Raw genomic sequence first — 72,089 nt, 5'->3', positions numbered from 1 at the left:
GATTTGAGAAAGGAAACTCCAAAGTCCTTTTGGAGGAAAGATCTTGATGCTTTGGAGGGGCAACTTGATGTATGACTGAAAAATTGACAATTCCTTGTGATGATTTGTTTATTTTTGTGTCTTTCTGTTTCTTGACTGTTTTTAGTTTTATGTCATTTAGGAGCTTGAGAAAAGTGATGCTCAGTCAGAGGAGTTAAGAAAGAAAATGAGAGGCAAAGCAAGGGGTGAAGCTGCTATGAAGTCTACTAGACAAGCACCCAAGAACCCACGGAAGAACAATAATAAGAAGGCAAATAATGCAGAATCTGTTACAGAAGCTGTCTCGTCATCTATGGCTGCAATGGAAATTGGTAAGTGTCAAACAATTTTATGTTTATTATATGTATTAGTTTTTATTTGACTTTTGGTTTACATCTGCTTGATTTACCAGAGAAAGCTCCTGAGGTAGCAAAACCCAAAGGCAGAGCAGGCTCTAGGAAAGCTCCTGCTAAGGTCTGTTTCTGTTCCTATGTTCTATTTTTCCTTGTAAAGGATTTCTCTAGAACTCATGTTGATATTACCTTTTCTTTTCAGCCGAAAAAGCAAACTTTAGTCTTGAATGATGATGATGACAACGAAGACGATGATGTACTTGAGCTTAAAGAACGACTTGCTGCCTATAACCTCGACTCATCTCCTGATCAATCAGCCGGTAAATGCTATATTATTATATTTCATTAGACTATTTATTATGATCTTTACACAACTCAGCTGAAATGTAAGAAAAATTACAGTGGATGATATGGGGATATTGTTTGCAAACCGGATAATATATGATCTTGTGTGAGAAATTGTGTTTCTATTATTCTTCTTCATAAAATCAATTATAAGAGAACAAATTACTGTAATGTACATAGATAAAAATTTTCCATGTTACAAGCACCAACTAAAATTTCCACTTGAGATTCAGCAGAACTAATAATTAGTTTCTTGTGAATTTTTCCATGATCTTTTACTGTGATCATTAGGAATGTGTTGGAGTGTTTTTTCTGTAAGCATTTGTGAGGTAAATTTCTCTTTGTTTTTATGCCCGACAGCCATGGAGACTGAAGTGCCCAAAGTAACAGCCAAGAAGAAAGAACCTAGCAAAAGGGCTGCTGCTGCACAGAAGAAGAAGCCCTTGGCAACTGTTTCAGAGATATCTGATGATGATGATATTAATGAAATTGATGATGATGATGAAGATAGTGAGATAGAAGTTGTAGCTGCTCCAGAAGCCGGGAAAAAGGGCGGGAGAAAACCGGCTGCAAATGCTAAGGCAGGTAAGGCCCCTGCAGCGGCAAAGAAGAGAGGTGCAGCCAATAAGCAGCAGCCTCAGACATTGGGCCAGAAGCTGTTAACGGACATGTTAAAGCCTGCTGAAAATTCTGGGATTTCTCCAGAGAAGAAAGTGAGAAAGATGAGGGCATCTCCATTCAACAAGAAAAGTGGTTCTGTGTTGGGAGGGGTTCGTAAGGTAAATGAAATGACGGAAAATGAAGAAAATTTGGGTTCTGCTTCTACTTCTGCCAGTACTGAAGAAACTATTGAAGTTGCACCAGCAAGAGCAAGACCTCAAAGGGTGAACCGTGCGCAGACAAGGTATGTGTTGAGTGACTCTGAAAGTGAACATGCCACTGAGGATTCTGAATTTGATGAAGTGACTGATGAAAGTGAAGATGAATAGAGTAGTAGTTCTGTTGAGAAAGTGACTGTTGGAATTCTTGAAATGGGAACTTAATCTCATTCCCCTTATAACGTACTCCATTACTCTTAGTTGTGACTTGGATAATTTGCTAAACTGCATTTCCTGGCAATGATCTTAGTCTATTGTGATTTGTTATGGGGCAAGGATGTTCTTTCTCCTTCACTGCAATTCTACTTCAACTTAGAGCATCCCAACAGTGGAGATAAAAATTTAGTTTTTAAGTTCCACAAAAAATTATTTTATCTATTTTACCTTACTTTATTTATTTTACTTGAACATGATACAGTAATGAATCTGTTTTAATTTTTATTCTAATAAAATAATATAAATATTACAATAAAATAATATAACCAATGCAATAAAATAATATATAATACCCGATAAAAATTAATTTCCCTATAACCCACAGTACAATGGTAATCATCCACAACTCATAGCAACCATCAGAACCACCATGATCACCACTAGTTCACATCATTCATAGCACCATCAAAACCCAGAACCACCATGATCCACCATCGACAACCAATCAAAAAAAAAAAAACCCACTATAATCTACCCAATCAAAAACCCACTAGATCATCCACAATTGACAAAAGCCAAAGTGATCAACCCAACCCAAAACCCAGATCAAACTCAAACGGATTGGCGGCGTGGGTCTAAGGCGGATGGCGGCGATCACCCATAGCACCATCAAAACCCAGAACCACCATGATCCACCACCGACAACTAAAAAAAAAAAAAAAACCCGCTATAATCTACCCAACCAAAAGCCCACTAGATCATCCACGTTGAAGATGACAAAAGCCACAGTGATCAACCCAAACAAAAACCCAGATCAAACTCAGACGGATCGGCGGCGTGGGTCTGAGTTGACCGGCGGCTTGGGATGGCGGTGAAACAGAGGTGAGAGTTTGAGAGAGTGGGTCGGTGACGTTGAGAGAGTTTGAGACATTGGGACGGCGTGGGTTTGAGGCTGAGAGGGTTGATCGGCGGTGTGTCTCAGCTGGTGGGTCGGTGACGTTGAAGATGACAAGGGCCGACGACGGTGAGCTTGAGAGAGTGAGCTTGAGAGAGTTGAGAGCTTTAGATGGAGAAGATGAGAGTGACTGTGAGAGAGAGAGGCGTGAATAAAAGAATAAAAAGAAAAAAACAGTCTATATTATTTTAATCAGAAAGTTGAATAAAAAATTAATTTGTTTTATAGCTCTCAACTACCGTGCTCATGTATGTATGCATTTGCACGGTAGCAATTAAGCTAAAAATTTTAGCTATACCTCTACTCAGGGGGATTTTTTGTGTTTTGGTGGAGCTAAAATAACTATATAACTATTTAGCTCCACTGCTGCAAGTGCTTTTACTAATATATTACAAATTAAAATGTCTGCAATTTAAATAAGTGGAATATTTTCAAAAGAAATAGATGTGCCAAATAATTGAACATGAAGAGATATATAGCATTTCCCGGTGTGAGTTGGTTTCCCAAGTGTCACTTATTAATTCTAATTTATTGTCTAAATGGGATGGAAAGAGGATTTAAGAAGTCTAAAGAGGATTTCCTTGCGCTCCATCAAAAAGAGTGTGTCGAACTTTTGGGTTTTGAGTGTGTCAAATTATTGAGAATAATATTTTAAAATTCTTGATTTATAAAGCATGAGCGTGAAATTTACTATTAACGTAAGAGGATGTAGTATATTATTATTTTACTTTGGATAAAGTTTAATTATAAAAGTAGTTGTAGTTTTAGCTTAAGGCTACAATCTTATTTAATATATTTTTATGGGAAATCAATTTTGACAAATACACTATTGGATTACATCTTCTTCTTATATCCTCTATGTTTGCAAAATATCTAAAAAAATAAAAATAAATATCTATGTCATCAATAAATTGTTTAAAATTTAAATTACAAGTTTTTGTAGTTTAAAATTATGTATAAAATGTAAACTTATAGATCATATAGTAAATAATATTCAATTGACACAAAATTTGCCGTGTATATTAAGAGTATAAAGACAATACAATTTAACAGTTAAATTTTCAAATTATTTGTAAAAGTATTTATTTTATTGAGTAAGATTGTAACCTTAAGCTATATCCAATTTTGTAGTTAAATTTTGTTTGAGTTTGCTTTTTATTTATATCAAATATCATGTACTTAAGTAGTTGGACTTTAAAAATATCTAATAATTACTTGATATAAAAGTGAGAAAAGATTTTTCTAGACTTCTTATACCATTTACTCAAATACCTTGTCTTCTAACATGGTTTGTTAATGTAAAAGGTTTAGAGCTAATAATATTGTAGTTCACCAATGTTGCATGTATGAAATGAGCACTAGATTTGAACGTGACCTTGGGAAATATCACTCCCCTCTCAAATGGCATCCTATGCATGTGGCACTGTGTGTGGGGGTTCAAACCATCATCACTTTGAATCTAAATTGGGGATCTATGCTTTGTAGCAGTTTCCTACATGTTTATGGCCTTCTTGTTGCTATAGTTGTTGGAATGGATGGATTTAAAAAACACTAAAAATTTACAAGAGGAAAAAACCAGAAATAGTGGGAAAGAGCCTTAGTTAGCTAGCTCACAGTATAATTCTCTCACTACTATGCCCATGAAAAGTGGAATTTCGAAAATGAGGATGAGGAGGAGGTGATAACTTTATGTATTAGAGAGATAGAACGTGTGGAATTTTGAAAAATCAAGAATAAAGTAAGGAGGTGGTAGTTAATGTTATCTCATTAATTTTGAGTAGTGTTTTTTTCACTATTAAATCTTATACAATATTTCCAATGAAGCTACATCAATTAACGGTGTAACTTGAACCTATCTTATGTAATATATATATATACACACACACATGGAACCAGCACTATGAGTCTATGACATGTCGGTTTTTTTTTATTTTTTATTATTATTAATTTTTATAGCTGATGTGATATCATTGTTTTCAAGTTTTAGTTAGTGAATTAATGACATAGTATAATTTGAACTATTTATTTTAAAATGAAATGTTGATTTTAAAAGAACTCTATTTATTTTAGCTATGTGGTTTCTCAACAAAAAAAAAAAAAAAAACTCTGTGCATGGAATACTGTGCATGTGACACTGTGTGGGTTCAAACCATCATCCCTTTGAATCTAAACGTGGGGATCCATGTTTATGGCCTTGTTGCTATAGTCGTTGGAATGGATGGATTTAAAAAACACTAAAAATTTACAAAAAAAAAAAAAAAAAAAAAAACAGAAATAATGGGAAAGAGCCTTTAGTTAGCTGGCTCACTGTGTTATTCTCTCAATGCCATACCCATGACAAGTGGAATTTCGGAAATGTGGATGAGGAGGAGGTGATGATGACTTTACTTATTAGAGAGATAGAATGTGTGGAATTTTGAATAATCAAGAATAAAGTGAGGTGATTCTCAAAAAAGAAAAAAAAGAAAAAAGAAAAAAGTGAGGGGGTGGTAGTTAATGTTATCTCATTAATTTTTGAGAATATCAATGAATTAACAAGTAATTAATTTGTCACTATTAAATCTGATAAAATATCTCCAATGGAGCTACATAGTAACGGTGTAAAAAAATTTATGATTAATTTTTTGTAAATATTATTTATAAAAAACAGATTTGGAAATTGGGAGATAACATTCTTGCTCAAATTGAGTTGCTTTGGTAACAAATAAAACAAAGTCTAGTAAAAAATAAAAACAAATTTATTAACATAAAATCAAGAATACAAAAATAAATGTATAAGATTAAATTAATAAAAATGACTAAATAGTCTTTTAATTCACTCAAGCAATAGATTCATATTTTTAATTATAATAAGGGTATATTACACCAACTTTCATTGAGGTTTTACAAATTCATACTCCAAAATGTTTCATGAAATAGCACTCTTCCTCCAAGGTTCATATAAATGTTATAGTTAATTGCGTTTTCAAGATTCTTACCCAAATTTTGGACAAAATGATACTTGTCTTAATTTGTTGAGGTTTGTGGATGAATAACACTCCCTTGAGATATGTATAAATTAATAGAAATCTTTTTTTAAAATGCAATATTTTAGTAGTGAAAATAACTGTTGATTTTTTAAAAATTGGACGTACTATGGAACCTAAAGGGAGATTGTTATAATTTACCCTTAAAACTATCTTTGTTTACTCTATTTCTAAATGACATGCAATATACTTGAATTTTTTTTTGGAGAAGAAATAATAAGCTTGAAGTTGATTCCTTCAAATATTATAGCACATAATAATTATAATATTACAAGGGCCATAAGATACTTCCTTACAAAATGTTTCAAAATTATGTGGGGGACAGCTAGCTAGTCCTTAGAATTACTACACGAACCATAATGGTGAAGAGTGAAATGCAATTTGTCATGTTAAAGCGATTTAAATAACAATATAAACATATGAAATAAAAAAAGCTTACATAGAATAAAAATCTTAGGCTCTATTAGATACTTGATAATTACAAAGTTCTAAGCCTTGTAATTAGATTCTTGAGAATTTATAGGTTGCTTTTGCTCTGCATGAGTTTGGAGTATGTTTTTATTTAAAGGAACACAAAGGTTTGATTAACGGGAAGGAATCAACTTTTTCTTTAATTTAATTATTTTTAGTGAAATTGTAACATAAGGTGACTTAACAAATGAGCAATCGATTGAGACTTGAGAGAGAGAAAAGAATCAGACATAACAAGCTGGCACTTTGGGAATGTGAAGGAGACCATTTCTTGCTTGCAGAGAAAAGAATCAAACATACATAAAATGATTGCAGGCCGACACTAGTGAACATGAAGGGGAATATTTTGTTTGTCATCGTTCATAAGCAAAGAATACGTACGTTGTTATTATCAATGAAATGCAAGCACGCAAAAGCAATTAGTATATATGTTGGTTGCTCTGTCGAGTTCATCCTCCTCACAGAAATTGTTCTAATTCTACCCTTTTCACAAAGATAGCATTCATTTATTTCCCAGAAAGAAATGGCGGAAGGAGTTCTTTTCGAAGTTGCTAAGGGAATCATTGAGAAAACCGGCAACCTGGCAATCCAGGAGATTGGACTACTGCGGAGTCTCAAAGATGAGATTGAAAAGCTCAATGACACAGTTTTGACAATCAGTGCTGTGCTTCTGGATGCTGAGGAGCAGCAGCAGCACAACAATCAAGTCAAAGTGTGGTTGAAAAGGCTGAAGGATGCCATTTATGATGCAGACAACTTGCTGGATGACATCTCCACTGAAGCTTTACGACGGGAGGTAATGACACAAAATAAGAAGGCAAAAGAGGTACGTATTTTCTTTTCCAAATCGAACCAACTTGCATATGGTTTTAAAATGGGTCATAAGGTTAAGGCAATGAGGGAAAGGCTAGATACCATAGCAAAGGATAGGGCCAGGTTCCACTTAGATGAACGTCGTGTAGAGACACAAGTGGTGGGTTATGGGATGAGAGAAACTTATTCTTTTGCACGTGATGAAGAAGTCATTGGGAGAGAGAACGATAGGAAAGAGATTATAAGAATTCTTTTGGATCCCAATGTTGAAGGGAATGTTTCAATCCTTCCGATAGTTGGTCTCGGAGGATTAGGAAAGACCACATTAGCTCAACTCGTTTTCAATGATAAAGAAATCAAGAAACATTTTGAGCAAAAATTATGGGTGTTCTTCTCTGATAACTTTGATGTAAAAATAATTGTTGAAAAAATCCTACAGTCTGCAAAAAATAAAAAACTAGAAAACCTTGAAATGGACCCATTAATTAATAATCTTAAGAAAGAAATTGATGGAAAGAGATATACACTTGTGTTGGACAATGTATGGAATGAGGATCGTGAAAAATCGTTTGGACTAAAAACTCTTTTAATGGGCGGGGCAAGAGGTAGCAGGGTATTAGTGACTACACGCATTAATAAAGTAGCAGAGATTACAAAAACTATTCGACCATACATGTTAGAGGGTTTAGACGAATAAAAGTCTTGGTCTTTATTTAAGAAGTTTGCATTTGCAAACGGACAAGATTCACAGAATTTAGACATCAAGAAAATTGGAATGGAAATTATTGCAAAGTGTAAAGGAGTCCCTTTTGCCATAAGGAGTTTAGGAAGTGTATTGTATTTTAAAAACCCAAAAAGAGAATGGTTTTCTTTTAAGGACAATGAACTTTCAAAAGTAGCTCAAAAAGAAAATGATATTCTACCAACACTTAAATTGAGTTATGATCATCTTCTGTCATATTTGAAGCAATGCTTTGCTTCTTGTTGTTCATTTCCAAATGATAGTAGAATTCTTAAACCAATATTGATTAAAATGTGGATGGCACAAGGGTTCATTACGTCTTCAAGCCAAAGCCAAAGCCAATGCCCAGAAGATATTGGTCATGACTATTTTATGGAATTACTTTGGAGATTATTCTTTCAAGAAGTTGAAGAAGATGAGTGGGGAAATATAATAAATTTCAAAGTACATGATCTTATGCATGATCTTGCTAAATTAGTAGTAGCATCTGATAATGTCAGTTTTTATTCAAAAGAGGAAGACATTCATGAGAAAACTCTTCACGTGTCATTTGATAGGGCATTTGTTTCATCATCGGGAATTCCGGTCTCATTATATAAATCAAGAAAGATAAGAAAATTTCATTTTCCAAGCCAATCACAAGATCCATATACACGATTGGATAAGTCAACTTGTAATGCAATTGTTTCAAGTTTTAAGTTCATATGCTTGTTGAATCTACATGAAATGAGGATTGAAACAATTCCAAGTTCTATCGGGAAGTTGAGGCATTTAAGGTATCTCGATCTATCTTCTAATTCCATCAAGATGCTTCCCAATTCCATCACAAGATTGCATAATTTACAAACACTAAGACTCACTGAATGTCATCTAACTAAAGAATTGTCTAAAGATATTAACAAATTAGTCAACCTCATGTATCTTGAGATAAATGGATGTTCGAATTTGACTCATATGCCACGTGAACTGGGGCAATTGATTAAGCTACGGACATTATCACAATTTGTGATAAGTAAGAATACTTATTTTGCCTTTAGGCGTAACAGCGGATTGAAGGAACTTTACAAGCTAAACAAGTTGAGAGGAACACTAATGATTAGAGGATTGAGACACGGAAAAGATGCTGCATTAGAATCTAAGGATGCAAATATGAAAGAGAAACAACGTCTTCAAGGCTTGAAGTTACGGTGGATAAAAGAAAATGACGTGGATGAGTCCAACGTTGGGTATGATCAAGAGTCACTTGTAGCCTTGCTCCCACACGGCCCACTTTCAAATCTTCAAGAATTGTGTTTAATTAGATATGCGGGAGTGAAATTTTCAAGTACGATTTCTTCGCTTTTTTTTTTTTTTGGTTTTCCACAGTGTATCCTCAAAACTTTCAACTAGAGACTAATCATTATTCACGCCGGGTGGGCCTACGAAGGGGTAAAGCGCTGACCCAAGAAATTCTTTTCAAAGTGGTCTAGGGAGCACACCTAGTCGAGCTCTGTACAAGCATCTTAAGACCGAGAGTCCAACCAACTCGGCCAACCCCCTGGGTTGATTTCTTCGCTTTCAAATCTCGTAAAATTGTCCTTAGATGTATGTAACAAATGCCAACATCTTCCATTGTTGGATCAGTTTCATTCTCTCAAAACTCTCTCTCTTGAAAAAATGAATGATTTGGAATACATATCAAAGAGAGAAAAACAATGGGGAGTTTTCTGATTCTTCATTCCTCCCATCTTTAGAGGGTCAAAATTGGGAATTAACCCTGTTTCCCAAACAATACAATTAGTAGGCACTGTTATAAAACTATATTTTTTACTAACATCTCGAGTCTAAAAGACTTGATTTTAGACCTAAAAATCGAGTCTTTAAGGGTCGATTTTCATGTTCTGATCAGGTCTGAGTTGACACTTTTTCCACGTGGCGTCCACCTAGAAATCGAGTTTCTAAGACTTGATCTATAAACATTTACAAAACAAGTATACTGTTTTAAGCACACCTTTACACCTTCTCATCAGAGAAGAAAGAGAGAAAAACTTACCAAGCAAAACACATAAGAGAGGTTAAACCAAAAATTTTGAAAAAAAACAAAGTTACAGAGAACTAATCCACCAAGAAAACCCATTCTACTCAGTCTTTCCAACCCACAGCAACCCATGGCGATTTGAACTTGACCCATGGCTAGCCACGAGCACCGACGACCACTGACAGCCACCCACGCCGAGTTGAAGCCACCCACGCTGACTTGAAACCCACCCACCCATGATCCCACGCCGATCTGAAGCCACCCCTTCCGATCTTGATCTTCGACGGCGATCTGAACCTGACCCACGGCTAGCCATGAGCACTAGCGAGCACCGATGGCCACCCACGCCCCACGACCACACACGGTCCACGTTGAGCTGAAGCCACCCAAGCTGGTTTGAAGCCACCCACGCCGACTTGAAACCCACCCACCCATGGTCCCACGCCAATCTGAAGCCACCCACTCCGATCTCGATCTTCAACTGTCTGTTTTTTTTTTTTTTTTTTTTTTTTTTTTCTCTCTCTCTCTCTTTCTTCTCTAATGAGAAGGTGTTAAGGGTGGGCTTAAAATATTATATGATATAAATCGAGTCTTAGAGACTCGATTTTCCGGTAGACGTGAAAAAAATGTCACATAAGTAGCAGCAACATCAACCTCTTCTTCTTCTACACTCGCTGGTTCCTCGTTCATCCATCTCTCCAAATTGAAGTCCATGTTAATTTGGGATATGGTCCATATGGAGGAAACTCTGCCCAAGGAGTTGATGTGCAATCTCATTTCTCTCAAAGATTTAGAGACATATGATTGTTGTGGTCCTCTCCCTTTCTCTTGACATCTCACTGCCCTTCAGAATTTGACAGTTAATGGTTCTGAAAAGGTTGATTTAACAAACGATGGAGATGAGATGGAATGGCATGGCCTTCAAAGCCTTCGCTGCCTACTGTTCATCCAGCTTCCAAATTTGGCCACTCTACCGGTGGGGATTCAACATCTCACCACTTTGCAAAGCCTCAGGATTGGCCATTGTCCAAGTTTGTTGGCTATACCAGAGTGGATCTGTATCCTTACCTCTTTGCAGACACTAGAAATTTGGGGATGTCCAATCTTATAGAAAATATGTGAAAGGGAAGCAGGTGAAGATTGGAGAAAGATTGCGCACATCCCACACTTTGCAAAGCCTCAGGATTGGCCATTGTCCAAGTTTGTTGGCTATACCAGAGTGGATCTGTATCCTTACCTCTTTGCAGACACTAGAAATTTGGGGATGTCCAATCTTATCGAAAAGATGCGAAAGGGAAGCAGGTGAAGATTGGAGAAAGATTGCGCACGTCCCACACTTACATATCAGGTAGCTATCTAAGCCACTCTTTTATCCCAGTCCTTGATAAAACATCAAAAATCCAATTTCTTCTACTTCACTTAAATTTCCTGGTAATTAAATTTCAGATTATGAACCTATTCTTATGATTTGGAGCTTGATCAAACCTTTTGGGTGCTGCAATTGCTCAACAAGTCAACAAACTCACTGGTAATATCTCTTTTCTTTTTTCCTCTTTTAGATGCTCATAGGATTTTCATTCTTTAATTTATGACTTCCCATATTAGGAAAAAGAATATGTGAATTTCCCAAATCTATTTCTTCTTTGTAATTAGATATCTGCTAATTGTCAGCTGCAATTTTCTTACCCTTTTCTATTTGGTCAAGAAGCACAATTTTGCACCTTAAAGTTTGCCCTATATAGAGGAGAAAAGCTATAAAGTTGAGCCAATTAATTATAAATGCTGATTAGATCAAGCTCTAGAGACAAACAATGAGCCCTTTTTTGCAAAGAAGAGGCACTATTTTGGTCTAAAAATCGATGTGCCTTGCTAAAGACTATCCTTCTTGGTATTGAAAATGTCAGATGTCCGTGGATGATTTATGTTATGACTGGTAGGCATATAAGATCTTTCGTAAGCATGTATTTACTGTTGTTTTCATGGTATGTTCAAGTGCAACAAATGCAACTAGGATGTTGTTTATACATGTGTGTAGTATAGCAACAATCATGTAAAGAGTAATTAGAAGCAAATGCATAACCTTAAACCCAACGGTTTAAGTTCTCCAAAAATCCTTGTTGAACTGATATTGAAGGGAAATGGAAAGATTATTACATGTTGACATCAATCTATATATTTTAAGCGAATCGTATATTTAGTTGACAACAAAGCTGTGCAGACATTTAATTAAACATTTTGCTAATTGTGAATGTCTTCAATATCTATAGTCACATGATATTTTTTCAATATATATATATATATATATATACCAATTTTTTTTTATAGAAAAATATACTAAAATTATATAGCATTGCTTAAAGCTATAATAATATATAATAGTAATGAAACTATGCTTTTGGACTTTTTTTTTAAAAAAAATTTAATTTTTACAGTAATTGTCCTATCATGAATTTGTGTGTGGTAATGCGTTCAATTATTTGAGAACTAATTATGAGAAAAATGGTAATTGAGGTATAAAATTTGTTACCTTGGAGAATCGACTTATTTAAAAAGAATTTTTTAAAAATAAACTTTTATTTGTCTAATGAAAGCAGTATAGAATTTAAACCTTAACTATTTGATTATTGTTTTGAGAAAATTTACCTCACCATTCATTCTTTTCCCATATCTATATAGAGTTATATGTGACTTCAAGCATATTTTATTCATATAATAATAATAATAATAATAGTAGTAAAATAAATAAATCAAAAAATACATTGTAAACCTTATTGATCTTTAATTTTCTAGAAATTTTGCAAGCATGAAAGATATAAGAAGAAGATATAATCCAATAGTAGATTTGTCAAAATTTATCTCCAATAAAAAGATATTAAGTAAAATTATAGCCAAACACTACAAGTAATTTTGTAGCTAAGTATTGTTTTTTTATATATATGCCTAGTAGATATTGTTGTTATTGCAATACGTTCCACGGTTAGTTCTAAGTGAAAATGCTGCAACTAGCATTTTGGTTATACTTATACCAACAGCGAGATAATTATAGATCCAGATCATTTAAAGCAATGGCCCATAGGCCTATTAGCGCATTCATTAAATTACTTGGATCGACCCATTAGCACATGTACTCCCTTGCAACGTGATCCAACGGTGCATGGTCCAAATATATACATTATTTTTTTGAGTAAATTAGATATATAAAGGTCCAAAGTTTTATATCATATTTTAGATTAGGTATAAGATTTGATTATTTAGTCAATTAAAGTCCCAAATTAATGAAGTCGTTCCAATTTAAGACAAGGATATTTCAGAAGGGAGAAGATTCTTGAGCAAGAAAGAATGGAATTGTGTTATTGTTTGGCTGTTGCAATCTTGAGTTTAATGGGCGAGTGGTGAATGTAGATTATTGAAAAAATGGGCATATCAATAATAGATGTTTTGGAGAAATGTGGCTTCTGAAGATGGAAGGTGGTTTTAGGGAAGATATAAACGAGACACTATACTGTATACAAAAAAAATGGTTTGAAGAATGGAGATGAATTTGACAATGATTTTAATAAGCTATTTAGATTAGTTTTCATTTTGGATTTCACTGGCTCGAGAAAAAGTTTATGTTCATTTGTTTAATAAACAATCCAAGCTGAAACATAATAATTTGTTGGCGTAAATACACTTTTAGTCCCTACATTTTAACGTTTATTTATTTTAGTCCCTACATTTTAATTTTACCACTTTTAGTCCCTAATTCAATTAATGCGTTCCATTTTAGTCATTTTCGCCAGTTACCCGACGGAAATAGTTGAGTTGGTTGTCGGAAGAATTAAAATATTATAAAAAAATGCCACATCACCATGACACATTAGCATATAAATTTAAAAAATTAATTTATTAATTTAAACTAAATAATAAAATTAAAAGCAGAATTAAAAACTAAAATTTACATGAATTAAAATTGTTATTCATGTTCTTCATTGTTCATTCTTCCCTTCAAAACCAGCAGCCAAGAACTTAAACCCATCAGAAGAATACAAAGCCAGCAACCCAAGAACTCAAACCCAGATCATTAGGAAATCAAACACCGAATTCTTAGCAAATGAAACCCATAAACTTAGTTAACGAACCAACCCAAATTAAACCCAGATCAAGAAACCAATCACAACAAACCAAGATCAACATAATCAAACCCAAACCAACACAATCAAGCCTAGATCCCAACCACACTCAGCCCACGGACCCACCAGCACCCACCTCCACAGACCCCCTACAATGCTCAACCACTGCCGATCTAGCTCAGCCCACAGACCCACCACCATCCACCTCCACGAACCAACACAATGCTCAGCCACCGCCAATCTACACACACATGCATGCATGCTTCCATTGTTGCTCACCTGCTCATTCTCTCTCTCTCTCTCTCTCTAAACTCTTTTTTTGGTAGAGCTCTCTCTATATACACTTTTTTGAAAGGTTTTGTTTTTTGAAAGGGAAAAGTAAATACACTTAAAGTCAAAATGATCTAATGATAAATTTTTGTTTGGGTTGGTTGAGACTCAGAATAGAGTTTGAGTTTTTGATGATTTTTTAAATTTTGTTTAAATTTTGTGAATTTTAGTTTTTAATTTTATTATTTAGTTAAAATTAATAAATTAATTTTTTAAATTTATATGCTGATGTGTCATCGTGATGTGGCATTTTTTATAATATTTTAATTCTTCCAGCAGCCAGCTCAGCTATTTCCATCGGTTGACTGACGGAAATGACTAAAATAGAACGCATTAATTGAATTAGGGACTAAAAGTGGTAAAATTAAAATGTATGGACTAGAATAGAAAAACGTCAAAATGTAGGGACTAAAAGTGCATTTACGCCTAATTTGTTTGTGAACAAACTCATGAACATGAGAGCTAAAATTAATTATATATAATACTATTTATATGTATACTTGTCTAATAAAATATTGATATAAACTTGAAATTAGATCGTATAAGTTTGTAAATTGGTTCATATAATATAAAATTACTATTTATAGTTTATTCATAAAATTGAACAATTCATTTTTAGTGATCAAAATTCATAAATTTGTGAAAGAGTAAAACATTTTAGTCATAGCTAGGAAAAGAATAAGTTAATCGAGTAGATTATGAACAAGCTCAAGCTTGCTCAAAAAGTAAATGAACCAAGATTGAACACGCAATTTTGTTTGGCAACGAACTTGAACTTGGCACATGTTTGACATAAAATTAAATCAATAAGCTTGAATTTTTAATACATGGCTTGGCTCAACTCGGCTCGGCTTGGCTAGTTTACAGTCTTAGGTTTGGAGGAGATGGTGATGATTGTGGCCTTGGGTCTTTTCCTTAATAAATTTCCTAAAATAAATGATTCGGTGTAATTGTTAGGTAGACTCCTCTCGGTCAAGTGATGGCCCTGCAATGTGGAATTCATAGATAAGATCAACTCATCATGTGAAAGGGGAAGAGTCACTGACCTAATATTTTATTGTGCAACTTAAATCAATGCTAACAATAATGCCAGAAGCCAAAACGTTGTGACAGCTCCTACTTTTTGACCAAAAAATTATGTTATCTGTAGGATTATCAATTATGGCATGTCTTACCCACTCAAAAATTTCAACTTTAGTTGAGTAGAAAAATGTTATTTTAATACATACCGCATTATAATGTCATAACAAGATCTTCAATAATGCAGGTAAACACTTTCCACTTGGTTTGCTTTTGGTGCAGATGGACCCTAATTAAGGACCAACATTCTAGTTAGTGTTTCGTCCGCTTTTGATGCAAGTTCGGGGAAAAACACAGGAATTCCATCTTATGACTCATTGGTCTTATCTGTTCTTGCTTTCTCCTTTGCTCTCATTATTTGGATGTGGCTTATAAATAAAAAAGGTAATTAGGTTCTTGACAATATCTTCTCCCAAAAAAAAAAAAAAAAATTCTTGACAATACATTTGCTTTTATTTTTGGAGGTCTTATAAAATACAAAAGTAATAATAATAATAATAATAATAATATGATAGTTGATGGGGAGAGATTTGATTTCTAAATGTCTCTATTGAAAATAATTGGAAGTGTTAATTGGGCTACAATACTCTTGAATTTGAAATATTATTAGAAGTATGAATAATTGAGTGAGACAGAGGGGAAATTGAGACATATCAAGCTATCACTTGTAGATAAGAAGGAGCTTATTTTGTTTACAACAATATGCCATGTAAATATATGTTATTGTCATGCATGGTAACACCTATGGTTATAAACAAGCTAAATCAACAAGTATAAAAAGTTCAGGAGTTTTCTTTTGATTTTATTGTTGAATACTAGCTAAGGTTAAACTCATCATCAAATAAAAGTTCATTTTCTCATCGAACAAGGTTCAGCTTGTTTACAAGCTACTCGAATAACTCAATTTTTCCACCCACCATATTGGTTGAAGGACATGTTGTAACCTAGAGGTCCTAAGTTATATATATATATAGGGAAGTAATGTCTTAGTTTTTTACTAGACTATTCCATTTTTACTCATGAGATATCTTGAAAATTTCATGGACCAATAGTGTAGTATATGGAACTTAGGACTTCTAAGTTATAACATTATTATTATTTTTTTTTTGAAGAAGGAAGTTATAACATTATAAAATTATTAAAAGGCTTTTATTTAAATAAGTTTATATTTATATTTTTTTTCTATATCTATAATATGCACACATTATAGACTTCAAAATTTGTAGTTAAGTAACTCAAAACTTATTATAATATAACAATAAAGTTAACATTATACCTTTTTGTTATATAAAAAAATAAAAGTAGTAGTTTATTTATTTATTTTTAAGAAGACACAATAATTGCAATTTTTCATTACACCAAATCACCAATGCTGCGTCAAGAATCAAGAGTAATGCGGGGAACACTTTGGGATCCATGCGGTTTCTTTTCAGTGCAGGGGCCCATGGGCCATGGCCCATCATTCACGATTATTTCGTTCACTTTTGACTTATGAAGCCCACTTTCGATTTTTTTTTTTTTTATATAATTTTCGCATGGTTAACTCAGAGTTGCAAAAGTCTTGTCTAGGCATTATGCTTTTTATAATAAAAAAATAAAAAAATTAAGCAGCCATTATGTGTGTTTTTTTTTTTTTGATAGGACATTATATGTATTGTGAACACTGTTCTTGTGCTTTAATAAATCAACATAATACCATATAATATATATATATAATAGAAATCAACTCAGTATATAAACCAATATATTAAATTAAACTACCTTCTTCACCGCTCATGTTGTAGACTTCGTCAATTGCTTTAAAAATTTGTGTTCGACCCCTGCCTACCACTGCCAACTATACATTTAGACTGATTTGGTGAAGGTGGATCAGAAATGGTCTAAATAGTTTGGTGATTGGTTTGGGTGGTATCTAGTACTTGACTATTATAATCGAACCCTCTTATTTTAAGGGAATTCAACCAATTAAATCTACGTTACAACGCGTAGTCACCTAATAGCCTTTTTTTTTTTTGATGGGACCTAATAGCCTTTTGGCGTGCGAATACGGAATATTCATGTCGAGTGCAAATATGATACTTTTTGATAATCGTGGATTGCATGTATTATACTAAAGAATAATTGCATTAATGCTCAATAATAATGCAGCGAACACTTTAGGATCCACGCGGTTTCCTTTCTGAGCAGGGCCTATCAGTTAGTGTTATTTTATTTCGTTCGCTTTTAACTTACGAAGTCTTATTCCTGTGATTTAGAGCTTGTTTGGTTTTGTTATTTAAACAATAATTTTTGTTGTTTAAACAACACAACACATATTTTTATAACACTTAAACAATGTTATTAGAATAACTTATGAAGTCTTATTCCTGTGATTTAGAGCTTGTTTGGTTTTGTTATTTAAACAATAATTTTCGTTGTTTAAACAACACAACACATATTTTTACAACACTTAAACAACGTTATTAGAATAACATTACCAAATGGTCCTTAGATAAATTCCTGGCTCTAGTACTGTAGTTATGATTTTTTTTGTTTCATTCGCTTTTGACTTGTACGAAGCCATCAGTTACGTGGGATGTAGAGGTTCGAGTTATTGTTGAGCTAGAAAGAATGGAATTGTGTCATTGTTTGGTTGTTGCAATCTTGAGTTTAAGGGGCGACTCACGAGTGGTGAATGTTGGTTATTGAAAAAGTGGGCATATCAATAATAGATGTTTTGGAGAAATGTGGTTTCAAGGAAGATACAGACAAGACATTGTACTGTGGACTAAAAAAATGGTTCTGATAATTGAGATGGATTTGAGGATGATTTTAATGAGCTAATTCAGATTAGCTTTTTCATTTTGGATTTTGCTGCTTAATAAAAAGCTTTGTTTATGCTCATTTGCTTAGTAAACAACTCATGCTCAAGCTCAACCATATATAAACATGATTATAAAACGAGTCAAGCTCAAACATAAAAATGTGTTTGTGAACAAACTTGTGAGCATGAGTGCTCAAAGTAATTATATATAATGCTATATATTTATATGTATACTTGTCTAATAATATATTTATATAAACTTGAAATTAGATTGTATAAATTTGCAAATTTTTTCATATAATATAATATTATTATTTATAGTTTATACATAATATGAACAATTCCTTTGCATTCAAAATTCATAAATTTGTGAAGGGGTAAAATATTTTAGTTATAGTTTTATTATATATAGGAAAATAATAAGTTAATAAGTAGTTCATGAACAAGCTCGAGCTAGTTATCTCAACAAGTAAATGAACCAAAATTGAACATGTAATCTTATTTGATGGTGAACTTGAGCTGGAAACATGTTTGAAATAAAATTAAATGAATCAGCCTATACTTTTAACACATGGCTTGGCTTATTTACAACCCTATAAATTTAGAGGAGATAATGATGATTGTGGCCTTGGGTATTTTCCTTAATAAATTCCCTAAAAAAATTATTAGGTGTAATTGTTAGGTAGACTCCTCTTGGTCAAGTGATGGTCCCCAAATGTGGAATGCATAGATAGCAATTACCTAATATTTTATTGTGTAGCTTAAATCAATGCTAACAATAATGCAAGAAGCCAAAACGTTGTGATAGCTTGAAATTGTTAGATTTGGCTTACCTCTAGTACTTTTTAACTAGACATCTCATGTTGTTTTAAATATACAATGACAAGTGGTAGTGAATTTTAATTTCCACCTTTTATTTAGCTAATGGCTGATATGGTAGTCTCTTAATAAAACAAAAGGAAATTTCTGTTAAAAAATTACTAAAGGTACGCCACACTCGAAATTTTTGGCATAAAATATGTTTTCCATGGAATTATCAATTATGGCATGTCCCACACACTCAATTTTCAGCTTTAGTTGAGTAGAAAAATGTTAGTTTAATACAAAACCACATTATTCTATCATAGCAAGAGCTTCAATAATGCAGGGAAATACTTTCCACATAGTTTGCTTTTGGTGCAGATGGACCCTAATTAAGGACCAACACTCCAGTTAGTGTTTCGTTTGCTTTAGGTCCGGCTCCCCTCCCGTTTAAATCCCTCCATTTTTCTCTAGTTTTTATTTTGATGAATGACACTTGGCAAGTAAATGATTCAACGGTTAAAAATAAAAGCAACTCAATCTCATCTTCTTTGTCTCTAATCTATCCTCCTCTTTTTTTTGTAACATCACCAACAATATGAGAGGAACCCAATAGTTTAAAAAAGGCAAGTCCTCTTGCCGCAACATCACCGCCAGAGCATGAGAAAAGTCTATCCCATCACAAAGTCTGCACCAGCACATACCCAAAAACTAATCACGAATAGACTGAATCAATTGTGCAATTCAAGGTCACCAATGCCATAAACGAGAATTTTCAAATCTCATTGCACACAATGAGAGAGAGAGAGAGAGAGAGAGAGAGAGAGAGAGAGAGAGAGAGAGAGAGAGAGAGAGAGAGAGAGAGAGAGAGAGAAGATGAAGAAAAGTTGGTAACTATAAGGTGGTAACGGCACAATGAAACCCAATGCCAAGAGCCAACCCCGTTAACCTCCACCTACCGGTCACTACTTTGCAAATCCCAAAAGGCCACTACTTTCAATTTAAATATATATAAAATTCTATAAAAAGAGTCTCTTTGTTCTAATGCTTACTATGAGAAGAAGGAAGAAAACAAAGAAATAGATCTTGGAGAGATTGATTTCAATTTAGCACTTAGTGGGAAACAATAAAGCCTTTTCATAGCAAAATTCTTTTTTGGGGCTTTCAAAAGAGGAAAACATAAATGAACTCTAGCTCATTGCAAAGAAGCTCGTTAGAATTTGTGACGATGGTGCGCTTTGAGGGCTTCTCTCGATAAATTATAAGGTTTTCATGGTGGACAAATGACGTGGTTCACCATTCCACTAAAAGACTTACACTTGTTTAAAATTGTTGAGTCTGAAATTTTTTTAAAACAGAAACTGATTACTGACTCAGTAATTTTAAACAAGTAGGAGTTTTTTAGTAGAATGGTGGACAAGTGATGTGGTCCACTATGAAGACGGTATAATTTCTCGCTTCTGTCATACTGTAGGTGATGTTGTAGAAAAAAAGGAAAGGGAAAGAGGTAAAGAAGATGGGATTGACTTGCTTTTATTTTTTAGCCGTTGGATCATTTGCTTGCCATGTGTCATTCATCAAAATAAAAACTGGAGAAAAATGAAGGGTTTAAACGGGAGGGGAGCCGGATCCATCTAGTTTTGATTCAAGTTCGAGGAAAAACACAGGAACTCCATCTCTTGACTCACTTGCCTTAGCTATTCTTGCTTTCTCCTTTGGTTTCGTTATTTGGATGTGGCTTATAAATAAAAAAGGTAATTAGGTTCTTAATAAAAAAGGTAGGTTCTTGACATGACATTTGCTTTTATTTTTGAAGAAGGTTTAACAAAATACAAAAAGTTCTATTATTAGATTCTTGATGAATTACTGTATACAAAGAAATCAAAAGAAAAACCAACATTTTTTTGTATTTAAAAATAATAATAATTTGATAGTCGATGGGGAGGGATTTGAATTCTGAATATCTCTGTTGAAAATAACATAAAGTGTCAATTAAGCTACAAGACTAATTAATAATAATCAGATGTAATTATATTATAGAGTTATTTAGATAGGATGATTTTATTTATTAAAAATTTGATCCAACAATCTTATATTGTTCAAACTTATCAATAAATTTTACTTCAAAGTAGACTATTTTTATTATCAATAAATTTAAAATAATAATTTATAAATTTATTTACAAACTTACATAATCTAATCTCAACTTTATGTAAGCTTATTTTTATATATCCCTTTGGGGACACCCATATGATGGGTTGAAGGGCATGTTGTAACCTAGAGGTCTTAAGTTCCATTTACTACAATATTGGTCTACAAGGTTTTTAGGATATCTCATGGGTAAAAAGTGGAATAGTCTAGTCAAAAACTAAGACACCACTTCCTTTATTTTATACGTACATATATATATATATATATATATATATATATATATATATATATATATATATATACATTTCAAAATATGTAGCTAAGTCACTCAAATTTTTTTTGAGAGAGAGTTTAAATCTATCGCATTTGTTTCTAATGATAAATCTTTATCATCAAACTAAGACACCATGAATTCTATACTTCTTACGCCATTTTTTTTCAACTTGTGAGTTCTAGTTAACTCAGCTAGTAAAGTTTCTGATAATTGAATAAGAGATTTGATATTTTTTTTTTTTGGTAAATAGAAAAATGCATTAGTAGTCTTAATTATTTTAGTAGTACTTTTTCTTTTTTTTGGGTACAATCTCTATTTACACCAAATACTCAAAAAGCGTAACAAAGTTAACATTATACCTTTTTTATATAAAAAAGAAGGAGATAAAATTAATAGTCCTCTTTATCTATTTAGATTCTAGAAGACACAATAATTGCAATTTCTCATTACACCACATCACCAATAATGCTTCAAGAATAATGCGGGAAACACTTTGGGATCCACGAGCTCTCCTTTCGGTGCAAGGCTCATGGGCAACAATGCAAAAATATTTTATAAAAAATAATACATATTTTTCCAAAGTGGGCTTAATAAGTCAAAAGCGAACAAAATAATCGTGAATGATGGGCCCATCGTTCACGAGCTCTCCTTTCGGTGCAGGGGCCGATGGGCAACGATGTAAAAATATTTTATAAAAAATAATACATATTTTTCCAAAGAGGGCTTAATAAGTCAAAAGTGAACAAAATAATAGTGAATGATGAGCCACTTTTGACTTATTAAAAAATAATACATATTTTTTCAAAGTGGGCTTAATAAGTCAAAAGTGAACAGGCCCATCATTCACAGTTATTTTGTTCACTTTTGACTTATTAAGCCCACTTTGAAAAAATATGTATTATTTTTTATAAAATATTTTTGCATCATTATAGTATACCCCATAATTACGTGTATCATCATTATAATATTTTCACATAGTTTTAGTACATTCCCCCTTTCACTTATTTCAATTCTTGTTGTATCTTCCTTCACCTCCAATTTATAATCAAAATGGAAAAAGAAAATAGGAAAATTCTTTCTTTTTACACAACATTGACCTTTTGCCTTTGGTGGTACAGAGAAAAATGGTGATATTATAATTTATACAAATTTTATTACGTATGTTTTATAATAAATATATCAAATTCTAAAACATAAATTAAAATTAAAATTAAAATTAAAAAATAAATTATTATTATTTATGTGATACCAATCACATTTATTAGCATGCCAATTTGTAAGTCTTTTAAAGTAAAGTTACTAATAGCTTTAGAATTTATATTAAAAAAAGCATAAAATGTTTTATCATATTAAATATAAAGTCTTTATGTAAGATTATCTCTATTAGAAGACTTAAGAGTGACCCTCATATATTTATCCTAACTATAATAAGAGTGATATATAGATCAAGACCCATCCATGAAGAGACTATTTGTGAATTTGTGAACAATTATGCGACTTTGAATGCTCATTAAACTAGCATACCAAAAATTTCCATGATCAAGAAATACTTCTCAAACAATTTACTTAACAACAAATCAAGCTATGAGAAATCAATTCTAGCTTCAAAACAGAGGGCAACTGCTTTAATCTTTCTTGAGACTATTTCATAACATTATCTAATTATTTCTCTGCCACCTAAATGATTGAAAAGAAAGAAAAAAAAATCACTTTCATAATGTCTCGAGATCTCCTAATAACATGTTGAAACTCAAGTCTCTACTTAAAAAAGTTGGAATCCTATCTTGAAAATTGTTGTATGATGTGATTTATAAATATTAATTGAGTACTTGAAGAAAATCTAATGGCATCTTTGGTAAGTTTTTGGATTTTGATTCCTATATATATTGGTTATTGCCTTTCTGAAAATATATTTTGTGAAAATTTATATTGACAGTGTAGCATAATTGGAAAATAATGAAGTTGCTATAAATTTTAGTATAAGGGGCTTATAAATTGACATGTCAATAAATATAGTATTAATTTTTTTAGAGGGCCTTAATTTAGTATAAGGGGCTTATAAATATAGTATTAATTGGTGTCATATGATCAATATAATATATAAATTTTTTAATTAATTCTTTTGTGTGTCACCACAATTTATACAATGTATATAATAATATTTATAGTCTCTATAACATTATTTTAAATTATTGTTGGACTATACTTCCTTGGAATATGATAGTTTCATTTAGAAACATGACCCTTGCCTAGGAGGTGGTATATTATGTAATGTAAATATTCCCCTCATTACCTAAGCTGAGAGTAGACTCCATAAGTTTACTCACATTTAATATTTATTGTTTAGAGTCAAATTTTTTTCTATATAAAAAAAAATACAATTTACACCTTATAACTGTCAATTTTTGGTTTAAACAAATAAATAAAATAATCTCTAAATTATTTTTTAACGTTAAGATATTAAATGATGTCATTTGAAAGGATATAACAGAAAGTTTTTAACGATAATGGACAAAAGAATTAAAATGCGGTGTTATCAAAGTTTATTATTAATATGATAAATTTTAGATTTTTTTTTGAGAAAATTTTAGATTTAATTAACTAAAATGAAAAGTGATCAAAATTATAGGATGTCAAGTGTGTTGTCTCTTTTTTTTTCGGTTGAAAACGAATACAAAAAAAAATTGGCTGGTTAAAAAAAATCTAAAAAAAAAAACACACACACACCCACATCTGCAACCTGCAGGAGACTAGTAAAAGCAATACTACATGCATAAAATTTCACAATATGTTTTATAATAGATTTTTTTTTCACAATAGGACAAAGTGATGGCCAATGATTTAAAATTTTACCAAAATAATTTCACAAAAATTTTCTAAGTTTATATATTGGAGAATCAAGTTTAAAGTTAGAACTCTGAAACCACAATATCTTCTCAAAAAAAAAAAAAAAAAAAAAAACTTTGAAACCACAATAATTGTAAAGCCTATTTACGCCAAAGTGATGGCCAATGATGCTTCCAAGAGTAACGGGGTTGGGATTTGGGATCGCTGTGGGATCCACGGGGCTTCCTTTCGATGCCAGGGCCCATGGCCCATCATTCACGGGTATATATATTTACAACGAAATAATTGTTCGCTTTTGACTTTGAAGTAAAGTAATTTTAGGAAAATAAGCATGTGAAAACGCATCGTTATGGCCCATCATCAATTACGCGTTTTACCATCATGCAGTACACAAGGCCCCGGGTCTTTATTATATTTTGATCGCTCTGACTATTACATCCTCCTCTCACAGAAACCGTTCTCATCTTACTCTCCTCACAAAGTTACTATTCATTCAATTCCCACTAAGAAATGGCCGAAGGAGCTTTGGTTGGCGTTGCTAAGGGGATCACAGAGAAAGCGGGCAACCTTTTAGCCCAAGAAATTGTACTACTCTGGAATCTCAAAGACGATATTGAAAAGCTCAACGACACAGTTTTGACAATCAGTGCTGTGATTCAGGATGCAGAGAAGAAGCAGCAGCACAACAATCAAGTCAGAGTGTGGCTGGAAAGGCTGAACGATGCACTTTATGAAGCGGACGACTTGTTGGATGACATCTCCACTGAAACTTTACGACGGGAGGTGATGACACGGAATAAGAAAGCAAAAGAGGTACACATCTTCTTTTCCAAATCCAACCAGCTTGCATTTGGTCTTAAAATGGGTCATAAGGTTAAGGCAATGAATGAAAGGCTAGATGCTATCAAAAACGATAAGGGGTTCCACTTAGATGAACGTCCTGTAGAGACACAAGTGGGGGGCTATAGGGTGAGAGAAACTCATTCTTTTGTACGTACTGAAGATGTCGTTGGTAGAGACAAAGATAAGTTAGAGATTAAAAAAATTCTTTTGGATCCTAATGTTGAAGGGAATGTTTCAATCCTTCCGATAGTTGGTCTCGGAGGATTAGGAAAGACCACGTTAGCTCAATATGTGTTCAATGATAAAGAAATCCAGAAACACTTTAAGAAAAAATTATGGGTGTGTGTCTCTGATAACTTTGATGTAAAAATGATTGTTGAAAAAATCCTACAGTCTGCAAAAAAGGAGAAGCTAAAAGAACTTGAAATGGAGCCATTAATTAAGATTCTTAAGGAAGAAATTGATGGAAAAAAATACCTACTTGTGTTGGATGATGTATGGAATGAGAATCTTCAGAAATGGCTTGAACTAAAAACTCTTTTAATGGGTGGGGCAATAGGTAGTAGAATATTAGTGACTACACGGAATAATAAAGTGGCAGAGATTACAAAAACTACTCAACCATACATGTTAGAGGGTTTAGATAAAAAGAAGTCTTGGTCTTTATTTAAGCAGTTTGCATTTGCAAACGAACAAGATTCACTGAATTCAAACATTAGGGAAATTGGAATGGAAATCCTTGTAAGATGTAAAGGAGTCCCCCTTGCCATAAGGACTATAGGAAGCCTATTATACTTTAAAAACACGGAAAAAGAGTGGTTATCTTTTAAGGATAGTGAGCTTTCAAAAGTACCTCAAGAAGAAAATGATATCCTACCAACACTTAAGTTGAGTTATGATCATCTTCCATCATATTTGAAGCAATGCTTTGCTTATTGTTGTTTATTTCCAAAAGATTACAAAATTCATAAACCAACATTAATTAAAATGTGGATGGCACAAGGTTTCATTAGACCTTTAAATCAAAATCAATGCCTAGAAGATGTTGGTCATGAGTATATCATGGATTTAATCTGGAGATCATTTTTTCAAGAAGTTGAAAAGGATAAGAGGGGCAATATATTACAATTCAAAATGCACGATCTTATGCATGATCTTGCGAAATTAGTAGCAGAATCTTATAGCACCACTTGTAATTTAAAAGAAGAAATTATAGGTGAAAAAAATTTGCATGTGTCATTTGGTGGTCAATCACAACTGCAAATTCTAACTTCATTGTTCAAAGCTTGTAGGATACGAACATTTATGGTGCAAGGTCAATTTGGGAATCTACATAAATTAATTTATGATTCTAAAATTGTTGCATATTTTAAGTTCATTCGCCTATTGAATTTGCATAATATGGACATTGAAATAGTTCCAAGTTCTATTGGAGAGTTGAAACATTTAAGGTATCTTGATCTGTCCGGTAACAACAAAATTAGGATGCTTCCGAGTACTATTACAAGATTGCATAATTTGCAGACTCTCAAACTATTTGGGTGTGATTCTATTACCAAATTGCCCAGTGATTTTACCAAATTGGTCAACCTTAGGCTTCTTGAGATCGATACTTTGTCTTTGATTCATATACCACGTGGATTGAAGCAGATGACTAGTCTTCAAGATTTGTCAGTAAGTTCGATAGAAATGAATACCGGTTCATGTTTTAAGCGTAACAGTGGATTGAAGGAACTTAATGAACTAAGCGAGTTGAAATTTCTAAAAGTTGAAAATTTGGATTTACGTAATTACGGGGGAGTGGAATTTCCAAAACAGATGTCATCGTTCACAAATCTTGTGAAGTTTTGTTTAGAAGATTGTAACAAATGCCAACATCTGCCACCGTTGGAGCAACTTCCGAATCTCGAGCATCTCTCCCTCAACAAATTGGGTTCTTTAGAGTACATGTCAGAGATAGATTACAGTGAGGAGCTCTCAAATTCTTCATTCATCCCATCTCTAAATAAACTCTATCTCCTTCGCTGCTCTAATCTAAAGGGATGGTGGCGACAGAGAAGGGATTCTTCAGAGGAAGTCGATGATGATAACAATCATTTATTGCCCTTTTTTCCTCGTCTTTCCCACTTAGAAATTAAGAATTGCCCTAAGCTTACCTCCATGCCTCTGTTTCCAAATGTCAGACGCCTGAAATTGGATATGTGTAGCTTGAAGCCATTGAAGCAGACATCAACACTCCAGACTGAGATTGCCAACTCCTCCTTTGCCCCTCTCTCCAAATTAGAATATCTGGAAACTGGGACTCTAAATGAACCTTTACCCAACCTGTCCAACCTCGTTTCTCTCTGTTGTCGTGGTCCTCCCCCTCAAGGTATGCAACATCTCACTTCGCTTAAGAATATGAAAATTCGGGGTTCTATGGAGGTTGATTTATCAAAATTTTGGGATGCCGTAGAATGGCAAGGCTTTAAGAGCCTTCAATCACTTGAAATTTCGTTTTGCCCCAATTTAATATCATTGCCTGAAGGGATCAATGTCCTTACCTCTTTACAAACACTGAAAATTTGGGATTGCCCCAAATTAAAATCATTGCCTGAAGGGATACAAGGTCTTACCTCTTTACAAACACTGGAAATTTGGCATTGCCCCAAATTAAAATCATTGCCTGAAGGGATACAAGGTCTTACCTCTTTACAAACACTGGACATTAGGTTTTGCCCCAAATTAAAATCATTGCCTGAAGGGATACAAGGTCTTACCTCTTTGAACACACTAAATATCCGTGGCTGTCCCATCTTACTGAAAAGATGCAAGAGAGAAACAGGCGAAGATTGGCTAAAGATTTCTCATATCCCAAACTTGCACGGAGATCTACGTCGGCAACAAACCAACTGAGGTATCTAACTAAACCACCGTTATATCCAATGTTTCATTGAAAATCAAAAACCCAATTTCTTTTTCTTCTTTACCTCATTTTTTTCTCATTGCCTATCTCAATATATTTCTTGGTGATTGAATTTCAGATAAAGAACCAAATGAACCACAGAAGACTCGCTCATAATAATTGCAACTTAATCAAACCAATTGGGCGGTTCAAAAATTCATCAACTAACCATAGGTACTGTCTCATTCTTTCTTCTCTTTCCTTTTAACCTCTTTTATCTACTCATATGATTTTTAATTTTTATTCCTTACTTTATAACTTCCCCCTATTAGGAAAAATAATATGTGAATTTTCCCAAATCAGTTTCTTTATTCTAAGAAATTACATGTTTGTGTTTCGAATTAAGTTTATGAGGTGCTTCATTTCTCATTGTGTAAAACAAAGTAAAATTAGCCACTAGGTGATGTATGAAGAAATAAGAGGAGAGCTTTCTCAACAAGTGATTGGGGTTGCTGTGATGCCCTGGATTTGATTGGATATTGACTTTAAGTGTGTGTTGTGTGGGTGTGTGATAAGTCCCACATTGGTTGTTTACTGGGCTGAAGTTATTCTTTCTGCAGATGTCAGCGACATGACCGGATGTATTGTTTTGATGTGAACTTCAGGATTTGATCAACCATTGAGGTAACTTTCATACACTATCCTAATTGACATAAAAAATTGGTCTCTCATACCGTGTGACTTGATGCATTCCATTTATGTACTAATATCAATGCATGTTCTAATTAAATAAATCTGAGTAGATTAGGTTTCAATTTTTTTTTTCTTTTTTTGGAAATATGATAAACAAATTGTTACTTTTATCACCTAGTCCCTTTAATGTATTTCTCAAAATTAGGTCCGATTGGTTCTCTTGGATCAATAATTATCAAACAGAAGCGATGGAATGATTATATTTCCAGCTATAGTAAAACAAATCTTGATACTGATTGGTTCTTTTCTCTGTGTTTTTGGTGAAAATTTTCTAATCATGTTCATGTTTCATGTAGGAGTTCTTGTATCATTCTGTCTGGGAACTCAACAAATGTGACTGGAAGCTTTATTCTATTTCTATAAACAATTAATTTTCTGAAATCAGCTTATGAGTTGAAGGTAAGGCCTTGTCTCAGTTCACCAAATGAGAAAGATCAATGCTTTTAAACGTGCACTTCCTCTCTGTATGCTTCCTTTTTTGGTTGTGGGGATTTTTTTGGGCTGATTTAATTTTTATTTATTAGGTAGGTGTGTAGCTTTTAGGTGGTTGAAGGAGGAAGCAATCCAGTGTATGAAAGAGGCAGAATGGCCATTGATATTCAGGATTGCCCCAATTTGACAATATCATTGATTGTAGGGATTTGTTCCCACACCTCTGTTGTAAATACTGGAAAATTCGTCAGTGTCACCACAATAATGCAAAAGGAAACAGGTGAGGATTGTGCTTACATCTTAGAGTTGGAAGGGGCGGTAAGAAAACTTGTTATACAAATCTCTATTTTATCCCAGTCCTTGATAGAAGTCAAAATCCAAAATTTTCATTGTTCTCTCCAAGTTTGTCAATTTTTTCTTAGTTAATGAATATCAGATCTTGAAACAAATGAAGCACATGAGAGAACTGCACTTAAGAAATGTGGATTAATCAAAACTTCTTGGTTGCAACAAATCACAACTCAATGGTTTAGAATTTTCTTTACATCATTTGTTCAAATATTAGGAAGCAGAAGATGTGAATTTTCCTTCATCTATTTCTTATTTCAAACAATTTATGGATAAGGTGATATATCTTGATGCTTTGATTTCTTGTTGTGTAAATAGAGTGAAAATCGGCACTTGGTGATATTGGGGTAATGGTTGTAGGATTAAATCTGGTACCTATTCCTACATTACAGATATTTCTGTTGTATCTACAGATGATGGTGATAATGATGTTAACAGCAGAAATTCACAAAACCTAAGTTAAATTGCTAACTGTTATTTTGTAAATAACTAAGTTATATCTACATTTACTCTTTATTTTGATTAGTATCATGGTGTTCATTGAAAACAAAGGTTGAAATTAGAGTCTTGAAGTTCATAATTTCAGTAATGGATTTTACTTGACTCCACTTCGACTTGAATTCTTTAAAATCAATTAATAATTGCTAATTATTTTGAAATTGTTCCTATATTTTATTGAAAAAATAAAGTACGATATTTTTCTTAATCTTTGAATTTTTTAGATTGCAGGTTGCCTTGGGTTAAGACTTAAGACTGTAGGTTATTGCTCATTGTAATACCCAAATAAAGGAACTTTTCATTTTCCAGATGGTTGCCTTGCAGTTATTGTACACTCCTAGAGGTTAATGTTACAAAGGTAATAACACACTAGTATGCTTCATAAGTTTATTACAAAACTAGATATCAGTGTGTGTTGATTACTGCTATTGTCAATAAAGACTTAATATCAACTATTCTTCCTATAAACATTAGCAGCAGAACCTGAGGCATAATTATATTGTGTAAGTACAGGTTTTGTTCATGGTGATTAATATTGGCAGCTCTTACATTTTGTGACACTTTGATTCAGAGAAGAATTCAAGTAATTTGAATAAAGGGGCTAGTGACCTCTTTAAATTTAAGATTCAAATTTCAATTATTTTTTTGTTGTACATCAGATGCATTGGCACAGGACAAGTAGAAGTGTAGATGTCTATCAAAATGTATAAAGCGATCTTTGGTAGTTTCAGGTGGCATAATTGCATTGACATATGTTGGTGATTGCTTTTATAAAGAACGTAAGTAGCCTTCATGACCTTTATGAGAGGTGAGCCTATGCTTCTAAGAACCTAATGATTTAATTTCTGCTTCTATATTCTTTACTATATGATATACGTAGCTACTTTTTTATTTGCAAGTTTACACACCCGGTGGGTCTTGTAAAGGGAAGAATGTGCCATTGGAGCTAAAGCTCATTGGCGTATATGATATTTGCAACTTAAACTTCCTGAAGTTGTATATTTTTCTAAGCCTTATTTATGTTTTTTTTTTTTTCAAATATTCAAAGATACTTTTCCCTTATAGTTTTAGCTTTACCTATTGAGGGGGAGTGGCAACTAGGTTTTTTGTTTGTCTTTTGTTGGGGAGAAAGTTGGGAGGAGGAAGAAAGAGAGAAATATCTTTCTAGTATGGAATATAAAAATTCCATTGAGTTCTTACTTGCAATGAGGATTTTGATTTTTTATAATCAGACAACATGAAAAAGTGTTCAAACTTCTGTGGTATACCTTTTTCTTACTTATTTGAGAAAATGTTGGGTGGAAATAGGTCATGAGAGGGCCAAGCAACGCACATCCCAGAGATTGAAATCTATTCAGGAAGATTTAACTCCACTGTAGGTTCATTCATTTCTTTTCTTAGCCCCCTTTTCATTGATTCAAATAGAAGTCCAGCTATATCTTAATTTTCTGGTTTCATCAGGTATGGTGAGTTTATCAGTTATTAGCTTTTAGCAGATGCCCTGAGGAATATTACTAAAGGAAACAAGTTTAAGGGTGCATGTTTCTTCAAACCTAGCTGGTAATCAGATTATGCAGAAATTATTGGAAAAAGAATGGTAACTATCTCATTCCTTACCATATATAATTGAGGATTACAATCTGGTGCAATACCTAGGGTATTGCATCGGGTGCAATTCACCTTTCCCTCTCTCACAATTTTTTTTCATTTTACTTTTTAAACTTTTTTTTTTTACTTTTGTTAACTTTTTTCTTAACTTTTTTTAATCAATGGTTGAGATTGAAAGTAGCTTTTTGCAACTATCAATCTCAACCATTGATAGCAATTGCACCCGGTGCAATACCCTTAGTATAGCACCGGATCCAAATCCTAAAATTGACATCATTGCCTGAAGGGATGGGTGGTCTTACCTCTTAGCATACACTAGATATTTGGGATTGCCCCAAACTAAAATCATTGCCTGAAGGGATACAAGGCCTTACCTCTTTGCATACACTAGATATTTGGGATTGCCCCAAACTAAAATCATTACCTAAAGGGATACAGGGTCTTACCTCGTTGAATACACTACAAATTACTAGCTGTCCCATCTTACTGAAAAGATGCAAGAGAGAAACAGGCAAAGATTGGCCAAAGATTGCTCATATCCCAAACTTGAAAGGGGATCTACGTCAGCAACAAACTGAGTTATCTTACTAAACTACCATTTTATCCAATGTTTCATTGAAAATCAAAAACTCAACTTTTTTTTCTTCTTTACTCTTATTTTTTTCTCGTTGACTATTTCAATATATTTCTCGGTGATTGAATTTCAGATGAAGAACCAAATGAACCACAGAAGACGTGCTCATAATAATTGGAACTTAATCAAACCATTTGGGTGGTTCAATAAGTCAACAACTAACCATTGGTACTATCTCATTCTTTCTTCTCTTTCCTTTTAACCTCTTTTATCTGCTCATATGATTTTTTAATTTTCATTTCTTAATTTGTAACTTCCCCTGTTTGGAAAAAGAATATGTGAGTTTTCCCAAATCAGTTTCTTTATTCCAAGAAATTACATGTTTGTGTTTCGAATAAAGTTGATGAGGTGATGTATTTGAGGTGCTTCATTCCTCATTGTGTAAAACAGAGTAAAATTAGCCACTAGGTGTTATCCGAAGGAATAGGAGGAGAGATTTCTCAACAAGCAATGCCCTGGATTTTATTGGATATTGACTAAGTGTGTATTGTGTGGGTGTGTGATGAGTCTCACATTGAGTATTTACTGGGTTGAATTATTCTTTCTGCAGATATTAGCAACATGACTATATGTATTCTTTTGATGTGTGACTTGATGCATTCCATTTATGTACTAATATCAATGCTTCTTTTATTGTATTTTCACTTGCTATAGGAGTACATGTTCTAATTAAATAAATCTGAGTAGATTAGGTTTCAATCTTTGATTTTTTTTTTCTTATTTTGGAAATATGGTAAACAAATTATTACTTTTGTCACCTAGTCTCTTTAATCTATTTCTTCATTTTGGCAAATTACGTCTTTCTATCTTGAATTGAGTTGATGAGTTGATTTGTTTTATATGCAACTATGCATCATTACTTGCTATGTAGACAGAGTAAAATTGGGCACAAACCACAAAGTGATATCAGGGTAATATTGTGGGAAGAGTTAAATTTGGCAGCCATTCTGCAGGAACTAGCTTCTTGTGCAGGTATTTTGTTGATTCAATTTCTTGTTATATATGAACTTCCAACTTGCTGATTTATCTTCATTTTTTTTTTTTTTGTAAATAATACCATGTCTACAAATAATTAGTTTTATTAAAAGCACTGCTTGATATATGAATCAATTGTTAATTTCTAATTGAATTGAATATGTTTCTAAACCAAAGAAACAGAGGTTTCACTAGTAATCAAATGATATACATTGGGAATTCAATAACTAACAACATTATGGCATTGAATTGATACTCGTGAAACATTTGTGGCTTTTGTGATTGAATTCCCGATATATATATATATATATATATATATATATATATATATATATATATATATATATATATCTAACAGAAGAGAATAAATGATTAATTATTTCCAGCTATAGTAAAACATAGTCTTGATACTGAATAGTCATCACTTTTTGGTTTTTAATAAAAAATTTCGTTTCTTGTAGGAGCCCTATCATTCAGTCAGGGGATTTAGCACATGTCTAAAAGCTTCATTCCATATATATATATATATATATAAACAATTTTCTGGAATTGGCTTACAAGGTGAAGGCAAGGCCTTGTCTGAACCAAGCTAAATGAGAAAGATCAACGCTTATAAGCGTGCACTAGCTCTCTGCATGCTTCTCTTGAATGATGGTGAGCCCTCTTTTTCTCTCTCATCTCTTGATTGTGGAGATTTTCTTTTTGGGTTGATGTAGTTTTTATTTATTTTTGAGGTGGGTATGTCACTTTTAGGAGATTGAAGCAAGAAGCAATGCAGGGTATTGGAGAGTTGGATTGGCCACTAATATTTGTGCCCTCACCAGTGAGGATTGCCAAAATATTTGTAGATACTGGGAATTCATCAATGTGTCATCTTACCACAAAGATGCTAAAAGGGATCCATTTCAGTGGTATGAAAACTTATGTCTACATATCATTGTTTTTTCCCTATCCTCGATAGAAATCAAAATCAAAATTTCTTCTTTGTTCTCTCCAAGAAATGGAGCTTAATGAACACTATTTGGTTTCAACAACTTAATGGTATTAGATTTTTTTTTTCTCTACAACTCAACAAAATATGCGAATTTTCCTTTTATATATTTCTTATTTATATCATGGTATCTCATATTGAGTTGATTAGGTGGCGTATCTGGATGCCAAGGTTTCTCGCTATGTAGATAGTGTCAAAATTGGCACTTGGTGGTATTGTGGTAATGTTTGTGTTTGGGGGGGGGGGGGGGGGTTGGTGGAGTGAATCTAGCGTATACATCTACAGCACATAAATTAGCTTGTTGTGCAGTATTTGTGTTTATATATGTGTGTCTGTGTGTGTGTGTGTTTATTCCTTTTTCGTGTTGTGCAATATCTACAATTGATGATGACAACTACAACAAAAATTCACAAAATTTAAGTTAAGTTGCTAAGAACTATTTTGTCAATAACAAAATAATTTCTGTATTTACTCCTAATTTTTTTTAGTATCTTGGTGTTAATTGAAAAGAAAGGTGCTACAGTTGGTGTTCTAGAAGTTCACAATTTCAGGGGTGGATATTACTTGGTGCTGCACTTGGAATTGATTTCAATTTTTACAATGAATCAATCATTCTTAATTAAATGAAAGTTGTTCCTATATTTTATTGAAAAAATCAAAGTACCATATTTGTCTAACTATATAAATTTTTAGATTGCGGGTTGCCTTGGGTTAAAATCATAGTTAATGCTTAAAGTGGTAGCCAAACAAATGAACTATTCATTTTTCCCTTTCATCATGTATGGTGAGTTTATCGGTGATTGGATTTTAGCCGAGGCCAGAGGAGTATTGAATACTGAAGCTGGCAAGCTTAAGCGTGCATGTTTCTTCAAACCTAGCTGGTTATAAGATTATGCAACAAACTATTAGAAAAGGAAAGGTAACTATCTCAGTTGTTACCAAATTTAATCTTTTCACATAATTTAGGTTTCATTTTTTGGAAATTTATTTGCAATATCGTTGGCATATTATTAGTTTCCTCTCTTATTTCGTTTTTATTTCATTCTCAAACAGAGCTTTGGTAGGTTCTAATGAATGAAGAGCATAGCTTGTTGTTAGAGCAGACTGCAGATTACTCCCTGATTTCATAGATAGCTTCATTTCATGGTAAATGATTCTTGGACTTTTCACCACTGACGTTTTTTTTGTCATAAATGTTATTTTTTGTACTTCTCAAAAGTATTAACCTTTATTCCTACATTATTTTTTGTGATTCTCAAAGTATGACCATTATTCCTACATAATAGTATTCATAAAGCTTCTGATAGAAATTAGTCACAGGAACTATCAAGAGAAATATATTAATCTGGACTAAAGATGTCATTAGTTATTACAAGAGGTTTTGATATTACTATTTTCTCTATTTGTGGAAGGTCCAGACATGGTGCATATATTTTGATGAGAAAGCCATCTGATCTTGCTCTAACAGAAATGTGGTTGATATACAACTTCTAAAGAAAATAAGAGATTAGCATTGTCAGGATCCATGTTTAAATGACTAGCTGATTTTTAGGGAAAATATGTGATTTTTCAGTGAGATTGCACCTAAAACTTTCCATGAACAACGATCGCTTGGTGAGTGCATTCAGTTCATTAGCATGACATTTGCTTTCATCTTTGAAATTACCTTACATTCTTAAGGATGCTTGGCATACAAAATAATCCAGCAGTGGACAATTAGAGTTATGACACCTACGGCATATCACTTGAATCCGCACCTTCTAGTTTCAATAACAGGAAGCCATTAGTTTTCACAAGGCTTTAAAGGGAATGCCAAATAATCACATGCTTAATGGCATTGAGTTGTCTACTCATGAACTTAATTTTGCCTTCTTTATGAGTGGCCTGCTGGTATTGACAGAGCTACAGTTCCTTCTCTTTTGTAGACTTTGTTGATTATTTACATTATAGCTTTGTTAATAAATTTTTATTACATATCCAAAAAAATAAAAGGATTGCTAAATAACTATAGCTATCAATCAAAAGACTCCAAATGAGTAATGTTCCAACTGTTTGGGTCCCCAAGTAAAATTATGAATACATTATTGTTACTAATTGGACCTCCTCTCTTCATGTTGCTCATATTAATTTTCCAATTATGTTCACTTTCTTGGTAGTGGTTCTTGTATAGGTGAGTATTGGGATTGAGCACATGTTCCAGCAGTTTCATTTTATGAATCAAGTTATATATGTCAACACTTTTCTAGACGGAAATTTGCATTTAAGGTGAAGGTAAGGCCCTGTCTCAATCCATCTAAATGAAGCTCCTAGTTTTCTACCTGACTCTTATTTGATATTTTTTCCTTACTAGAAATTATGAAATGTTCCCTGTTTCTCAAATAAAATTGCTACACAAATGACTACAAAGGTTTCCCATGATTATATTTTCTGGTAGCAGCTTTTCAGAACCCATGGAAAATGGGCTTCTGAATTCCTATTGTCTCAACTGAGTTACCAGAGATTTTATTGGTTCTCCTTGGTGATTAGTTCCTCTCACATTTAAATATCAGTTTCTAAAAGGATTGTTTATCATAGAAATTTTTGATTGGTTGATAAATGACTGGAGTATGCTTTCTAGATATTGTGATAAAGAAGTTATTTTCGCTTAATGGATAAAATTTAAGTATAGGTACTTGCACTCACTATCTTTAGGAAACAAAAGCTTCATATAGAATTCAATTAAATTTGCGCAATTGTTTTCTTCACCCACAAGATTTTCAAAATATTTCTTTAGACAATCACCATTTGAATGTTAGGGTGAAGTTCCATCTTATTTAGTTTAAGCATTGATTATGTGTTTGAATTTTTTCTTCGTCCACGAGAGTGAACAATTCACATGTGCAATTAGCTAACCTTATTTGAATGCATTTCTTGTTAGGCATTGATCAACTCAGAATTTTCAACTTGTTAATTGGAGTTAACAAAATTAATCAATTTTATTTGTCATTCATACAACATTAAGTTTTTTCCTAATAAATGCCAGATGACTCTTTTTTTGCAGATTGGATGACAAGAGCAACAAATGTCATCTCATACCACTGTGAAGTCCACCACCTTGGAGGACTTTGTGCTTTTGTGCAATAAAGTGGAAAATAAGGGTAAGTGGATAGAATAAAAGAACATCAATTTTTGGTTTTGTATTTGGGTGACTGCGTCCGCATAACTTGCATCTTGTCTTATGACATACTTTTGTGTCCAGAAAATGTTTTAGGTATTATGTTGGAGCAGATATCAAGTTGATTTTAAACTAAGAAGAGAATGATAATTAGTGGGTGAAGGAAGCAATTGAAGGAGTTCTTGTTTGTTCCATGTAGTTGAAGACCTAACAACCATCAAGAATAGCTGCCCTATCCCCAACTGGGAGGGGTATTCTTAAGTGGGGAATTCAAGCATGAATGTCAAGTGTGAAAGTCAAATTTGAATTGTATCTGACTTGGAATCCTTTTATTGACTTTGGCTAGGACTCTATTTCTTTTTGGTTTGGTACTGTACTTGGTTTAGGATTTGAATCATTTTACTTAGGGTATTATATATATGTGGGCTCTTTATGAAATATCTTCTGCCTTGGGTCTTGTAAAATGAGAGTGAGAGTTCTTTGGGTGTATATGGGTTTGGGTTCTATGAGAGTGTCTTTGTGTCACATTTATAATCTCCTTATTTTCTTAGTGAAACTTTCTTGAAACCGCCCGTGGATGTAGGCCAAACGCCGAACCACGTAAATCTTTTGTCTTCTTGTGTGATTCTTTCTTCTATTTTTCTGTTTATATTCGCATAAACTTATTATTCTCTACACTTGCAAAAAATTGACATGAAAACATTTGCTATATCAATGGATTTGTTCTATTGATCTGTCTCTCTCTTGCTAGTTATTATAGAAAGGTAATTTATACCCCATTTATTTTGTGGTTATTTCATTGGCAAAAAAACTTGCAAGCTTGATTTTATTTCTTTCCTTTTTATTTTCCCATTTCTTTGGATTTATTTTGCAATTCTAAGTATGTTTAGTGTTGCTGTGAGCTATACAATGAGTTTTTCATAGTTTATCTCCTTTAGTTTAAAGCGTCCATAATTACTTTCTTTTATTTGTGCATTTTGGTGAATCCATGTTTATATAGAGGAGAAAAGCTTTAAAGTTGAGCCAATTGCTTAAAAATGCTGTTTAGATCAATCTCTAGAGACAAATAGTGAGATAGTGAGACCTTTTTTGCAAAGAAGAGGCACTATCTTGGTCTGAAAATCGATGCGTCTTGTCAACGACTGTCCATCTTGATACCACAAATGTCAGATGTCCATGAATGATTTATGTTATGACTGCTAGATATATAAGATCTTTGTAAGAACGTATTTGCCGTTGTTTTCAAGGTATGTTCAAGTGCAACAGATGCAACTAACTTATCGTTGTTTATACTTCTATGTTAGTGTTGATCATTGAAGTGCTCCGTCCTCAATTAGATACTCCGCGTCTTTAGCGTAGCATAGCAACAATCATGTAGGAGTAACAAACATTTTACTGAAGTACTATAAAAAAAAAAATGCTTCAAATGGTTTTATTTTAATTGGGCTTTTGATTAATAAAATTTGATGTTGTAAATTTTCCAAATTGCTAAGAGTCAGATTGGTTTAGTTTTGGTTGTTAGCAAGCTATTGTATTATTGTTAAGTGGTTCAGATTAGTTGTAACAGATTTGGTTAAGTTTGATTTAGAGCACGTGCCGAGAATAGAAAATGCAATATAGAGTAAGTGTGCAGCTTATGCCAGTATAAATAGTATAGCACTGTTATTCCCTTCTTGTGTAATCAGTTTGAATATAATCATATTGCAAGAGAAACAGAGACTTTGATCTCTCGGAATCAATTAAAGGAACTCATTAGTTGTCACAAGGCTTTAAATTGAATGCTAAATAATATTATGTTTAACGGAATTTAGTTGTTTGCTTTGAACTAAAAATATTTATTCTTGTCTTTGAATGAGTGGACTACTGGTATTGACAAAGTTACCGTTCATTCTCTTTTGTTGACTTTGTTGATTATTAACATTTTAGCTTGCAATTGTTTAGAGGGTTACATGGCCACTTCCCTTTTGGGTGTATGTGTAACTTGTATAAAAAAAATTCTTAGAAATTAGAAGGTTTGTTTGTTTGTTTTATTTAAATTTTTTAGTACAAGATAGACATTTATTATAATTTAATTTAAGTGTATATGTGTGTGAAATTCCCTCCTAAAAAGTTGAACTCTAGCCCTTGCCTCCCACACCCCACACCCCACAAATACTTATGTTTCCCATGTTAATGTCCCAATTATGCTCACCTTCTTAGTATTAGTCCTTACTTCAGTGAGTCTTGTAATTGAGATGGGTCCATAAGTTTCATTCAATGAATCAAGTTATATATGTAAACATTTTTCTAGAAAAAAATTAGAATTCAAGGTAAAGGTATGACCCTGTCTCAATTTGTCTAAATGAATCTTCTATTTTTTAACCAGAACTCTTATTTCATATTTTAAGTCAATTACAAAATTTGTAGTATTGTTTTTTTCACTTGCAAGATTTTCAAAATATTTCTTAAGAAGATCATGATAAAAATATTTAGGTAAATTTCCATCGTAATATGGTTTTAGCATTGCTTATGTGTTTGAATTCTTTCTATATCCATGAGATTGAAAAATTCACCATATGTACAATGACCTAACCTTATTTGAATGCATTTATTATTAGACACTGGTTAGCTCAGAATTTTCAACGTGTAATTTCAAGTTAGCACAGTTAAATTTTTTTTCATTTTTCTTTCATACAATAATTTGATAATAGATGATCATATGATGTTTTATCCACAATAATGCCAGGTTACCCTTTTTTGCAGATTAGAGACAAGAGCAACAAATATCATCTCATACCACTGTGAACTCCACCACCTTAGAGGATTGTGCTTTTGTGCAATAGAGGGGGAAATAAGAGTAGGTAGATATAATTAAATAACACATCAATTTTTGGTTTCTTTTTAGATGACTACGTCTACATAACTTGCAACTTGTCTTGTGGTAGATTTCTGTGTCCGGAAAAAGTTTTGAGTATCATGTTGGAGCAAATATCAAATTGATAGCTTGTTGATGATGCAATCAGTTGCTTGGCAGCAAACCAAGAAGAGAATGATGAAGTAGCGGATGCATGAAGCAATTGAAAGCCTTCTTGTTTGTTCCATGTTTGTTGAAGACTCAATAACAATCAACAAGAAGAGGTACCCTGGACTCCTTGTTAGAGATGGTGGCTAATATCTGAATAAGAGTGTGAGCGCAATGATTTTAATATACCGAGTTAAGATTTTTAAAAAAAAAAAAAAATAGGGGTAGTATAAATATGTTGGAAACCATATTTTTCATATAGTGAAACCGTTAGCCGTTGGCTCTTGCGAATGTAGGCATATTGTATTGTTTTACTCTTCCTTTTTCTCTCTATTTCCATAAATTGTGTGTGTAAACAAAATATTTAACACTCCCATATTACAAGGCCTGCCGAAATATTATAAGTTATCAATACTCTTCCTTTTTCTCTCTATTTCCATAAATTGTGTGTGTAAACAAAATATTTAACACTCCCATATTACAAGGCCTGCCGAAATATTATAAGTTATCAATAATCTTGTGGTTGACTATTGTTCAAGAAAAATAAAGATAACAAAATAGAAGATATAACATCAAGACTATTATTACTTCAAAAAAAAAAACACACACACACACAGAGATTGGGTGGGATATTCTAAAGTTCAGAATCCAAGTACCAATGATAGAGGATAATAAAGGTTAAATGATCTCTTCTATTGATCTTTCTTCAGCTAGATCTCACTTTGAAGCGCTTTGTCCCAAATTTTTGGTTATTTTAATAGGGAAATGAAATAGCAAATGTGATTTCGTTTTTCTCTTCTTAATTTTTTTCCCTTTTCTTTGGTTGTATTTTGCAATTCTAGTTCTAGGTATGTTCAATGTTGCTGTGACCTATACCATTAGTATTTCATAAGTTGATTATTGATAAGTTACTAATTCTTCCAAAAACATAAACTTTTAGGAAATGTTAAATTTAATTCTTCTTTCATGCATAGGCAGCTTGTGTTGCCATTGTTAAGTGGGGCCCAAAATGTTAAAAAATTTTAATGGGGGTAAGGTGGAAATAGAGGATTGATACCATGATAAATTACTAATTCTCTAAAAAAATTTTAGTTTTTATGAAATAGTGAAATGGTGAATTTAACAGTAATATTTTCTTTAGTTTAAAGTGTCCCTAAATGTTTATAAAAAAAATAAAAAAAAAGTGTCCCTAAATACTTTTTTTTGGGTACATTTTCATTAATTTATATACCAATATAAACTTGGTTGAAAAGAATGCGTAAATCAAGCTTCATGTGAGGAGCCAAAGGCCTTATAGTTGAATTAGCACTTCCCCATGCACAAAGTGCTTGAGGTTTTAGTGGGGAAACAGTTCGAACTGCGGGATTAGCAGCATGTTATAATTATCTCTAAAAAAGAAAGCTTCATGTGAGGAAAATTTTACGAAATATAATGATTAGTCTCTGTAAATTACAAATTAATGCATTTGATAATTGGCTTGTGAAAAAATTGGAGAGTTAGCTCCACTTAACACACCCAATAATGGTGCCTCTCCTATGATTAAAATTTGTACTTAAATATCTGCCAACTGTCAATGTTAGCTGCTATTTGTTCATTCCCGTTTCTTATTTTTTTTTTTATAAAAGTTCATACCCGTTTCTATTCAGTCATGAAGCACGGTATTTTGTACCTCAAAAAGTTTGCACTATATGAACCAGGACTAGTGGCAGTTCTAGAAATAAATTTTAAAGTGGTCACTAAGAAACTTAAATGATATAAAATCTAATAAAGAAATAATTTGAATATTCATCGTCACAAAAAAAATACATGTAAATATATGAAGTATTATAATTTCTTTATACTATGAAAGAGAAAAAGAAAAAAAAAATTTGATAAGAAATAGAGTGGAAATTAAAAATGCTGAGATAAGAGTAGTAAAGTAAGAGAGTTTGAAATGATATTAGAGAAGAGAAAAATGAAGAGATAGAGATGATATTTGCTACAATTGCAAGCTGAGTTGCTAAAAAGAGCAAAATTGTTGTGACTATAAAGCCATAAAGAGCATAATTGTTGGCACTACTAATGAGAATTCAAGACTATAATATTTCTCTTGGTACAAATTTTTAACGAATAATGAAATTATAGATTATTTTTATATAATGGGTTGAACAAGTTACAAATTTGAATAGGCTTTTTATTGAACAATTTGTTCACTTATTGTTATTTGGTCTAATCTTGTTTTGTTTGTGTTATTTTTGTTGTTATTTGAGCTAATTTTTATTGTTATTATGTAAGCCATTTTTTTGGGGTTTAAGACTTTAAGGTGTTAAGAATTATGTTTGGGAGGGCAAAATTATTTTTGGTGAAATGTTAATGTCCACAATATTTTCACAACAAATTTTATTTGACAAATTGTTATTGGTAGATAGAAAAATATGCTATGATTTTTAAGTTAGGATGTTCAAAAATTTTATTAGAGTAATCAAGATAAATTAGTTTAGCATATAAATATTTTTTTGCAAGTCAGAGTGGTGGTCTTGTGACCACCCTCACATATACGTAGAACCGCCAGTGAGGGCTGTTATAAAGTTGAGGCAGCTGATAAATGCTGATTAGTTCAAGCTTAGAGATACACATGTGGGCAAGTGGGCTCGATTTGAGTGGGCCTGAAACCTTTTATTTTGGTGGGGGGGGGGGGTTGAGATTTTTGTTTTGTTTTAATTGGATCGGGTCAGTTAAAGAAGTGTTTTGGGTTGGATTGTGGGTTATTAATAAAGAAGAAAGAACCACACTAGGCCTAAAACTACTTCCTTAAGGGGAAAAAAAATCTTTAGCTTAAGAAATTAGATATGAGAGATCTACAAGTTATATTGTACATTTTTTCTTTCTTAGAATGGAAAAAAAAAAAAAAACTAATTAAAGACTACAATCTACAACTTTGGTAATATAAACTAATTAAAGAAATTAGATATGTGAATCTTCCTTTCTCTATTTCTTATATCAAACAATATATATCATGGTATCTCAAATTGAGTTAATTAAGTGATGTATCTGGATGCCTTGATTTCTCAGTGTAAATAGAGTGAAAATTGGCACTTGGTGATATTGGGGTAATGTTTGTGGGGATGATTAAATCTAGCGCATACATTTACAAAAAGAAATCAGCTTGTTGTGCATTCCATTGGTTCCTTCCTTTTCATTTTTCCAACTTGCAGTATCTACATATGATGTGTAGTATCTGTGTTATTTTGTCAATAACAAAGTAATTTCTGTATTTCCTCCTTATCTATTTAGTATCTTGGTGTTCTTAATTAAGTAAGTCTACAACATAGTATACTAACAATCATGTAAGAACCACGTTATGATATGTACTTTACAGGCTAACATTTCCACTATAATTAAGAAACACCTGTAGTAGTTCTTGAATTTATTCTACATTGGTCTAGACATTATTATAACTAGAAAAAAGAAAAAACTTTCTTTAATCCTTTGGCTTCAGTTCTCCAAAAGTCCTAGCTGAGCTGCTATCAAAGTGAACAATTATTCAATATTGGGACTAGTCTCCATAATTCAAGTTGATTGTAGTTCCAGTTGAGAATTAATCTGCAAACATTTTCATTAAACATTATGATTCTGATAATGGTATTTTGAAGATACATTCATTAAGCTACATCTACATATTGTGTAGTATCTAATTCTAAGTTAGCACACAAAATTATAGAAGGAAGAAAATGTGAATAGAACAATTGATAATTTAATCCCTAAACCAAAATATCTAGTCTACCACGTTTATGCTTATAATTTTATAACCCAACTTGGGCACAAACTAACTCAGTTTCTACTACCTTCTTAATATCACTTGATCAGTCGTTCGCCTAATATAGATCCAGAACAATTGGCCCATTAGCGCATTCAGTTTCAGTGTTTTGCTTCGATTGGCCCATTAGCATATTTGCCCCTTCCTTGCAATACGATTATGATCTGAATATATAACACTACAATAAAATATTCTATAATGGCACAATAGTCACACAAAGATGTGCATTACTATCACGCACGCAAACACTATATATTGTCGATCTGCTTAGTCCAACCTACTTTCACATTGATTATTTGATAGGTATTGACTAATGTAATTGCTATAAATGACTAAGATTTAAAGTTGTAAAAAGAAACTTTAAATCTCAACCATTAAATAAAAAATTGAGAAAAAGTAAAAAAAAAAAAAAAAAGTAAGATTAGTAAAAAAAATGTTGTGAGAGAGAGAGAAGGTTAATTGCACCGGATCTCAATCTATTTGATAACTAAGAAGGAAAGATTAGAATCTTAAATGTTTTCGTTGAAATTCCAAAAAGTATAAAAAAGTTGAATTACAAGACTCTTAGGACTTGACAAGTAGGAGAACTTTTGTTTTTGTTTTCAAATTAATATAAAAACAATTTTCAAAAAATTGAACTTGAAACTAGTTTTCAGATAATAATTATTTATATTATACGTATTCGGCTCCTACTTTTAAGAACAATTTTCAAAATACTAAAACATAAAAACAAAAAATAATTGTTTGGGTGACTATTTCTATTTTTGAGATTTGAAAAAATATATATTTAAAATAAAAAACTAGTAGAATCGGTAGATTACTTTTTTTTTTTTTTTGTGGATAGTAATAATGGAATAAATCTCATCATGTACTTTTTTAGAAAAAAAATTATGATAAGTTTTAAATTTGAAGTGTGAGAATTCTTTTTATGATAAAGATATGCTCCTTAATTTACGACATAAAAGAGTTTGAATAAATATGTAAGGCCTATTTTTTTCAATTTATTTACAACTATGTCATTAAAAACATTTTTTGTATCCTGAAAACACCCCTTTAGCCGTTTTCAAAATCCTATTCTAAACTAAGAAAATAGGATACAGTTTTTTGAAAACTTTATTTAGTAAATATTAGCCAAATAATAAATTCAAGTGTGGAACCCACCATTTTATGAATTACAAAACAAAAAATTATATTAAAATACTCTTACCAAGCTGAGCTACACATTAGGTGTATTGTGGACACTGTTCGTGTGCTTTAATTTATATATATATATATATATATATATATATATATATATATATATATATATATAAAACTAAAAAATCAATTTAATATAGTATTAAATTAAACATCCTTCTTCACCGCTCACGTTGTAGACTTTGTCAATTGCTTTGAACTTCTGCGTTCGACACTACTACAACGACAACTATATATATTTTAGGTTGATTCGGTGGGGAGGTGGATCAGAAATGGGTTTAAATAATTTGGTGATTGGTTTGGGTGGTATCTAGTACTTGACTATTAAAAAAAATGGAATTCAACGAATTATATCTACGTTACAACGCGTAGTCAACTTCTAGCCTTTTATTTAGGCAATATGTTAAGAGTGGCCTATGCAATGCACGTCCCAGTGATTGATATTTATTTCAAATGGAATTAACTTCTCTAATTCTATACGTTCATACATCTCTTTTCACAGTTCCCATTAAATTGTCAAATTTTCCCTTTTCATCAGGTATGGTGAGTTCATCAGTCATTGGATTTTAATTTTAACAGAAGCTTAGGGTGGATTGAATACTAAAATGGACAAGTTTAAGAGTGCTTGTTGCTTCAAACCTAGCTGGAAATACGAATAAGATATGCAGCAACAATTAGAAATGGAAAAGAAATTATCCCATTCCTTACCAAATTAAATCTTTCCACACAGATTAAGTGTTATTTTCTTGGAATTTATTTGCAATATGGTTGGCATATTTTTAGTTTTCTCTCTAATTGTCATTTTTTTAAACTCTCAAACAGTGTTTCGGTAGGTTTTAGTGAATGAAGAGCCTAACTTCTTGTTAGAGCTGACTACAGAGTACTCCCTGATTTCCTTGATAGCTTAATTTCATCGTAAATAAGATAATTTCATGATGAATGTTATTTATTTGCCTCTTAAACTATAACCTGTTTACCTACATAACATTCATAAAGCATCTGACATGATGCAAATATGTTGATGTGAAACTCTAACAGCAAAGTGGTTGTTGCAAATATCTTGTCTATTTTCCTTTTCATCATTGTTATGATTCATATTCAACTGACTTGCTGATTTGCAGGGAAATTACATGATTTCCAATGAGATTGCTTGTAAGACTTCCATGAACAATGTTTGCTTGGTGAGTGCATTCAGTTCATTAGCATGGCATTGCTTTCATCTTTTAAAACGCCTTACATTCTCAAAGATGCTTAGCATATGACATAATCTAGTAATGGACAATTAGAGTTATGAAACCTATGACATATCACATGAATCCAGCACCTTTTTGTCTCAAGCACAGGAACTCATTAGCACGTTCTGTGAGAGCAGTTTTTCAAAAATCATGGGAAAAATACACTTCTGAGCTCGAATAGATGTTGAAGTACTTTCATATTTTCTTTTAAGATTTACATTCAGTCTCAACCAAATAACAAGTGCACTAGTCTTTTACCACCGGGAAGTTTTCCCCTGATCAGTCTTTTTGTGTTTTTTCTTTAAAAGCTTTTTGGCTTGCTGTGCTGGAGATTTTATTGGCTCTCCCTAGGTGGTAGTTTCGCTCACTTTTAGATGTCAGTTTCTAAAATGGATTGTTTATCTTAGAATTTTTTCATTGGTTGTTAAATATGTCATTTATGCTCTCTAGATTGTGCTGATGAAGAAGCAATTCTTGCTTAACCTTGGTTGATTACTTGAAAGTCTAAAATTAAAATCTAGGCCTGTACTGATTAATTTTGGTTAATTACAAATTTGCAATATTGTTTTATTCACCCACAAAATTTTCAAAATATTTCTTAAGATAATCTTGTTAAAATGGTTTAGATGAAGTTCCATCTTATTTGGTTTTAGCATTGCTAATGTGTTAGAATTATTTCTACTTCCTAAGACCTAAAATTTCATCACATTTGCAATGAGCTAACCTTACTTGAATATGTTTCTTGTTAGGCACTGGTCAACTAAGAATTTTCAACATGTTTTTTAAGGTTAACTCTGTTAAACAATTTCATTTGTCTTTCATCCAGTAATTTGATAAAAGAGATCATATTAAGTTTTGTCCTAACTAATGGCAGGTTACTCTTCGATGACTATGAAATTGGTGGAAGTGGATCAGAAATGGATCTAAATAATTTGGTGATTGGTTTGTGTTGTATCTAGTACTTGATTATTGGCTTCTCAATTATCAGCCTGCTAGTTGATCAACTTGATCTTATCCACGCACAAAAAGAAGTTATAGATTATTCATTATTAGTGTCAACTATCTAACACCCAATTACCAAATTATTTAAACGACAGACCCTTTCTTGTCCACCACTACCAAATTACCCTCAATAGTTGTTGTTCTGTTGTTGTGCTTAATCTGACTGTATTTTTGTTTAAAAAAAAAAAATCAATTTCTTGTTTGTATTGTAAAATTTTGGCAAATTACAAAACGCCTCTGAAATTTGGGTCTATTAGAGCATCAGCATCGGTTGTGGTATATCCCAAATTTAAGGCTCTTTTCCCATTTAATCCCATTTAGGCCCAGCACCGGTTGTGGTAAACTACAACTATTGTAAAAAAAAAAAAATACAATTGAGCTACAATGCGGTTCTAAATGTAGAACCGCATTGTAGCTCAAATTGTATAAATTTTAATATATTTTATTCATGCATATATTCTTTTCTCTCTCTTTCTCTCTCCGTCTTCCATCTCTTCTCTCTCCCTTGTTCTTGGTCTGCCCTCTCTAGATTGGCGTGGTGGGTTTCTAGATCGGTGAGTTCAGCGATGGTGAGTCTCTGCGTTTTTCCTTCTCCGGAAACTCTCTCTCTCTTTCATTTTTCCTTGTCTGCGTGGGTCAACAAAATCAACTTCCTTTAAGCTTTCCAACGGCGAATCTGCTTCCTTTGAGCTTCAACAAATCGAGCTACCCAGCGATGAATTAAGCAATTCGATTTTCATAAATTTTTGTTGTGTTTGTGAGTGAAGATTGTGTGGCTTCACAGTGGTTAGCGATGGAGATCGCAGTGGGTTAGTGTTGGGTTGCGTGGGTTGTGTGGGTCAAGTGAGTTGTGTGGGTCTGGTGGTGCAGCGACGTGGGTTTGCTGGTGATGGCTCTGATGGATTGTTGTGTAGGTTTACTGGTGATGGCTCAGATGGGTTGCTGTGTTTTTTTTTTTTTTTTTTTTTTTTTTTTTTTTTTTTTTTTGTTGACGGTAGATTATGGGTTGCCGGTGGTGAAGGTGGTGTCAGGTGTCTGTAGTGCAGCGGTGGTGGTGATTGTGGTTTTTGAATAGAAAGAAAGAGAGAGAATAAATAATGTGTTGTATTGTAAATGAGGGTGATTGTGGGATATATTATTTTATTGTGTAAAAATATTATTTTAATGAGTAGGATAGGAAAATAAAAGTTGGGATGCTAGAAGTATTGTAAAATTGTATTGTATAATTGATAAAGTGGCTTCTTGGATGGTAAAATATGATAGAATTGAGATAAACCAATGCTGATGCTCTTATTATTGTACTACAAAACTCTGTGGTTTTAGAAATTGTAAATTTGACCCCTACCTTTCGTTGGATTGAGATTGCATGTGCAGTTGCTCTTATTGGTTGTGATTTGAAAATTAACAACTCTTGAATAAATAAATAAAAGTTAAAAACAAAATTAAAAAGTGGAGAAGTAAATAAATAAATAAAAAATAAATGTTAACTTATTTTCATTAACCAATACTCTAATGGTATTGGTTAATGAAAATATTTTTTAAAATTTTTTATAGAAAAAGAAAAAAGAAAAAAAATAACTTTTTTTTACAGCTTTTATAAATTCTATCAAAATTTTTCTAAAATAATCCATTAACAAATATTCTAAAAATTGGCGTTAATCGAACCTAAAAAAAAATTGTGATTATAATAATAAGACTAATTAAACCTCCTGTAATTATAACCACATAGGACATTATAAAAGAAGTTATAAACTGTTCCACCCACGAGAGTTACATTACACCATGTCTTAGAGGATTCTCATTAAGAGTGCTAAAAATGCTAAATGCTATTTTTTAGCATTTTTAGCACCTTAATTCATAAAAACACACATCCATCAAACATTCTAAATCCTAAAACATTTAGCACGAAGCTACAGTGGGCTTGTATATCAATACAAGCTCACTGTAGCTGAATTGTAAAAGAAAAAATGGTTTTTTATTCATCACCAACGGATCTATTTCCATTTCTATTTCTCTTTCCTATCACTCCTCTCTTCCCTTTTCTCTCTTCTCTGTCCCATGGTTTGGCGTGGTCTGATGGTCAAGGTCATGGTTTGATGGGTTTGGGTCCGATTGGATGGTCCGATGGTCGTGGGTGGCAACTGTGATGGTTCGATGGTCGGCGATTGTGGTCCGATGGGCATAGGTCGTGGGTCCGACGGTCCACTAGTCGTGGCGGAAGTTCGGCGTGGGTCGTAAGCCACCGATCTACTGGTTTTGAGTGTGTGTGATGGGTTTTGGTTCACCGATCTAGTTTTGCTTCCTGTGGGTTTTGGTTCACTGATTTGCTGGTGGCGGCGGCGATGGAGGTTTTTTTTTTTTTGTGCTGTGGTTTTGGTTCGGCATGGATTGTGGGTCACCAATCCTGGGTTTGTAAGTGTGATGGGTTTTGGTTGTTTGCTGGTTCGGTGTGGGTTTGCTGGTTGTTTTTGTGGTGGTTGGTTGTGATTTTGGTGGATGGTTGTGGTTGTAGTGGTGGGGTGTGGTTGCTACAATGGTGGTTATGGCAAGTGGAGCGGTGGTGGAGGAGGGGTTGGCTGGTTGCTATTGTTTTTGGTGTGGATGATTTAATATTATTTTAATGAGTAATTTATATTATTTGAATGAAATGGTAAAAAATATAGAAGCTTTGATGCTTGATGTATCTTAAAGTGGGATGGTATAATCAATAAAGTAAGTTTTTAAAGGGTTAAATGTTAAAATTTTTAAAATTCTTGATGGGAATGCTCTTAGATCCATAAGTCTCGCATGCCAAATACGAAATATCCATGTCGAGTACATATATGATATATTTTTATAATCGTGGAGTGAATGTATGATATTATTATTATTATTATTATTATTATTATTTTAAATTTTTTGAGAAAGATGTATGATATTACTTGGTTACATTAAAAAAATAAAATAAAATAAGATTACAATAAAATATTCTATAACTTCCCAACTGTCAGTCACATAGCGTTATACCCCACAAACATGTGTATTACTATCGACCCACCCAAACACTCGTATATATCGGTCGATAGTCCAACCTCCTTTCACAGAGATTGTTCTCTTCTTACTCTCTTCGTAAAGATATAATAGCATTCATTCAATTCCAACTAAGAAATGGTGGAAGGAGGTTTGTTTAGTGTTGCTAAGGGAATCACATATAAAGCGAGCGACCTCTTAGCCCAAGAGATTGTACTGCTCTGGAATCTCAAAGACGATATGGAAAAGCTCAGCGACACAGTTTTGACAATCAGTGCTGTGATTCAAGATGCAGAGGAGAAGCAGCAGCACAACAATCAAGTTAGATTGTGGCTGAAAAGGCTGAACGATGCACTTTTTGAAGCGGACGACTTGCTGGATGACATCTCCACTAAAGCTTTACAACGGGAAGTGATGACACGGAATAAGAAAGCAAAAGAGGTACGCATCTTCTTTGCCAAATCCAACCAGCTTGTATATGGTCTTAAAATGGGTCATAAGGTTAAGGGAATCAGGGAGAGGCTAGATGGCATAAAAAAGGATAGGGAGTTCCACTTAGATGAACGTCCTGTAGAGACACAAGTGGGGGATTATAGGGTGAGAGAAACTCATTCTTTTATACGTACTGAAGATGGCATTGGAAGAGATTATAAGAATTCTTTTGGATACCAATGTTGAAGACAATGTTTTGATCCTTCCTATAGTTGGGCTTGGAGGATTGGGAAAGACCACATTAGCTCAGCTTGTATTCAATGATGAAAAAATCCAAAACCATTTTGAGCAAGAGCTTTGGGTGTGTGTCTGATGACTTTGAAGTAAAAATTATTGTTAAGAAAATTTTAGAGTGCGCAAAAAATAATAAACCAGAATGCCTTGAACTGAACGCATTGATTAATGAGCTTAATAAAGAAATTGATGGAAAGAGATACCTACTTGCGTTGGATGATGTATGGAATGAGGATCCTCACAAATGGTTTGAACTAAAAAAAACTTTTAATGGTTGGGGCAAGAGGTAGTAGGATATTAGTGACTACACGCATTAATATAGTGGCAGAAACTACCTAAACAATTCAACCATACATGTTAAAGGGTCTAGATGATGAAAAGTCTTGGTCTTTGTTTAAGCGGTTTGCATATGCAAAAGGGCAAGATTAAGAGAATTCATTAATCAAGGCAATTGGAATGGAAATCGTTGCGAAGTGTAAAGGAGTCCCTCTTGCTATAAGGATATTAGGAAGCATATTGTACTTTAAAAACCCAGAAAAAGAATGGTTGTCTTTTAAGGTTAATGAACTTTCAAAATTAGCTCAAAAAGAAAATAGTATCCTACCAACACTTAAGTTGAGTTATGATCATTTTCTGTCATATTTGAAGCAGTGTTTTGCTTATTGTTGTTTATTTTCAAAGGATTACAAAATTCATAAAACAACATTGATTAAAAAGTGGATGGTTCAAGGGTTCATTAGGCCTTCAAGTCCAGACCAATGCTTGGAAGATATTGATCATGAGTATTTTATGGATTTGCTTTGGAGATCATTCTTTCAAGAAGTTGAGGAAAATGAGAGAGGTAATATACTACAATTATAAATGCATGATCTTGCAAAATCAATAACAGCATTTGATGGTATCACTTTTTATTCAAAAGGGGAAGATATTCATTAAAAAACACGTCATCTATCATTTGATAGAACGTTTCTCTTATCATCAAGAATTCCAATCTCATTGTATAAAGCAAGCAGGATAAGAATATTTCATTTGCCAAGTGAATCAAGATACAAATATGCAGGCTTAGATGAGTCAACTTGTAATGCAATTGTTTCAAGTTTTAAATTCATACGCTTGTTGGATCTACATAAAATGAATATTGAAACAATTCTAAATTCTATCGGGAAGTTGTGGCATTTAAGGTATCTCGATCAATCCAATAATCCCATCGAGCTACTTCCTAATTCCATCACAAGATTACATAATTTGCAAACACTAAGACTCTTTGAATGTCCAATTAAACAATTGCCCAAAGATATTAACAAATTAGTCAACCTCAAGTATCTTGAGATGAATAAATGTTGACATTTGACTCATGTGCCACGTGGACTAGGGCAATTAGCTAAGCTACAGATATTGTCAAAACTTATGATGAGTTAGAGTAGCTGTTTAGATTTCAGGCGTCACGGTGGATGAAGGAACTCAACGGGCTAACCAAGCTGAGAGGAACACTAAAGATTAAGGGATTGAGACACAGGAAACAATTTGCAACAAAATCTAAGGATTCAAATATGAAAGAGAAAATACATCTTCAAGACTTGACGTTATCATGGATAGAAGAAGACGTGGATGAGTCTAACATTGGGTACAACGAAGAGTCACGTGAAGCCTTGCTCCCACACGGTCCACTTTCAAATCTTTCAACAATTGTGTTTAAAATTCCAAAGTGGGATTTCATTGCTTTCAAATCTTGTAAATTTTTCTTTATATGGCTGTAACAGATGTCAACATCTGCCACCGTTGGATCAATTTCATTCTCTCAAAACTCTCTATCTGTAACCATACCTCTTTGCGGACACTGCCAATTTTGGAATATCCCATCTTATCGAAAAGATGCGAAAGGGAAGCGGGTGAAGAGTGGATTAAGATTGCGCACATCCCACACTTGGACATCAAAAATCCAATTTCTTCTACTTCACTAAATTTCAGATGAAGAACATATTCTTAGGATTTGAAGCTTAATCAAACCTTTTGGGTGCTGCAATTGCTCAACAAGTCAACAAACTCACTGGTAATATCTCTTTTCTTTTTTACTCTTAGATGCTCATAGGATTTTCATTCTTTAATTTATGAATTCCCATATTTGGAAAAAGAATATGTGAATTTTCCCAAATCTATTTCTTCATTCTAGCAAATTACATCTTTGTATCTTGAATTGAGTTGATGAGTTGTTCCGTTTTATATGCTTCATTTCTTGCTATGTAAACAGAGTAAAATTGGGCACAAGATGATATCTGGGTAATATAGTGAGAAGAATAAAATCTGGTGGCCATTCTGCCGGAACTAACTTGTTGTGCAGGTATTGGTTGATTCAATTTCAATTGCTTGTTATATCTAAAGAACTTTTTATTTTTATTTTTTGGCGGTAAATACAACTATATCTACAAATAATGATAGACAGAGGTTTCGTTAGTAATCAACTGATATATACATTGGGAATTCAATAACCAACAAAATGACGGCATTGAATTGATGCTAGTGAAACATCTGTGGCTTTGGTGATTGAATTCCTGATATATATGTTTAAATCAATTACGATATCATGCATTTTGTCATTGCTTGATGTTAGCGAGTTACTACTTTCTTCAACTAGTCTCATTTTAATTTATTTCTCAAACTTAGGTTTGACTGATTCTCTTGAATGAAAGATCATTAGTTCAAGAATAGCTTAAATTCACGTTGAATGACTCCTGGACTTCTCAACCAGCAAGACTTCCCTGAGCAAGGATTACTTGGTGAGTTCTATTACTTCATAAACAAGTATCCTGAAGTTATAATCTAGAGTTAGATAATTAGGAGTATGACACCTGTGAAATATCATATGAATTTGGCACCTTCTATACTTGAGCACAGGAATTTACTACTTGTCAAAAGACTTTTATATTGAATACTAAACAACAATAGCTATCTAACAGAAGAGAATAAATGATTATATTTTCACCTATCGTAAAACAGTCTTGAATTTCATTTCTTGTGGGAGCCCTATCATTCAGTCAGGGGATTTAGCACGTGTCAAGAAGCTTCATTCTATTTATATATGTAAACGATTTTCTGAAATTGGTTTACAAGGTGAAGGCAAGGCCCTGTCTCAATCAAGCTAAATGAGAAAGATCAATGCTTTTAAACGTGCACTACCTTTCTGTATGATTCTCTTGAATGATGGTGAGCCCTCTGTCTCTCTCTCATCTGTTGATTGTGGAGATTTTATTTTTGGGTTGATGTAATTTTTATTTATTTTTGAGATTGAAGCAGGAAGCAATGCAAGGTATCGGAGAGGTGGATTGGCTGCTGATATTTGTGCCCTCACCAGTTAGGATTGTCCAAAGATTTGTAGATACTGGGAATCCATCAGTGTCCCATCTTACCACAAAGATGCAAAAGGAAGTATGTGAGGATTTCCATTGGATTTTGTTGCATCCTAGAGTTGGATGGGGATCCATTTCAGTGGTAAGAAAACTTATTTCTACATATCATTGTTTTTTCCCTATACTTGATAGAAATCAAAATCAAAATTTCTTCTTTGTTCTCTCCAAGAAATGGAGCTTAATGAAAACTTTTTGGTTTCAACAACTTAATGGTATTAGCATTTTTGTTCTCTACAACTCAACAAAATATGTGAATTTTTCTTCATCTATTTCTTATTTGTATCATGGTATCTCAAACTGAGTTGATTAGGTGGTGTATCGGGATGCCATATTGCCATGGTTTCTCACTGTGTAAATAGTGTCAAAATTGGCACTTGGTGATATTGTGGTAATGTTTATGGGGAAGGAGTAAATCTAGCGTATATATTTACAGTACAATATTAGCTTCTTGTGCCGTATTTGTGTTTATACATATAAATCTATGTTTATTCCTATTTCGTGTTGTGCATTATCTACAATTGATGATGACAACCATGACAAAAATTCACAAAATTTAAGTTAAGGTTCTAAGAACTATTTTGTCAATAACAGAGTAATTTCTGCATTTCCTCCTTATTTTGTTTAGTATCTTGGTGTTAATTGAAAAGAAAGGTGCTACACTTGGTGTTCTAGAACTTCACAATTTTAGGGGTGGATTTCACTTGGTGCTGCACTTGGAGTTGATTTCACTTTTTAAAATGAATCAATCATCCTTAATTGGAAAAATCAAAGTACCATATTTGTCTAACTATATAAATTTTAAATTGCAGGCTGCCTTGGGTTAAGATCCTAAGCTGATGTTAATGCTCAAATCCTCAAAGTGGTACCCAAACAAAGGAACGATTAATTTTCCTGATGATTGCCTTTCAGTTATTGTATACTCCTACTGGTTAGATGTTACGAAGGTAATAAAATACAAGTTTTTAGTTCACAAAAAAGAAATAGTGTTTTATTTTACCTCACTAGTGTTGTTGTGACAAAAACGGTTAGGGGAGGAAGAGTTTTCTTTTTGGATATGCTTCGTAATACTCATTATAGTTTATTACAAAACTAGATATCCAGTATGTGTTGATTACTGTTATTGTCAACACAGACTTAATATCAACTATTCTGTCTATAAGCATTAGTATCAGAACCAGATGCATCATTTCATTGTGTAGCTGCAGACTTTGATCGTGCTGATTTATATAGGCAGCTCTCCATAACAATTTCTGCCATCTCTTAAATTTTGTGATACTTTGATTTAGAGAAGAATTCAAATAATTTGAATAAAGGAGCTAGTGACCTCATCAAATTTTAGAAAGCATGACCCTTGCATTAAAATATGATCTATGTAAGGTAAGTTTGATTTTCTTTGCAAGAATCAGCCATGGATGTAAATCTCATTTTCTTGCTTTTCATCATCATGAACAACTTGTACTCTTCCTTATTTTTTTTCATTAATAATAGTTCTTTGATTACCTATAAAAAAATAATAATAAAAAAAAGGATGTAGGTCACATACAGTATCATAAATTCCTAACTTCCCCCTCTAGATCCTTTTTGTCATTTGACTCTTCCTTTACCTCTTCATGACCTATTCTGACTGAATTTTCATAGTATCATCTTTAGCTAGTACACTTTAGCTTTACCTATTGGGGCGAATGGACAACCAGTTTTTTTCCCGTTTATTTTTTTGGGGTGTGACGAGAGGGTTTGGAACTTGGAAGGAGGGAGAAAGAAAGAAAAATGATTTTTGGTAGAGAACACAAAAATCTCATTGTATTCTTTCTTGAGATGAGGAATTTAATTCCATGCATACCAGTCTAGCTTTATCTTAATTTTTCCCTTTCATCAAGTATGGTGAGTTTATTGGTTACTGGGTTTCAGAAGAAGCCTGAGGAGTATTGAATACTGAAGCCAACAAGCATAAGAGTGCATGTTTCTTCAAACCTAGCCGATAATAAGATTATGCAACAAACTATTAGTAAAGGAACAGTAACTATCTCATTTATTACCAAATTTAATCTTTTCTCATAAATTAGGTTTCATTTTTAGGAAAAATTTTTGCAATATGGTTGGCATATTATTAGTTTCCTCTCTTATTCTCTTGTTATTTCACTCTCAAATAGAGCTTTGGTAGGTTCTAATGAATGAAGAGCATAGATTGTTGTTAGAGCAGACTGCAGAGTACTCCCTGATTTCATAGATAGCTTAATTTCATGGTAAATGATTCTTGGACTTTTCACCACTTGTGACGTTTGTTAGTCATTAATATTATTTTTTGTGGGTTTCAAATAATAACCTTTATTCCTACATAACAGTTTCATAAAGCTTCTGATATAAATTGATTAGAAGAACTATCAAGAAAAATATTTTAATCTGGACTAAAGATGCAATTAGTTACTACAACAGGTTTTGATATTATATTATTTTCTCTCTTTGTATGAGGTCCAGACATGATGCATATATGTTGATGAGAAAGCTATTTGATCTTGCTCTAATAGCAAAGTGGTAGATACAACTTACTAAAGAAAATAAGAAATTAGCATTATAATGATTCATGTTCAACTGACTAGCTGATTTGCAAGGAAAATATGTGATTTTCCAGTGAGATGGTTCCTAAGACTTTCCATGAACAATGATTGCTTGGTGAATGCATTCAGTTCATTAGCATGCATTTACTTTTATCTTTGAAATTGCCTTACATTCTTAAGGATGCTTGGAATATAGAATTATCCAGCAGTGGACAATTAGAGTTATGACACCTATGACATATCACTTGAATCTAGCACCTTCTAGTCTCAATAACAGGAATTCATTAGTTTTCACATCGCTTTAAATGGAATGCTAAATAATCACTTGCTTAATGGCTTCCAGTTGTCTACTCTTGAACTAGAATTTGCTGTCTTTATGAGTGGACTACTGGTATTGGCTGAGCTACCGTTCCTTCTCCTTTTTAGACTTTGTTGATTATTTACATTTTAGCTTGTAATTCTTTAGAGGTTTTCTTTGGTTTCTGCTTGTATGGGTAGAGGTCCGCACTTTTTAATAATTATTAATCCAAAAAAAAAAAAAGATTTCTAAATAACTATAGCTATAAAAAAATAAAAGACCACAAATGAGCACTGTTCCAACTGTTTGGGTCCGAAAGGAAGATTATGAATACATTATTGTTACTAATTAGACCTCCTCTCTTCATGTTGCTCGTATTAACTTTGCATTTATGTTCACTTTCTTGGTAGTGATTCTTGTATCGGCGAGTATTGGAATTGAGCACATGTTCTAGAAGTTTCATTCTATGAATGAAGTTAGATATATCAAAACTTTTCAGGATAGAAATTTACATTCATGGTGAAGGTGGCCCTAATTCATCTAAATGAGGCTCCTAGTTTTCTACCTGATTCTTATTTGAAATCTGTTCTTACTATAAATTATGAAATGTTCCCAGTAGGTCAGATAAAATTTCTGCACAATGACTACAAAGATTTCCCATGTCAATATTCTATGGTAGCAGCTTTTCAGAACCCATGAAAAAAAAAAGGCTTCTGAATTCCTATTGTCTCAACTAATTAACAATTGGATTAGAGAGGTTTTTTTCCCACCAAGGAGTTTTCCATTGATCAGGCTATCTGTGTTTTGTGTCTTAAAGATTTTTGGCTTGTAGTTACCAAAGATTTTATTGGTCCTCCTCAGTGGTTAGTTTCTCTCACATTTAGACATCCATTTCTAATATGGATTGTTTATTTTAGAAATTTTTGATTGGCTGATAAACATTGAAGTATGCTATCTAGATATTATGACTTGTGAGAAAGAAGTTATTTTCGCTTAATGGTTAAAATTTAAGTATAGGTACTTGCACTCACTAACTTTAGGAAACAAAAGCTTCATATAGCATTCAATTACAAAATTTGCCTCATTGTTTTCTTCACCCACAAGATTTTCAAAATATTCCTAAAGATAATCACCATATGAATGTTTGGGAAATTCCATTTTATTTGTTTTTAGCATTGATTATGTGTTTGAAACTTTGAATTTTTTCTTCTTTCAAGAGAGTGTAAAATTCAATGCGTGCAATTAGCTAACCTTATTTGAATGTGTTTCTTGTTAGGCACTGATCAACTCAGAATTTTCAACATGTTAATTGGATTTAACACAGTTAAACAATTTCTTTTGTCATTCATCCAATAATTTGAGAACAGATGATCATATTAAGTTTTGTCATAACTAATGCTAGGTTACTTTTTTTTGCAGATTAGATGACAAGAGCAACAACTATCATGTCATAGCACTATGAAGTCCACCACCTTGGAGGTCTTGTGCTTTTGTGCAGTAGAGAGGAAAATAAGGGTAAGTGGATATAATAAAATAGCAAAATCAATTTTTGATTTCGTATTTGGGTGACTGTGTCTACATAACTTGCAACTTGTCTTATGTGAGTTCTGTGTCTAGCAAGAGAATTACCAACTAGGTGATGAATGAAGCAATTGAAGGTGTTCTTGTTTGTTCTATGTAGTTGAAGACTCAATAACCAACGACTAGAAGAGCTACCCTCTGACTCCTTGTTAGAGATGATGGCTAATATTCTGAATAAGTGTGTGAGCACAACAATTTCAATGTAATTTTAGCAGGGGTTATATCAAAATGTTGTAAATCCTATTTTTCATATAGTGAAACTATTAGCCACTCACTCAAGTGGATGTAGGCACATCCACTGCCGAACAACGTAAATCTTTGTACTATTCTTCTTTTCCTTTTTCTATCTATCTCCACTAAAATTGTGTAAACAATAATCTTCAATGCTCCTATATTACTGGCCTGCTGAGACATCATAAGTTATCAATGATCTTTCTGTTGACTTCTATGCAAGAAATAAAGATAACAAAATTGAAGATACAACAAGACTCAGAGGGATATTCTTAAGTTAGGAATCCAAGCACCAATGGAAGAGGATCATAAAAATTACAAAATGATTTCTTTTACTAATCTTTCTTGACTCGTCTTGAAAGGTTGAGTATCCCCTTTTCTTTTCTTTTTTGGTTATTTCAACGGGAATTGAATTTGTAAACTTTTTTGTTTCTTTCTTCTTTTCTTCCCCATTTCTTTGGCAGTATTTTGCAATTTTAAGTATGTTAAATGTTGCAGTGAGCTATGCCATGAGTATTTCATAGGTTGGTGGAATCTTCTTTAGATTTTTTTATTTGTTTGTTTATAATTCAATGGCTGGGATGAGAGAATTGGAACTTGGACGTTGCTTTTGGAAAAATTAGGAAGTGTACATTAAAGTTAAAAGACTCTTGGCATATATCTTTAGTTTAAAATGTCTGTAATTCAGTAATTCCTTTTATTTTATTTTTTCCGGTTAATTCATTATCCATATGTACTTGGTTGAAAAGAATGTGTAAATCAAGTTTCATGTGAGTATTTTTTTTATGAAATATATTAATATAATCTCTGCAAATCATAGATTTATGCATTTGATAATTTGTCTTGCGAAAAAATTGGAGATCAATATCTTGGCCGCGTACTTATTAATAGTTAGCTCCACTTACTGAACAAATTCTAAATTGCCAAAGTATCTTTATGATTAAAATTTATACTTAATATATATTAGAAGAAAAGTTGTAGTTAACATCTAATTGTCAGATGCGTTTTTCATACCCGTTTCTATTTGGTGGGGAAACACAATAACTTTGCACTAAAAGCTCTAAAATTGAGTCAATTGATTTCATTTGTAGTTTCTCAAAAAAAAAAAAAAGATTTCATTTGTAAACGCTGATTAGTTCAAGGTCTAGAGACACAATGTGCCCTTCTTGCCACCATCCTAGTTTAGAAAATTTTTATGCCTTGCGAAGGATTGATTTTTAATATATGACTAGTAGGTATCGTTGTCATCATTGTATGTTCCTCGATTACTTCAGGTGAAACAGCTGCAACTATTTTGAAGATACATCCATTAAACAACATCCACATGTTGTGTGGTATCTTATTCGAAATTAACACCCAAAATTATAGAAATAAGAAAATGTGAATAGCACAATTCATAATTTAATCCCTAATCCAAATGGCAAGTGACTGAAACTTGTGCTCGGGATCCACTGAGGCCATTCAATCAATGGCGCATAGGCCTATCAGTGCATTCACTGGATTACTTGGATTGGCCATTCTAATTGTCAAATGCATTTTTCTTACCTGTTTCTATTTGGTGGGGAAACACAATTTTCTTCCTTGAACTTTGCACTAAAAGCTCTAAAATTGAGTCAATTGATTTCAATTGTAAATGTTGATTAGTTCAAGGTCTAGAGATACATTGTGCCATTCTTGCCAAGAAAAGGCACCATCCTAGCTTAAGAAATCTTTATGTCTTGCCGAGGACTGATTTGTGCTTTGATTTTTGATATCTGACTAGTAGATATTGTTGTTATCATAGTATGTTCCGCGATTACTTCAAGTGAAACAAATGCAACTATTTTGAAGATACATCCATAAAACTACATCCACATATTGTGTGGTATCTTATTCTAAATTAACACAAAAAACAAATATATAGAAATAAGAAAACGTGAATAGCACAATTGATAATTTGGTCCCTAAAATGGCAATTGACGGAAACTTGTGTTCGGGATCCACTGAGGCTAGTCTGCCAGACCATTCAAAACAACGGCCCATAGGCCTATTAGTGCATTCACTGGATTACTTGGATTGGCCCATTAGCCCTTCTCTTGAACGATGGTGGGCACTCTTTCACTCTCTCAACTTTTGATTGTGGATATTTAGTTGGCTCGATTTAATTTTATTTATTTATTTACATATCATTGGTTTTTTCCCTGTTCTTGATAGAAATCGAAGTCCAAATTTCTTCATTGTTCTCTTCAAGAAATATAGAGTTTAATGAAAATATTTTGGCTTCAACGAGTTAACAACTCAATAATTGAATAGGTGATGTATCTGGATTGGCCTTGATTTCTAGCTGTGTATTACAATAGTGTGAAAATTGGCACTTAGTGATATGGGGTAATGATTGTTTAGTATCTTGGTGTTCATTGAAAACAAAAGTGCATCACTTGGACTTGACTTCTCCTTTCAAATCAATCAATAATCCATAATTAGATGGAAATTAATCTCTCTCTCTTAATCAAAGAAGCCAAGAGCAACGTTGCAATAGCTCCAACTTTTTGACATAAAGAGATCTGTCATGTGTAGAATTCTGGCATGTCTGACCCACTCAAACTAATTTCAGCTTTACTCATGGAGAGAAATGTTTGTTTCTTTTGAAAAAAAATGAGAAATGTCGGCCCTTAGATATGACAAGTGAATATGAAAGCAAGAAACTGTTATAACAGCGGCCATTGCTTTAAGCTTCAATAATGCAGAGAAACACTTTCCCCATTGTTTGCTTTCGATGCAGAGGGACCCTACCGCCCTAGGGTCTAAGGACGAGAAATTATTAGTCCACTGCTATAGATTTGAAGCCTCTGGTTAGTCAAGTTTGGTATTTATGCGCAAGTGGTAAGTATCCACAGACTCGCTAATTTCTTGTGCAGCTGTAAAGTTTAAACAATGCAAACAGTAATGCAAGAAGCCAAGAGCAACGTTATGATAGCTCCAACTTTTTGACATAATGATCTATCATCGGTAGAATCAATGCATGTCTGACTGACTCCATTTTCAGCTTTAGTTGAGGAGACAAATGTTTGTGTCTTTCAAGAAGATAAGGGAAAAAAAAGCTGATGAAAGACTGCAACTTTCATATACAACTGTCATAAGTAAGGGCCACTGCTTTAAGCTTCAATAATGCAGGGAAAACAGTGTCCGCATAGTGTGCTTCTGGAGCATAATGAAATGGTATTTTTTTTTATTTTTTATTTATAGTAGATTTTATTATAAATTTAATAAGTAGATCTCATTATAAATGTGAAAAAAAAAAAGCACTATTTTTCGTGTTCTGAAATTACTTAAGAATTACTCTATTACAAGACTATTGAAGCATAAGAGCATCTCCAACAAAGCTAAAAATTTAGTTTTTTAACTTCACCAAATGTTATTTTATCTTTTTTTTTTTTCACTTTACAAAACATGTTATGTGAATCTATTTTAACTTTTAACACAAGAAAATAATATTAATATTACAATAAAATAATATATCTACCACAATAAAATAATATATTTACTACAATAAACAACAATCACAACCATCTGCAACCACTACCGCTGCCACTATCACCACTGCTACCAACTCTTTCACCGCGTTGCCCCCATCACTGCAATGATATTTTTTTACCTATTCAATTTAAAAAAAATAAAAAATTTACCACTTTATTTAAATATCCCTTCTTTATTATTTTTTATTATCTCCTTCTCTTAACTAAGATGATTCAACAAATAATCAAACTTCCATCTTTTTTCTCAACTCAGCAAACTCACGGCCACTTAAACCCCCCACATCACAACCCAGCCATAGCCACCTCCAAATGCCCACCTCCAAATTGTCGAGTAGTTTTTTGTAAAGTAGTTTGAGATAAGATTTTTGTAGTTTTTTAAAATACATGTAAGTAAAAAAGTGTGTAAAAATATGTGTAATATTATTTAAAATGTGAAAATATGAGTTTGAGAGTGGAGACAAACAGGCCCTAAATCTTATTAAGTATAAATTATTGAGAGAAAAGAAAGAATGAGACATCAAGCTAACACTTGTGGATGAGGAGGAACTTTTTTTTTTTTTTTCTAACAACATTAAGCTTCATCAATATGTGTTATTGTCATGCATGGTAGCACGTAGGGTTATAAACGAGTCAAAGATACAAGCATTAAATGCTCATAATAATATTTAGTTTTTATTTCAAATACAAGCCAAACTTGGACTCATCATTGGATGAGATTATATAAAACTTTGGTTCATTTTTGTTGTTGAAAAAGCTTGAATTTGTTTACAAGATAATTGATTAACTCATTCTTTTTTCATGTATATTAAACGTTGCAACTAAATTTTTATACCATTTACATATCCATGCTTATAATTAATAAATTATAGCTGAAAATATATATTATGAGTTTATTAGATGGAATGATTTTAGTTTATGAAAAAATTAATTCATTGACCTTATAATGTCAAAACTTATCAATAAATAGACTATTTCTAATCTCAAGTTTATATAATTTTTTTTTTTTTAATATATTTCTTTGGGGCATAAACACATAAGATTTTAAAAAGCTTTTATTTAACCAAATGTACGTATATTTAATTTTCTATATCTTTAATAAGCCCACATTATACATTTCAAATTGTTGCTAAGTAACTCAAAAAAATGTTATAGCATAACAAAGTTAAAAAAAGTAAAGGTTTAGTAGGTTACTCTTCACATCTTTGCATAGTAGTATTACATAATTTACATCCCCCCTCTCACTTGTTTAAATGCTTACTGTATCTTCCATTCTTCCTTGCACCTCCAATCCACAATCAAAGTGGAAAAAGAAAATTGAATAATTATTTCTTTTAACTCAACAACGAGGTTTTGCCTCAGGTGGTACAAAGAAAAAGAGTGATATTTTAACTTTTACAAACTTTACTATGTATGCCTTTTTTTTTTGGAATAAATATATCAAAATCTAAATCATAAATAAAAAATAAGTAAAAAAAATATTGATTATGTTATTTGTATGAGACCAATTACAGTTATTGACACATGGGTTTGTAAGTCTTTTATAGTAAAATTACTAATTGCATTACGATTTTTCACAAAAAAGAAAAGAAAAAACATGCATAAAATGTTTCATCATATTAAATATAAGGTCTTTATGAAAGATTATCTCCATTAGGAGATTTAAGAGTGCACTGCCTAGAATTTTATGAAAGATTATCTAAGTTTTTAAATTTTTGTGTCAAGTGAATTAATACAACGTAAAAATTGGATTTCAATTAGTATTTAATTTTGCGACATGTGTCCCATCTAATCTAAGTTTTTTTTTTTTTTAATTTTGTAACAAATGACTTAATTTAGTGTAAAAAAAGAGGAGTTCAATATAAGTAAACCATAAAAAAAAAACATAATTTTTGAATGATTTTATATTTATAAACTTTTTTTTGTAGAATTAAAAATAATTCAAGTTTATAAGTCATATATATATATATATATATATATATATATATATATATATATATAGGTAAAGCTGAGAGAAAATATAATTAGATGTCAAATTTGAATTTAATTAGAGTTTAATTTTGCGTCACGTGTCTCATCTAATCAAAATTTTAAAATTTTTGTACCAAGTTAATAAGTTCAGTATAAAAATTGGATTTCAATTAGAGTTTAATTTTATGACAAACATTTCATTTAATCGAAATTTTTTAATTTTTGTGTCAAATGAGTTAATTTAAAGTAGAAAACAAAGAATCCAATATAAATAAATAATAAAATACATAGTCATATATCTAACCCTATATATAAAATTAGAGGAAGAGAGAGTTTAAATGATTTTATATTTATGAGCCTTTTTTTATATAACTAAAAACAATTCAAATTTATAAGGCATCTATATATATATATATATATATATATATATATATATTAATAGGTAAAACTTAGAGAAAATTCAATTAGATTCTACAATTGAAATCCGATTTTGCTCTATGTGTCATAAATTATTTATTTTTAAAGAGAGTTTTATTTCTTAATTTTGGAATCAAATGTGAGACCATATTATAAATATCCATTCAAGTGAGTTATTGTGTACAAAAACCAAAAAGTATAGAATTAATTAACATAAAAATATTTAAAAAAATGAACAATTTACATTTTCTACCTAATAACATTCTTATAAGATTTTTTAAAGAGTTAAAGAAAATTAGAATGACTATTAATAATATTTAAAATATATATGTAAAAATTATACTATACATCTTAATGTGTTTTTTTTTTATATATATCTATGCATATGTATGAGGTTACAAACTAGTTAAAATAACATACTAGAAATTTTCATGATTGAGAATTACTTCTCAAACCAAATTTACTTAACAACAAATGGGAATTCGATTCTAGCGCCAAAACAGAGGGCATATACAGTCCTACCTTTTCTTTTCTTTTCTTTTTTTATCACTACGGTAATACTTTAATCTTTCTTGAGATTAGTTTATAACATTATCTAAATATTTCTTCGATTACTTTCATAAATCATAATGACTCAAGATCTCCTAATATTATGTTGAAACGCAAGTCTCAAGCTCAAAAAATTGGATTTGTATCTTGAGATTAGTTGTATTACGAGATTTAGTTGGAGAGAAAAACTAATGGTGTCTTGCGTGATTTTTTGGATTTTGGTTCCTCTATTAGCTGTTTCCTTTATGAAAATTTATATCAAGAGTGTCAAAATATTTGAAAAATGCTAAAAATAGTACTAATATAATTATAAAATCCTTACAAATTGATATGTTAGTGAATATAGTCAGTGTCATTATCAAAAAAATATAATACTTTTTTGTCACCTCAAATTATAAAATTTATATAATAATAATAGTTAGGTTTTAAAACATTGTTCTTAATTATTTGTTGGACTACACTTCCATGAAACATGTCAGGTCATTTAGAAACGTGACCCTTGCTTAGGAGGTGGTACTTTGCCATTTTAGTCCCCTAAAATTTGTCATTTTTTTTAAAATAAAAAATCTTTAAAAGTGTTTTATAATGTTAAAATTTTGAAATGAAGTTGTTTCAAAGGAGTTAACGAACTTTTTAATGGTGATAGATAAAAGGACTAAAATGCACGATGTTATCAAAATTAATAGCTTAAAATAATAATTTTTAAATTTAATGGACTAAAATGAGAAGTGGTTATAGAATGTAACGTGTATATTTATAAGATAAATTATAAAAAATGGCTAGTTAAAATTATTTTCTTTTAAAGAAATTTTTTTTAGAAACATTAGGTTCTAAGTTCTAAAAATACAAAGGCAGACTTTTTATTAAAATTAAAGGTAAGAACTTCAAAACCCGCTCTATTTGTTTATCTATAACATATTATAAAAGTTTTTGTTAAAGAAAGTTTCAATTTATAGTGTTCGTTTTTTATGATATCTCTTTATTATCAAATCAAAATACCACTTAATTTTTAGTGTAGAAAAAAATTGAACTAACTGAAACCTATAAAAAGTTAAATTTGAAAATTGGTGGATGAATGCTATGATCACATTTACTCATTTTTGAAACATACTACATTAATTCATGGCAAGTTCCTATATTTAATTGGTAAGATATGCGTAAATGATGCTACATGTCAAAAATTTTATTTGTACATGTCAATATGTTTGCAGTAATAGTAGCCTGTGACATATAATTAAAAATTGTACTGCCCTAGGCCCTAGGGATGAGATATTATTAGTCCCCAAAGGACTGACACTCCATATAGTGTTTCATCTGCTTTTGATGCAAGTTGGGAGAAAAAAGCACAGTGTTTTTTTGCGGGTGGGTGGGTGGGGTGGGGTGGGGGGGGGGTGGGGGAGTGGTTTGTCTGCTTTACCATGTAGCTAGCTGTGGCAGTAAATTTTGGTGAGTTGTGAAACAAATTTTACCTTTTTTTTTTTTGTGGCACTATACTTTTTCTCTTAGAAAATAATAAAATTACGACCTATTTAACTAATTCATATTATATATATATATAATAAACATTGCAAAAAAAACTTTTACCCATAAAAAAATCAATGCTAGTAATTAATAAATTATAGTTAAAATTACATTGTCTAAGTTATTAAGATAAAACGATTTTAGTTTATGAAAAATTTGATTCATCGACCTTTTATTGTTTTAAGTAGCCGTGTGGTTTGACATTAAAATCTCACAACATAAGCTAACAACCATTATGATCAATGTTGGAAAGTCAAATCCTCCATTGACCACCTTCTCGTTCACTGCCGGCAGCGCCACTTAGCGGTCTCAATGGCTTGGCTTCCACGGGCTTGTTGGTCCAAATCAAGTTTTGAACAGCCTCAACTTATATAGAAAACACTAAAGTTATTATTAGTCTTACTGCAAAAAGGTTTATAAAATAATATGACATTACATGTGAAACACTAAAGTTACCATTAGTCTTACTGCAAAATGGTTTATAAACTAATATGACATTACATGTGATTAGTGTCGCATCAATATAATAGATAATTTTTTCATTAACTTTTTATTTGGTATTTAGAAGTAGATGATTTTTTTTAAAAAAAAAAGACAACATCTCAATTTATAAGATTTACATAAAATAAAATAATTTAATTTAATTTATAATTTTCATAGTATTATTCTATCATAACATGTTGGACTACACTTCTCAGCTTTATCAAGAAACGTGACCCTTGATTAGGCCAGACTTCTGTGTCTAGCAAGAGAATTACGAACTAGGTGATGAATGAAGCAATTGAAGGTGTTCTTGTTTGTTCTATGTAGTTGAAGACTCAATAACCACCGACTAGAAGAGCTACCCTCGACTCCTTGTTAGAGATGATGGCTAATATTCTGAATAAGTGTGTGAGCACAACAATTTCAATGTAATTTTAGCAGGGGTTATATCAATATGTTGTAAATCCTATTTTTCATATAGTGAAACTATTAGCCACTCGCTCACGTGGATGTAGGCACACCGCCGAACAATGTAAATCTTTGTACTCCTCTTCTTTTCCTTTTTCTATCTATCTCCACTAAAATTGTGTAAACAATAATCTTCAATGCTCCTATATTACTGGCCTGCTTAAATATCATAAATTATCAATGATCTTTCTGTTGACTTCTATGCAAGAAATAAAGATAACAAAATTGAAGATACAACAAGACTCAGAGGGATATTCTTAAGTTAGATAGCACCAATGGAAGAGGATCATAAAAATTACAAAATGATCTCTTTTACTAATCTTTCTTGACTCATCTTGAAAGGTTGAGTATCCCTTCTTTCTTTTTTTTTGGTTATTTCAACGGGAATTGAATTTGTAAATTTTTTTGTTTCTTTCTTCTTTTCTAACCCATTTCTTTGGCAGTATTTTGCAATTTTAAGTATGTTATATGTTGCAGTGAGCTATACCATGAGTATTTCATAGGTTGGTGGTATCTTCTTTAGATTTTTTTTATTTGTTTGTTTATAATTCAATGGCTGGGATGAGAGAATTGGAACTTGGACATTGCTTTTGGAAAAATTAGGAAGTGTCCATTAAAGTTAAAAGACTCTTGGCATATATCTTTAGTTGTATTTTTCCCGGTTAATTCATTATCCATATGTACTTGGTTGAAAAGAATGTGTAAATCTAGTTTCATGTGAGTATTTTTTTTATGAAATATATTAATATAATCTCTGCAAATCATAGATTTATGCATTTGATAATTTGTCTTGCGAAAAAATTGGAGATCAATATCTTGGCCGCGTACTTATTAATAGTTAGCTCCACTTACTGAACAAATTCTAAATTGCCAAAGTATCTTTATGATTAAAATTTATACTTAATATATATATATATATATATATATATATATATATTAGAAGAAAAGTTGTAGTTAACATCTAATTGTCAGATGCGTTTTTCATACCCGTTTCTATTTGGTGGGGAAACACAATAACTTTGCACTAAAAGCCCTAAAATTGAGTCAATTGATTTCATTTGTAGTTTCTCAAAAAAAAAAAAAATTTCATTTGTAAATGCTGATTAGTTCAAGGTCTAGAGACACAATGTGCCCTTCTTGCCACCACCCTACTTTAGAAAATCTTTATGCCTTGCCAAGGATTGATTTTTAATATATGACTAGTAGGTATCGTTGTCATCATTGTATGTTCCTCGATTACTTCAAGTGAAACAGCTGCAACTATTTTGAAGATACATCCATTAAACAGCATCCACATGTTGTGTGGTATCTTATTCGAAATTAACACACAAAATTATAGAGATAAGAAAATGTGAATAGCACAATTCATAATTTAATCCCTAATCCAAATGGCAATTGACTGAAACTTGTGCCCGGGATCCACTGAGGCCATTCAATCAATGGCGCATAGGCCTATTAGTGCATTCACTGGATTATTTGGGTTGGCCCATCAGCACACGCGCTCCTTTCCTTCCAACTTGGATTTCCTTTCTGTACGCTCCTCTTGAATGATGGTGGGCACTCTTTCACTCTCTCAACTTCTGATTGTGGATATTTTTTGGGCTTGATTTAATTTAATTTATTTTTTTACGTATCATTGGTATTTTCCCTGTTCTTGATAGAAATCAAAGACCAAATTTCTTCATTGTTCTCTTCAAGAAATATAGAGTTTAATGAAAATATTTTGGTTTCAACAAGTTAACTGCTCAATAATTGAATAGGTGATATATCTGGATGGCCTTGATTTCTAGCTGTGCATTAGAACAGAGTGAAAATAGGCACTTAGTGATATGGGGGTAATGTTTGTTTAGTATCTTGGTGCTCATTGAAAGCAAAAGTGCATCACTTGGACTTGATTTCTCCTTTCAAATCAATCAATAATCCATAATTAGATGGAAATTAATCAAAGAAGCCAAGAGCAACGTTGTGATAGCTCCAACTTTTTGACATAAAGAGATCTGTCATCTGTAGAATTCTGGCATGGCTAACCCACTCAATTTAATTTCAGCTTTAATCAAGGAGAGAAATGTTTGTTTCTTACGAAAAGATAAGAGAAATGTCGGCCCTTAGATATGACAGTTGAATATGAAAGCAAGTAACTGTTACAGCAGCGGCCATTGCTTTAAGCTTCAATAATGCAGGGAAACACTTTCCCCAATGTTTGCTATCGATGCAGAGGGGCCCTACTGCCCTAGGCTTTAAGGACGAGAAATTATTAGTCCACTGCCATAGATTTGGAGCCTCTGGTTTGTCAAGTTAGGTATGTATGCGCAAGTGGTAAGTATCCATAGACTCGCTAATTTCTTGTGCAGCTGTGAAGTTTAAACAATGCAAACAGTAATGCAAGAAGCCAAGAGCAACGTTATGATAGCTCCAACTTTTTGACATAATGATCTATCATCGGTTGAATCAACGCATGTCTGACTGACTCAATTTTCAGCTTTAGTTGAGGAGACAAATGTTTGTGTCTTTCAAGAAGATAAGGGAAAAAAAAGCTGACGAAAGACTGCAACTTTCATATACAACTGTCATAAGTAAGGGCCACTGCTTTAAGCTTCAATAATGCAGGGAAAACAGTGTCCACATAGTTTGCTTTCGGTGCAGAATATTGCAGAGGGGCCAGGAGGGATACGGGAAAATTTTATGTAGTTTTGGAATATATTGAAATTGTGGTCTCTCTTCTCACATTTATAGTGGACTTTACTATGAATTTAATGAGTAAATTTTATCATAAATTTAATAAACGGACTTCACCATAAATGTGAGAAAAAAAAACACTATTCCTTATGCTCCAAAAATACCTAAAAATTACTCTATTACAAGACTCTTGAAGTATAAGGGCATCTACAGCAGAGCTAAAAATTTAGTTTTTTAACTTCATCAAAAATTATTTTATCTATTTTGTTTATTCACCGGTGTTGATCTATTTTAACTTTTAACACAATAAAATAATATAAATATCACAATAAAATAATATATCTATCACAATAAAATAATATATCTACTACAATAAACAACACAACCACCCATAACTGCTACCACTGCGACTATCGCCGCTACTACCACCTCTTTCACCGCGCTGCTGCAATGATATTGTTTTACCGATTCAATTTTTTCTTTTTTTTTAAATTTACCACTTTATTTAAATATCCCTTCTTTATTATTTTTTTATTATCTCTTTCTCACTCTTCCTCTTGTCTCTTTCTCATTCCCTTTCTCTGAACTAAGATGATCCAACAAATAATCAAACTTCCACTCTTTCTTCTAAACTCAGCAAACTCACGGCCACTTAAACCCCCCACATCACAACCCAGCCATAGCCACCTCTAAATGCCCACCTCCAAATCGTTGAGTAGTTTTTTATAGAGTAATTTGAGATAAAATTTTTATAATTTTTTGAAATACATGTGAGTAAAAAAGTATGTAAAAATATATGTGATATTGTTTAAAATATGAAAATGTAAGTTTGAGAGAGGAGACAAACAGACCCTAAATCTTATTAAGTATAAATTATTGAGAGAAAAGAAAGAATGAGACATCAAGCTAACACTTGTGGAGGAGGAGAAACTTTTTTTTTTTTTTAACAACATTAAGCTTCATCAATATGTGTTATTGTCATGCATGGTAGCACGTAGGGTTATAAACGAGTCAAAGATACAAGGATTAAATGCTCGTGATTATATTTAGTTTTTATTTCAAATACAAGCCAAACTTGGACTCATCATTGGATGAGATTATATAAAACTTTGGTTCATTTTTGTTGTTGAAAAAGCTTGAATTTGTTTACAAGATAATTGATTAA

The 72,089-nt window shown here is 32.4% G+C and overlaps 2 protein-coding genes and 2 pseudogenes across 31 annotated transcripts in view; all 4 read left to right on the top strand.

Annotated features, from left to right (window-relative positions):
• Positions 1–1,884, top strand: part of LOC142617159 (DNA topoisomerase 2) — a 7,465-nt gene extending 5,581 nt beyond the window's left edge. For both annotated transcript variants that reach the window (XM_075789882.1, XM_075789883.1), the window contains 5 exons: positions 1–69; positions 161–350; positions 431–492; positions 574–691; positions 1,077–1,884. The exon at positions 1–69 is cut by the window's left edge and continues 363 nt beyond it. In XM_075789882.1, the coding sequence (XP_075645997.1) occupies positions 1–69; positions 161–350; positions 431–492; positions 574–691; positions 1,077–1,705 (1,068 nt within the window). In that variant the 3' untranslated portion in view covers positions 1,706–1,884. The remainder of the gene's footprint in view (positions 70–160; positions 351–430; positions 493–573; positions 692–1,076) is intronic.
• A 4,795-nt stretch (positions 1,885–6,679) lies between these two features.
• On the top strand, positions 6,680–11,836 carry LOC142616964 (putative disease resistance protein RGA4; annotated as a pseudogene).
• A 12,760-nt stretch (positions 11,837–24,596) lies between these two features.
• On the top strand, positions 24,597–68,413 carry LOC142614751 (putative disease resistance protein RGA1). 29 transcript variants are annotated; one of them, XM_075787337.1, is made up of 17 exons: positions 24,597–27,911; positions 28,039–28,133; positions 28,520–28,583; positions 28,949–29,051; positions 29,177–29,364; positions 30,155–30,288; positions 30,590–30,738; positions 31,239–31,305; positions 31,392–31,527; positions 32,246–32,340; positions 33,044–33,144; positions 33,609–33,801; positions 34,832–35,057; positions 35,192–35,284; positions 36,309–36,409; positions 58,935–59,030; positions 68,108–68,413. In XM_075787337.1, the coding sequence occupies exon 1, from the start codon at positions 24,683–24,685 to the stop codon at positions 27,908–27,910; it is 3,228 nt and encodes a 1,075-aa protein (XP_075643452.1). In that variant the 5' UTR covers positions 24,597–24,682; the 3' UTR covers position 27,911; positions 28,039–28,133; positions 28,520–28,583; positions 28,949–29,051; positions 29,177–29,364; positions 30,155–30,288; positions 30,590–30,738; positions 31,239–31,305; positions 31,392–31,527; positions 32,246–32,340; positions 33,044–33,144; positions 33,609–33,801; positions 34,832–35,057; positions 35,192–35,284; positions 36,309–36,409; positions 58,935–59,030; positions 68,108–68,413. The 29 variants fall into 29 exon arrangements, with proteins under 29 accessions (XP_075643452.1, XP_075643440.1, XP_075643455.1 ...); XM_075787325.1 differs by having other exon boundaries at positions 68,044–68,413; XM_075787340.1 differs by lacking the exon at positions 68,108–68,413 and adding an exon at positions 59,197–59,817.
• LOC142616963 (putative disease resistance protein RGA3) lies at positions 50,671–53,076 on the top strand (annotated as a pseudogene).
• Positions 68,414–72,089: the final 3,676 nt, after the last annotated feature.

This window comes from Castanea sativa, chromosome 11, assembly GCF_040712315.1.
Source record: "Castanea sativa cultivar Marrone di Chiusa Pesio chromosome 11, ASM4071231v1".
Lineage (NCBI taxonomy): Eukaryota > Viridiplantae > Streptophyta > Magnoliopsida > Fagales > Fagaceae > Castanea > Castanea sativa.
Note: the sequence above shows the minus strand (reverse complement) of the source record. Positions and strands in the feature narration are given on the sequence as shown.

Bases quoted from the DNA above. Each gene is read 5' to 3' on its own strand.
- LOC142614751 (XM_075787337.1), top strand. From the start codon at position 24,683: ATGGCCGAAGGAGCTTTGGTTGGCGTTGCTAAGGGGATCACAGAGAAA.